The 63,785-nt window shown below is 49.4% G+C and overlaps 4 protein-coding genes across 10 annotated transcripts in view; all 4 read right to left on the reverse strand.

Annotated features, from left to right (window-relative positions):
* Positions 1–4,566, reverse strand: part of LOC144170690 (uncharacterized) — a 10,886-nt gene extending 6,320 nt beyond the window's left edge. The window contains exons 1-2 of the mRNA XM_077700635.1: positions 4,308–4,566; positions 599–830 (exon numbers count right to left, since the gene is read on the reverse strand). Coding sequence (XP_077556761.1) covers positions 632–830; positions 4,308–4,450 — 342 coding nt within the window. The 5' untranslated portion in view covers positions 4,451–4,566 and the 3' untranslated portion in view covers positions 599–631. The remainder of the gene's footprint in view (positions 1–598; positions 831–4,307) is intronic.
* Positions 4,567–17,956: 13,390 nt separating this feature from the next.
* Positions 17,957–24,639, reverse strand: LOC144170687 (dual specificity protein phosphatase 19-like). Its single transcript, XM_077700631.1, has 3 exons — positions 24,171–24,639; positions 19,312–19,561; positions 17,957–18,836 (listed from the first exon to the last, which is right to left on the reverse strand). Exons 1-3 carry the CDS (start codon positions 24,379–24,381, stop codon positions 18,701–18,703), a joined length of 597 nt encoding a protein of 198 aa, XP_077556757.1. The 5' UTR covers positions 24,382–24,639; the 3' UTR covers positions 17,957–18,700.
* A 12,615-nt stretch (positions 24,640–37,254) lies between these two features.
* LOC144170685 (uncharacterized) lies at positions 37,255–58,135 on the reverse strand. 7 transcript variants are annotated; one of them, XM_077700625.1, is made up of 5 exons: positions 57,996–58,135; positions 49,429–49,580; positions 40,292–40,459; positions 38,782–38,869; positions 37,255–38,330 (listed from the first exon to the last, which is right to left on the reverse strand). In XM_077700625.1, exons 2-5 carry the CDS (start codon positions 49,501–49,503, stop codon positions 37,918–37,920), a joined length of 744 nt encoding a protein of 247 aa, XP_077556751.1. In that variant the 5' UTR covers positions 49,504–49,580; positions 57,996–58,135; the 3' UTR covers positions 37,255–37,917. The 7 variants fall into 7 exon arrangements, with proteins under 7 accessions (XP_077556751.1, XP_077556750.1, XP_077556754.1 ...); XM_077700624.1 differs by lacking the exon at positions 57,996–58,135 and adding an exon at positions 51,932–52,755; XM_077700628.1 differs by lacking the exon at positions 57,996–58,135 and adding an exon at positions 51,932–52,736 and having other exon boundaries at positions 40,292–40,423.
* Positions 58,012–59,492, reverse strand: LOC144170689 (uncharacterized). Its single transcript, XM_077700634.1, has 2 exons — positions 58,430–59,492; positions 58,012–58,306 (listed from the first exon to the last, which is right to left on the reverse strand). The coding sequence occupies exons 1-2, from the start codon at positions 58,489–58,491 to the stop codon at positions 58,012–58,014; spliced, it is 357 nt and encodes a 118-aa protein (XP_077556760.1). The 5' UTR covers positions 58,492–59,492.
* Between the last annotated feature and the right edge of the window lie 4,293 nt (positions 59,493–63,785).

The raw sequence follows: 63,785 nt of genomic DNA on the forward strand, positions 1-63,785 counted from the left end.
GTTAGGCTTCTTTTAAAGGACACCAAGGAGTAAAACTTGTTATGTAGCAACCAGTCACTACAGCGCGCCTCATTACCCCAACGTATCGATCGGTGTGTGAAACTCCGATTTTAATTTTCGTGTGTTCCTTATAGGTAGTTTCGTTGCCAGCTTATACAACACCTGGTGTGAGAAATCTCTGAAAACTTCGGCAGGTAACTGAAACAGTTTAAAAAGACTCGGCGCGGTCTGTATAACACATTTAATGTTTGGTGCACCAGTGACATCCGGGTGGGTATTACGTTATGTGTTGGTACTAATAATTAATATCTGGATTAATCTACCAGGTGTATTATAACGTCGACCTGACTAACTAACGCTACAATAATAATAAGTTTGCGCATTTTCATCCCTTTGTCTGCCTCGTGCGTAATGCTGTTTGCATGAATAGAAAGTGATTCGTATTTTGCTTAGGTCTGCAGATCAACATTACTTATGTTGTTCGGATACTTTCAATGTCTCAATCTTGGAGCTTTGGCACATTTCACGGCTACAGCCGCTTCATAAAGTGTTATATTCCCACTCCTCCGATAACTGACTCCGGCAGCTGCGTCCTTACTTTCGATGCCCGCCAGCTGAGGTGAAGGCACCATCAGTCTGAATCCGAGTCGTCGTCATTGTGTTGTTGGTTTTGTTGTTGATGTCGCAAGCTTCTCTCGAGCTCGGCGAGCTGCTGCATGAAGCCGTCGTTGGGGTTTACCACGGGTCGAGCGGCGCGCGCCGTGTTTAGGGCGTCTTGCAAGCTCATCCCACGCTTCACCATCAAGAAGGCCACCACCAGAGCACCGGATCTGCACGAGCAGCGCGCACCACGAAGGAGGAGGGCGGGATTCCATACACCGTACGAAGTTCTTCTTTTAAGTGCGGAGTACCTTAGGACCGCACAATGTCCGTCCGCGTCCATGCGCATAGCATTTACAATCGCAAAAAAATTACACAGGCACCGGTAGGATTCGATCCTGCGTCTGGTAGACCAGACAGAGTTAGTGTCAGTCGTCTCACCCAATGAGCTACGACCGTGAGTTAGTACCCGAGAGTCGAACGGCTTACTCCCTCGCCTGTAGCGGTACGGAGTACCTTAGGTCCTCCCAGTGTCCGTCCGCGTCCATCCGTGCGCACACCACCATCAAGTGAAAATCAAGCGAAATTTGATTTGAGCCGCGAGTTGCAGTTTCATTTAGTGAATAATTAAGGTGAAACTCACGGCTCAAATCGAATGACGGTCGGGGCGCAACTTGGATGTCATTTCGAGTCCCCTTACTCTTCACCCTGGCCATCATCCACGGAGTGGAGATGCGGCCAATTTTTCATTGCTGAATAAATTAATTGCGCTAAAAATGGGACACGGACGAAATTAGGACAGGCACACACGGCATCCGTGTCCCCCTTTTTAGCGCCATTAATTTATTTAGCAATGGAGTACCAACGTGCCCAGGACGTTAGCCTTATTAAGTTCAATTTTTCATGCAGTTCTTAGCGACCTTGAAGCATTTTGTTTTAACTTTTCGAAATCTTAAATGCTCGCAGAGCGTAATCAAGCAACACATCCAGTGCCTAGACTACGGGGTCGCAAAGTACATTAGCCAAAAATTACTGCTCTATGCCCATCAGATAACTTAGAAACTCACTTAGAAAAATTTTCTGTCTTTTCTGGTCTTTGCGTTCTCCGAACGCTGGAATTGCGTCATTACCGCGGTGTAGCGGCTATTAGTCCGCTTTTTTTAGTTGCAGCAAAAAAAGTACTCTACAACCACTATAAAAAGAAAGTCACAAAAGCAAAGCGGAAATGGAAGGCGTAACTGCTGCGACTAGCAAATCATGCACTTTCGCTCTGTACAGGCGATAACTATAGCTTTTGCAGTGCTTCCAGACGTACAGGAAAGAGTAAGCGCGCTTATCGGGAGTGTTGCAGAGTCCCTTTAAAAAGTAATGGTGACCTTGGAAGAATATCTCGGGGTCCAGCTTCACTACGATGCACTCTATTGACCAAGTCATTCAATCAACAAAACAAATTAGGTAAATGACGGGGAAGATTATACTATTTGGCTAAAAAAACTGCGTTTGATTCCTCTGTAATAGGAATCGGGCAAAATACGAAAGCGAAATGTGCAGCGAAATCTGCAGCTGAGCATGATTTGCGGGTCGGCGGCAATCGTGTGGGTGTGCTTGGTGAGCGACGTCTTGCTGGCGGGTTGCTTCGGCAAAGGCGTACTGGCGTCATTTCCGTGACGGATAGACGGATATGACGTCAGTGAAACCTTGGTGTATCCGGCATAATACACTGTCGTGGTAAAATATAAAACCCGAAAACGAGCAACCCTAAGTATAACGTACTGTTAGTACTAAGGGCTGCTTTCCCGCAAGAAGACCCTGTGTGCAGGGGTGCACCCTTTACAGGCCGTTTGCTTCGTTGTACTGGCGTCATTTCCGTGACGGATATGACGTCAGTGAAATCTTGGCGCATCCCGGCATAAAACACTTTCGTGTTAAAATATAAAGCCCGAAAACGAACAACCCTGAGTACAACGAACTCTTTAGTACTAAAGGTTGGACGGATGCGAAAAGCGAGACCTTCCGTGTGTACGAAATTTTGGCGCACGTTAAAGATCCCCAGGTGGTCAAAATTATTCCGGAGCCCTCCACTACAGCGCGGCTCATCGCCTGCGTTGCGTTGGCACGTTAAACCCTACAATCAATCAAATCAAGTACTAAAGGTTGCTTCCCCGCAAGAAGACCCTGTGTGCAGGGGTGCACCCTATACAGGCCGCTTGCTTCGTGGTACTGGCATCATTTCCGCGACGGATATGACGTCAGAGAAACTTTGGTGTATCCCGGCAAAAAAAACTGTCGTGTTGAAATATAAATCCCGAAAACGAACACCCCTAAGTATAACGTACTCTTTAGTAATAAAGGTTGCCTCCCCGCAAGAAGACCCTGCGTGAAGGGGTGCCCCCTTTACAAGCCGCTTGCTTCGTTGTACTGGCGTCATTTCCGCGACGGATATAACGTCAGTGAAATCTTGATGTATCCGGGAATAAAACACCGTCGTGTTAAAATGCGATCTGCGGCTGTAGCACTGCGCAACTCGGAACGCGTCATGCATGCATTGCGTGGTGCCACGGCGCCGACCACACTTTTCAGTCCAATCGTGAGCTCGGCATCGATGATTCGCCAAAACTTCATAGTCGGTAGCATAGATTGGTCTGTGAGGTGCATTGTGGTAAAGCTGAGCCCTAGGGAATTCTCTTGAAGTGTGGTGGTTCTCCTTAACTAGTCCAGCTCTATGCCTGCTAGCATGTATAAATACACTGATACGAAGGGCTCAGTGGCTCAAAAGGACTGCCACAATCGTTGGTACATATAGTTCGCCCTTGTAACAATAGATTCGTGGTAAGAAACACCCAAACTCTCTTACACCGAAAAGTCAGAATACCAAAATGCCCGTGTACCGAAATGTCGATATTCCTAAATGTTGACACAGTCGAACCTAGTTATATCGAAGTAGTGTTGGGGCAGCAAGTTAGTTCGTTATTTCCGATATTCGCTATAACCATAGAGATAAAAAGGGGCTCTAATAAATCGGCAATCTGGTTTGCGCAACAATCCTAGATAAAAACCCATAGTTCTAGGCTTCGAACCCACTATAAATGAGGCAGTCCTTATCTGTCTGCTTGTGGCATTTCAAACTAAACTGACCGGAACGTGAAAACGTGAAAATACAACAGAACAAAGTTCGCTCGGCAAAACAGGCCGGCCTTCTTATTTACTTGAAGTAGGATGTGGCCTTCACCTGGTGGCTTTTCACGGTCTGAGGGGAATTAAGTTTTTCAGTGCCCACGCAATAAAGGGCCTTAAAATACTTCTTTTAAATCTTGCTTTTATTATGCTAGCTGTCGAGTTTTGAGCCTCGCGGTAACCAAATATTTCTTTGTTATAGCTGATATCGAGTGACTCTCGAGGTTTCGGTTTCGTTATGAAAAGAATGGGTGTCATTGAAATGAAGCGTGACCAAATAAACTGCCTACTTATAGGTCGCTATATCCGATAATTCGCTATATCAGTATTCGCTATAACGAGGTTCGACCGTATACCGAAACGTCCCTACGGTCCGTGGAGCGAAGCATTCCTAAAGAAATGCCCAGCACTGAATTTCCTTGCACCGAAAAGGTTAAACCCGATTTCACAGGTGACCGCCGACCTCCAATAGTCTGTTGCGCGCCGTAGCCGAATTAAAGCAAAGGGTAACAGCAGCGGAATGCCGACTGTACCTCGATATGCCCGCTACGCAGTGGACGAACACAGCCCCGCCAGTGGACAGCGCATGTTCGATAAAGTCGCACACGACGTCGATGGTGTCGCGGGTTATGACGTAGCTCGGCAGGTCGTGCATCAGCAGCGGCAAGTACGTCATGCCGCTGCCTTCGTGGTAGTCGGGTACCGACGACGCGGCCGCGTTTACCACGTGCGTCACGTGTCGAGCCTGGAGCAAGGGCAGGTTGGCGGCTGCGTCCTGCGAGCCTGGACAAGGACATCGGCAATTATTGGACTGTGCACAAATGTTTCCCTGGCGGAAGTGAGAGTTCGGACAGAAAAAAAAAGAACTAAAGCCGCTCCACTCAATGTGAAGGCTGCCGGAAGTAGAGAGCAGTGATTCGCCATATTGGGCTGCAGCGCCGTTATCCGCTCTCTGCTGCCACCCAATGCATTTCAAATTTCTCGCCTTCGCAGTGCTCGCGCGCCCCCTGAATGAAACTGCGCCAGCGGGAGTTCTGTTCTTTTTGTGCGTGCTTTAATTTCGTATGCTGGAGCTGTTTTGCGTCATTTCGAACACTTAATTTTTTTTCTTGCGCGGCTGGAGCCTTTCTGCGTTATTTCGAACGCGCCATTTTTTTTCTTGCGCAGCTGGAGCCTTTCTGCGTCATTTCGAACGCGCCTTTTTTTTTTTTTTCGCGGCCTATTTTTTTGTTTGTTATCGTAAAAACCAACCCAACGAGCGTTCCTAACTAAATGAACGCGGGGGCTGCCGGTTATATACACAGATTATATACACAGGGGGCTGCTGGTTATATACACGGGGGCGCGGCTTTCCTCCCGAAATTTTCGGCAAGGGGGTGATCTTTGAGGCTAGGCAACCGTTATGTAAACGTTCATTATATAAACTTGCTGCTCTCCATTTTGAATTTGGATTCTGTTCTCTCGTCGTTGCTCATGCCTTTTATATTTACTCTGTGACATACAATTTGTGAACTTTGTGTGCCGTGTGCTAAAAAGCTTCGCTGGTCAAACACCTTCAAAGAGTCGTATAGCTCATGATTATTATGCACTCGCTCGTCCCCTTCATTCTTCTCTTTTGTTTCGGGTTCGGCTCTTCCGGTGCAGAAACAGCCTCGCATCATGCGGCGCCTACGGAACCATTACAAACTAAATTTTGCTCATTTGGCTCACCGGCGGCGCCTGATGTCATTGCTGTTCCCATCGACGGAAATCAGTTATCCGCACGTGTTGAGAAGGATTTCGCTGGCTGATATCTGTTGTTACTTTAGCAACATGGAAAGATACGGGCATCATTGTTCCTACTTTCGGCGAAAGGAATGGAGCTGAGTGTGCATGAATGCAGCAGCCGAAGGGCAACAAATCTTGCCTCGCTTACTTCGGTTCTCATGGCTGACAGCTCGCTTTACTGAGTGGAGAGTCCCGTGCTTCAGTGGGGTTCGGTTCGGTGCAGGGGCATCCTGACGAGTGCCCAGCCCACGCCTGTGCGCTGTAGCTGAGCCATTTATTTTGTCTGACGGCGACTCCAAGCCAGCGCGCCGACACCGCGGTGGGGCCGGCAGCCGTTCCAGACAAAGTGACGCCGCGGAGCTGCGGGCCGCGCGTCTCCTCATGAAGCATCTGTGGGACCGTCCCCAGCGACTGATTCTGGTAACAGTCTCCGGCCTCCAAGCTGTGTTTGTGTCGTTTTGTGAATGACTGTTTCTCCCCGCGTCTTTCTTCTCGCTCGTGCCTACTCCAAGCAGCCCTCATACTGCCCATGAGAGTGTATTGCTTGTGGGGAGGTCGACTTTCGACCTCTCCACTCGCAACAGGCGGCTGTACTTTGTTTTTCTGAGTCTCCACATTCTTCTGGCGGCCGCAACGCTTGGACAGCCCAGTATTACGATCGGCGTGCGGTGCTGCGAAATCCCTCATCTATATTCTCGGGTTCGACCACCCAAGCCTTCCGTCGTTCGGGTGCCCACCCTCATCGACGGGATACGACCCGGCTTTTTACACAATGACACGTCGGCAACCCATGCTGCTGTGGACATAACCCGCTTTCGGCAGCTTTGTGGGCACCCAAGCGCCCGCCAAAGAAGGCTGCCCCAATGACCAAAAGCAAGGTCTCTTTTTTGCCTGCTCGGAGAAGCTCTGAGCAGCTCCAAGCAGCCCAAAACTGCTTTAGCCATACACTTTCTATGGGCAAATAAAATACGGAGCTGCTTGGTGCTGCTCAGAGCTTCTTTGAGCAGGCAAAAAAAAGAGACCATCATTTAGCGGAAGGGGTGACAAAGAGTTGCGCGGTGCGCCCCTATCAGTGGCAGGCTATGTGTTCCTGTCTTCTTGTCGGTGTGTCGCTCATCGTGGGAACCTTTGTGGCGTGTTCGAAACGCCGCTCTTCAACGAGCCGCCCAACGCCGGATTACCAGAGGAGGCCCAGGCGTCCTCCTGACGCTTCAACCTCGGTGGTTCGAGGGGCTTCGACCTTAGGCAGATTTCCTGTCTGTAGCCAACATGACGTCCACGTGTGTAAGAGGGAAAGCTGCCCTCTCTGTGGGAGTGTGTGGGCGCCAATTTCCGCGCCATGGGGTTTTCTGATTGGTGTGTTTCTGAACACAGCGAAGAAAAAGGATGGAAGGGTACGGATCCAATTCGCTGATTTAATAAATCGGGCGCAGGCGCGCACTACTCTGTTTATTCAGTCTCAAACTATGTAAAATCCTGTACATAATGTCTCTTTCTTCGATTTAGTCGGCCTCAGTGTTTGCCCCAACTCAGGACCAACGGACGCACACGCTAGCAGATCCGCAACAAAAGCCACACGACCTGACCGAGGAGCCACTACCAGGGAGATCGTAACAGAGCCAGCGTTAGCAGTGGTAACATGGCTAACGGCGCAGGCAAAAGAAAATTACCCCATGTGTGGTTTCAGCGGGACCCGGACAAAGAAATCGGTTCCTGAAGCGGAAAAGGCCGCTGCTGACAAGGAAAAACTACCAAAAGTGTTGAAAAGCAGCGGTAAAGCATCAGAGCATCACCCCGAACTGGTGGGTGCAGAAAAACCACATGGATTCGATAGGCATTTTTGTCTTTATTTCTTATATTGTCTTGGCGAAGGGAGGACAATTTCTTTATAATCTTCTGCCACGTGCATTGTAAACTGTCAATCAGAACTATAATTTATTGCGTTCGCCGGTGAAAGCTGTGAATCCTTTGGTTAGTTTTCGTTTAACAAATGCTGTGTTGAATGCTGGCTTGGTTTCGTGACCAAGCACGTGAGAACTTTACAAAGACAGCGTATTACGCAAAGTCGATTTGCTTCTTGAAGAGCGTTTTCATCTCGTTCGACCAGTATACCTCTGGCTGGTAGTATTTCACTGTGAAATACTTGTCTTTTAATAACCGAAGTTTCAACTTCGTAGGGTTTTGAACTTCGTCTAGAATGCCCCGGCGCATAGCTATCCAACACTTGATTTTGTAGCACTTCGTCCATATCGATCGATACAGCACGTTCGTCTTTTCGAAATGAAATTGTTGTTAGGGAAAACAAATTATATGAGCTTTATGTACCCGCATGGTGCAGCCCCTTTCCTGCATACTGACGCTCCGCTCGCGTTAGTTCTACGGTCGCACCAAAGCAGCGACGCCATGTCTCGTGTTAGAGTCATCTACGCCGCTGGCATGTTTCGGTTTTTGCCGGCTTTATGTTCCTCCTTCACTCTCGCCTCTCAAGACCCACTCGCTTACAAGCTATTTTGTATGCTTTGCTCCAACAAAGTTTTGCCTTGTACTCCGACTCGCAAACACCTAAATGAGCTGGGAATATTTCTGAGCATTTTTCAGTAGAGCAACTTTACTCAACTTCTGATGAAATTGCTTGCAGTGAATGCTTTATTTTATAACGAGTACGTCGGTTCATGGCAAAAAAAAGGTGCCGTAATAAAAAATTAGCCGCGTATCTGCTCCTTTCGTTGCAAATGTTGACGAAATGTAGACGATAGTCTTTCATCAACATTTACCAAGTAAATGTGTCCCTTCGCTTTCCCGCTCACTTCTCATACTGTTCCTCTCCCGTCGCGCTTCTCCCTAAGTAAACACTCTAGAGGTTTGCTCAAATAAGCTTAAATTTACCGCGTTCCATTGCTCCAGGCCGGGTGCCTCTATGCCAGCGCTGCCGTACTTCGGAGACGCGCGTGAATCGCGGCGCCTTGAACGTTTATAGAACCACGTTGCTCTACTCCAGGTGTGTTCCAAGCGGAACGTGGAACCAATCTACTAAAGCCTTTCGTGACTGTTTCCGTTTGATTTCTTAGGATGCCGCTAGAAGCTATTTTGGTGCGGGCGAAAGCAGGCGACGGAGTGAATTTTTTTATGCAGTAGATGCAGTATTTTATTTAAATCAAGCATCCATAAATTTGTTATAAAGGAACACTGCAAATATCACTTATGTATCGATTTTCTGCCTCCTGCTTGCGTAATGTTTTGTTCTTGTTCAACAAAGTTGACAAGTATGAACGTTGCCACCGGACTTAGACGTTTAGATTTGGCTGTGGGTATGTAAAACCATCGTGCAGCTTATGTTTCAGTTTGGCCGGGTGGCTGAATCGCTTTACAGACTATACAGGCAGACCAAAATTTGCTCGATTAAGTATCCCAAAAAAGAGTATCGTCTTTAAAAAAAGAATCATGTAGATATTGCGCCGTGGGTGAACTTGTGTTTCAGCGAAGCTGTTATCTGTGTTTGCGCTCATTCATGCTGCGTTTGACTCCGTTTATTGACGTCGTTCATGTGCAATCCAACACTAGTGATATTTCGGCGCAGTCCAGTATCGCGATTGTTAAATACCGCATTGTTGAGACATTTTTCCACTTCGGTATTACGGCCTAGTACTGACTCGCATTCAACGCTATCCTTTGCGACGTACCGAATCTGTTCTGCTTTGTGTTAACGAGTGGAATTGATGATATTGAATCTGTGTCATCAACTAAAGATTGCCTGTCATTCGTCTTGCGTCCCAAGCAATGCGTTGAGGCTACTCGACTTCGACGTCTGCTTCCATCATGAAGAGCCACCGCCTAAACACCAAGAGAACAACCGGAGGGTTATGTAGATGGCGGCTACTATGTCCTGAGAAATGTGTCTGAATCACGATATACTTTTTAAATTTCACGTTTCGAATTTTTGTTTATTATTTTTTATTTTTTATTTTGTGGGTCCGCCCCCACTCCTGAATCGAAATCCTGCGTACTCCACTGTCTTACGCCACCTCTCTCCTCACGTGCCCTGCCGTTTTCCATTCTCTCGCTCTCTGTCCACGGATCGACGGCACACATTTTTGCCGACGTGGGTCACGCAATGATCTCCCCGCTACTGTTCAACCTCGTGATGATCGGCGTGGCCAACCGACTTGCGAGAGTAGCGGACGCCTGACACACCATCTACGCCGACGACGTCACGTTATGGGTCACAGGAGGAAGCGACGGTCTCATAGAAACAACGCAGCAGAAAGCAGTCAACGCCATCGAGGAGCAACTGCGCGGCTCCGGACTCGTCTGCTCCTCGTCCAAGTCAGAACTGCTCATGCTCCCGCCGAAGGGAGCGGGCAGGAAAAGGAGGCATATGGAAGCCACATACGAACGCCCCCGGATAACGATCCGTACGGACGGAGGACAAGTCATACCGGAGGTCGACAAGATATGAGTACTCGGACTGCTTATTGAGCGAAATTGCGTCAACGGCGCGACGGTCACCAAGCTTGCAACGAAGGCGGCCGCAGCAATGCGCCTCATCAGGAGGGTATCTAACAGACGAGCGGGAATGAAAGAGGAAAGCCTCATTTGCCTCGTCCAATCCTTCGCAGTCAGCCACATAGCGTCTGTGCCCGCCTTCCACAACTGGCGGCCGTGCGAGCGCACCAAAATTGACGCCACCATACGTAAGGCATACAAGACAGTGCTTGGGCTCCTATGGAGCACGAATACCGAAAAGTTCATGCCCCCAAGCGTCCACAACACCCTGCATGAAATAGCCGAAGCGCAGCGAACGGCACTTAACTCGAGCGCCTCTCCGAGACGAGGACTGGCCGGCACATATTGCGACACCTGGGCCTTACGCCCACGGCGTACAGGACACAGAGCGAAGTCCCGCTACCGGACAATATCAGCCGACAGCTCAGTGTCTCCCCGATACCGCGCGATATGAACTCAGAGCACAACAAGGAGCGACGACTAGCAAGAGTCAAAGCCCTCATAGACCTTCATGCTAGAGACAACGGCGCCGTCTACGTGGACGCGGCGGTATAAAGACCGTAACGGCGCTTACGCGGCGGCGGTAGTAGAAGCATCAACGGGAGTTACAAGGACTGCGGCGAGCATCCATGCCAGGAAAGCGCACCACGCCGAAGAGGTGGCCATCGCCCTGGCCGTCGCCGACCCCAGCTGCACGACGGTGTTGTGCGACTCACAGAATTACGCCAAGAGCACAGTGTGCAGTGAGGCCGCGCGCGTCTTACGCAAGGCTGAAGACAACGGGCGCACCATCGCTGTGGTGATCAAATGGTTCCCCGCCCACATGAGCAACACCATATCGGGACGGGGGAACGCGAACCACAACGAGACGGCCAACGCAGTCGCGTGAGGACTCACCAACCGCGCGACAGCACGCCAGGCCGACCCGGGGTACGGGACCCTCGACATCACCAAAGACACGATGACCAGCTTCAACCACATAGTGAAGTGGTACATACTGAACAGACGAACTATGTCGCCCCCTCACCCGGGACTCACCCGAGCTGAGGCAGTGTTATATAGACAATTGCAGACGGGATCCGTGCTTACCCCGGTGCTTGCAAAACACATTTGCCCCAGTGTGTACGACAACATTTAGAAGTGAAAGTTCAGATATGGTAGCCAAAACAACACTAAAACTACAATAAAATGACGCAGTCTATACCTTGCATAGCCCAGCCATGGCTCCGAAGGTTCCCATAATTCGTTGGACCTTCTCACGTGGTTTCCGAATTATTGGACCTTTTGACCCTTTTGATCTCCTGACTCGTTGGATCTTTTGACTCGCTTTGGACCTTTGGACTCGTTGGATCTTCTGACTCTTTGGACCTTTTGACCCACATTGGACCTTTTGACCCGTTGGATCTTTTGACTCGGCTGTCACGTGATTATTGGATCTTTTGACTCTTTGGACCTTTTGACTCTTTGGACCTTTTGACCATAGGCGACGGAGCTCGTGCGCAGACCTCAAGGGATGCACGCGACGGCGCCCATAGGCCCCGTCACGGTGACAGCACCCCTCCCCCATGTGGATGGAGCCTAACCGAACTGCAGTTGTTCTCTCTCTCTCTCTCTCTCTCTCTCTCTCTCTCTCTCTCTCTCTCTCTCTCTCTCTCTCTCTCTCTCTCTCTCTCTCTCTCTCTCTCTCTCTCTCTCTCTCTCTCTCTCTAATAACTAGAACTCTTGTGCGGCCTTCCCTGCAGCAGCCGGGAGTTTACAATGGAAATGGCTGAGACAAGCAACCAAAGTCGTTATGCAGTCCATGATAGCTGCGAGCACGTCGGCGTGCTGCAAGCTGACTTTGTTCTCTCTTGCCCTAATAACGTCCATCACCCTTGTATGAATCGTCGACGGACGTTCAGCCCGTCGGGGCGCCATCACCCCGTGGGTCCACAGTCTGTACTCTCAGTTAACGTCATGACTCTAGCCCTCGAATAAGCCCAGGCAGTTTGGCGGTTCTCAAAGCGTACAGCTTCCTAACTTCGTGAATTAAGCAAAAAGCCCACCTATGAAAAGGCCGGGAATCACTTCGCCTATATGGAGATCGGGATGTAGGTACATCACGTATACCAGGGAGCCGTAGAACGTAGGCGATAACGTTACTTGCAGCTCCAGTTCGGTGCCACGGGTTCCGATGATGTAGCGGCAGCCTAGCGTCCTCACGCTCGATTGCGGTGATGATGGTGATGATGAACCTCGGCGAATGGCACATACCCTATCAGAAGTCCGACCAATCATCAGAGTAATGGAATAGTGGAGACCAGCGAGGTTAACCGAGCCGTCGCGGCGCTGACTTGCTACGCTTAGAAGATCCGTGAAGCGAACATTTTCATGTTCATCTAATCAACTTTCCTCATCATCACCTCATACTCTATGCCCTGTGAAAAAATAAACGCTATAAAAAACGAAAAACAGAAAAAACCTGTAAAAATGAAAAGAAAAATGTCATTTTGATGCACCCAAAATATTCAATCACAAAACTCTGTCAAGTTCTGTGCTCCGAAGAAACTCCAAGACAGCTTTGATTTCACCTGTAGCAAGGGTCCAAAATAGCCGACCAAGGGCACAAAATAACCATCAGCTCAAGTCCCGCACCAAGCTGCCTGCACAAAGACAATATGAGTTTCTAACCTACACGGTGTACTTTGGACACACGCATAACATGATGCATGTCTTCTCGTGAGTCACATGTGAAACAAAAAGGTGAAGATGGCTGCTGGGTTTTGCACAGGTAATGTCCTGTGTAATGTCCTGTGTAGGTCAGATCACAGTCTAAATGAAGCAGTACCATCTTCTCCATGAGCTTACCGATGCAGCTTAGAAGCGCAATAGGCCGATACGAATCAATATTCGTGGGGTCTTTGGCAAGTTTTAGAACTGGCACGATGCGAGCGCGCTTCCACCCAGGCTCAAGACGGCCGTTCTGCCAGGAGCGGTTGAATATTGACAAGGCCCACCACTTCGCTTTAGACATTTAGACATCCTGCTTTAGACATCCTGCGACATAAAACCGTATAAATATTTAAGGATACAACTGAGCTCGCGGTGCACAAATTCTTAGCTGGCTACGACTATCGAGAGATGAAGCAACCAGCCTCCGACCACTGAAAACAAATATATCTCGCAACGAGACGGCGGACGCCGCCGCGCGAGTACTTACCAACCGCGCGGCCGCCCCCACCGCCCTCGCCTCGGCGGAAGGAGCGGACTGTGAAGACTGTTATATGTGCAGTGATGACGACGATGAAACGGACCCACTACTCGGGTATGCGGAGGTGCTGGGCTGGTACCGGTACGGTCGCCGAACCATGCCCCCGCCCCACCCGGGACTGACACGCGAACAGGCGGTGTTATACAGACAACTTCAAACTAGATCCGTGCTCACGCCGGCGCTTGCGCGTTACGTGTGCCCGGAGGTGTTCGAAAGTGAAGTGTGCAGTGTGTGCAAAAGGGCTAAAGCAACTTTGACCCACATCCTCTGGGACTGTGACCTACATTCGGAAGAAGCGGTTGCCTCTCCCGGGCGACTGCCGGAAGACATAGCTCGTGCAGTGTTATCGCAGGACTTGACAGAACAATTGCAGGCCATCCAGCGGCTCGAGGTGGCTCTTGCCAGACAAACGCGTGGGGCTGAGCCGGCTGGAGACCGGGGGTATAAACCCCACAGGTCGACAGCGGGCCGGCCTAGCGGGTGTCTGGGAGGCAACACCCCGAAGACGCCTTAACTACGTCGGGTGGCGGGCGACCCTGCGTGGTCCTCCCCGCTACCTCCGCCGGACATTATAATAAAGTTTACTTCTCTCTCTCTCTCTCTCCCCACAGCGCGCTTCTTAACGCCATTTAGCTCACCAAACGTCCCGCCACCTGTACTCTTGATCCTTTTTTCAGCACCCAGTAGCATCATGGGCAGAGTAACGTCCTACACCCGAGGCTGACGACACACTGGCTAGCTCGCTCAAAGACGGCGGTTTCTTATAATCACAACACCAGCGGTCAAACATGCCCGAAGTTTCCAAAGCAGAGTCAAGTACACACAAGCAAAGGCCCTCCCTTGAGTCGGTCGCAGTCGTGACTCTTACGCCGCGAGCAACGGTGGTGGCCGCGCGCATGCGCAGAGTGTCCCTCGGCCGCACCACAACCCGGGGCAGCCTGCGCAGCCGAACATGCTGCGTTTTTAACCGCGAAGCTGTTGAGCAAATCGTTTGTGTATGGTGTCCGCGGTTAAAAATACCAAGAAAATGCCGAGCGCTCGTGCACGCGTGCCTCGAGTGCACGTTCGTCAAGCTAACCATACCCACTTAGGGATATTGGCCATTATAGGCAAGAAAAGAAAAAGAAACTCCAGCGTTTATCACGTGCCTCGAGCGTATACGTTCGCCAAGTCAAGCATACCCCGCTTAGGGATATCTACAAACATTGGCCACAAAAAAACTCCAGCGTTCGCCGTATCGTGGCAATTGTTAACACTTGCTCGGAACGAGAAAGACACGTCATAGCGTACGCCCCTCGTTCGTTCGTCTTCGTGTCGTCGTGCGCATACGCTCTGTAGCGTAGAAGAGCTGCGACTTGAATGTCGAAGCTCCAGTAGGTGATTATTGAGTGCGCGAGGCCCGGCCGCGGATAGTTCGCACGGCCGGCGAAGAGGCCGCGCTTCGAGAGGCTCGGCGTACAAAGCATCCGCTAGAGACGATAAGTCGCGCTTGCAGAGTGACGTACGAAAACGTCGACCAAAACGACGAGCTCACTCTGCCCTTGCTCAACGGAATTTCATTGAAGTGTCATGTCGCCGACGTAAACCACAACCCCCCAACGATACTAAGGGCCGTATTATGAGTCCGTCCTCCACTCTATTTGCTCCCTCCACTCGGCTGAGGAGTGGATTTCGGCAATGCTTATGCTGGGGGAAATCGATTTCAAGGCTCCCCTCCACTGGAGGCTCGAGTGGAGGAAGAACTCAGAATACCAGGGTAAAACTCAACTTTGTGTCCGTCAATGATCACCTCCAATAGCGTCGCTATTCAAGCCTTGCGCGTCAGTGCAAGCTTGCCTTTTTTTTTTTTTTCCCGGTATGCGCGCTTCCCCGCACAGCACTGAGCCTCGGCGGGAAAGTTCGTTGGCGAGTCGTGTTGCGCGCTGAAGCATAGGCGTCGTGTCAACACATACACATCCCAGTCGATCCTTAACAAAGCGATTAGGTGTCCTCGGACATGTTTATTCGTTTTCAAGAAGGCAGATGCTATCGCCGTTTTTGATGCAAAGCAGAATAGACTACAGAATGCGGCATTCATGAAAAATTTTAGCGGGAACAGAGAAACAGTTTGCTCAAACAAAGTTTTTAAGACGCACATTTATTGTAGTAACACCCAGTATCAGCACATCTGGTGTGTAGTGCAAACAAAAAAACGCATAGCACCGCGCCCTCCTGACCCCTACAGACCAGACTCCTGGACCAAGGAGCCCTTCCACGGCCTGAGCCCTCCTCTATTATCAGTCCCGGACTGTTCCGGGACTGCCGCAACCCGGCGATCGGCTTTCCCGTGTATTCCTATGTGACCGCCGGTCCGAAGGCAGTCCACGGACTGCCCGCGGACTGTCCAGGACAGGTAAATCGAGGATGCCTAAAGTTTACTCCTCCTCAGCTCCTTTTCTATTGTAGGCGGCTATTTAAAACAGAAATTCTGCCCGCGTGGGTGCCCTAGTTATTTTGCGGCACGTTTCACTGTCGGAGCACCTCATCACCATACCAGGCGCGCTTTTTTTCTAGCATCAATGAAAATAAGGGCAGAAGATATCACAAGAAAGGTCGTCTGTTGTGGCAATAACCACGCTTTCGATAGAAGTCCCTCGCAGATGTCCAGACATAAGCAAATATTTCGTCAAATCGTAAATTACGCAATATCTGCGTCGATAGCAGTCAAAACCCGATTTAACAAAACCCGATGTAACGATTGTCCCGATTTAATGAAGATATCTCCCCCCCCCCCCCCCCCCCCCCCCCCCCCCCGAGATGTCCGTAGAGCACAACGCTTAACTCGAAATAACGGAACCAATATCATGATCAGTCCCAGTTTAACGAACCTATTCTCGAAATATGCAGCTCGAAAAGTGTTAACTGTTTGTCTATTTTGTAGAGGACGCCTCAAAATTTATTCATGGCGCGCCAGAGATAACATCGCGGAACACCTTTGTTCCGCTTTTACTAAACTGCCCGGCGCAAAACGGGGGTTGTAATATTGAGTTAAAGTAACCAGATGGCGCCAACGAAAAGTTTTGTTCGCACGATGATAGGCGCTGTTCCAGTTCGGCCTTCGGCGGTCGGATTTTTCATCGTGTGTTTTGTGTTGTTTGTTCACCATCGTCCTGCGAGTAGTTCCCGTGCGTTAGCCCTTCTTTTACATTGTTCTCAGTTAGAACACATGTAGTTTTTGTGAAGTTCAAGTTGTTGAGCCTACAGTCCGTCTATCATTCCTACTAGTGTGGGTAGAAGTGGTGTGTGCAAGCAAGCGCACCGCTAAACCTTGTGACGAGCCTGCCGGACATGGAGTCCGCCAAGAAAAGAAAAAAGGATGGGGCGGCTGAAGACGCTGACGAAGACGTTGAACATATCGAAGTTCCCGTGCGGTCACCGGGTCAAGTGACCGGGCCAAGCCCTTGATCTGCTGCGGATGTTTTCCATAAGGCACCAAGGACACGGAAGACGCACTGGCCGCACTACAAACTTGCGAGAAAATAGTGCTGCCGTTGCTTACAAAGCGCTGCCGTTGCTGCCGTTGCTTACAAAGTCCCCCGGGAACCGTTCTTGTTCAGGTAACAATTTTCGCATATACGCGCGCGCCGCAATTTAGCATTTATGCTTCGCAGATACGACGCCGCATAAGCTTCCTGGATGCCTCTACTCTCTACAGTATAAATCGAATGTACCGAAGAGACCAAGAAATGCCGAACTCAATATACCGAATTTCTCGTTTTAACGAAATCATTCGCGACTTTCCTGAACTATGTTCATTCGAGTTTTGATGTATCAGCATCCTGAACATTCAAAAAACTTATGACTCAGCGCATAGACATCGATGGCAATTTATTCCGGTGATTTCCATGCAGTGTTAACAAAACACAAGAACATTGCATGCACCAGATTTCAACACATATACTTACTCCGCCCTGAGTTTTGCGACTGCCCCGCATCCTTGACCGACCTCGCGTGACTATAATCTTTTGGTTTCCAACAAAACGAACCAAACAAAAAAGGCGTTCTAAACTCCTGAATTGCTAGGAGGCCCCAAACCTCGAACCGATCTTCCTGCGTGATAAATTGATGATTTTCAGCTTTTAATAACCGCGCGTTCGCAAACTCCTTCGTAACATGTGCTAGAGGCCCACTTTGGGGACTACGCACCTCTAAAATACACAAAACAAAGTGATTTATTTGCTTAAAATTCAGTTTAAACGGAAAAAAGAATCACTCTTCGCAAATGCCTCCAAGTATCGCTGTCTGTGCACTGTGGCCGCCTGTACGGGCTGAATTATGCAACACAACTCTGACCCACGTCAAGATTTAGAGCGCACATTCTTTGACAGAAACCTTGAGTGTCAACTCTTTGGGATGGATTCGAAATGTCAGCTCTTTCCTATTGCTTGGTGACCTCAAGGCTTCAAGCGCGTTCTCTGTGAACACTGAGCGTTGCACAGCCATTGGGCTCTCTACAACCAGCAGACTATGAATCTTTGGCCCATTCATTCGTAGCTCCACCTCATACCTCATAGAAAGCGCGTGCTTGATGTTTCGCCGGTCTTCATCAGAGAAGCAGTCATTGAGGGTTTCTTTCAGTTAGCCTTATGCCGCTGTCTACTCCCCCCCCCCCTTGCTGCCCGTACCGCTGCAAAACTATTGACCGAGGCCTCAAGCCATGGCAAGAAAGGCTTTGTTTTCTTTTTAACTGGAAAGTGTGTTATTCCGGGATTCACGAAGATTTCACTTACGTGATATGTCACGGAAATGACGCCAGTACAACGAAGCAAGCGGCCTGTAAAGGGTGCACCCCTGCACACGCGGTCTTCTTGCGGGGAAGCAACCTTTAGTCCTAAAGAGTAAAAGTAGAGAGGGGAATATTGCCTAGGACAGTTACCACCTGTAACAGGGAAAAGAAAGTATTTCGGGCCTAATAAGCTTTAGTGCCTGCCGTAAGCAGCGCTAGTATTAAACCAAGGGTGTAAAACATGGTTATATTAGCCCTTTTTGGTCGGATGACATGTCATCACCCCGCTTCAAAGGGGAAACCAATAGCAGTCATCATCATCTTCGTCATCAGTACGATATACTTGGGGTTGTTCGTTTTCGGGTTTTAGGTTTCAGCACCAAAGCGTTTTATGCCGGGATACACCAACATTTCACTGATGTCATATCCGTCACGGAAATGACACCAGTAAACTTTTGCCGAAGCGCCCCGTTAGCAGAACATCGCTCACCAAGCACACCCACAAGAAAGCCGCAGACCCGCAAATCATGCTTTGCTGCAGATTTCGCTGCACATTTCCCTTTCGTGTTTTACTGATTCCTATGACAAAGAAATCAACCACAGCTTTTTTTTTTTTTTCAGTAAAGTAAGTGCATTCCCTTCTATAGCTCGGCGAGCTGCCTCATGAAGCCGTCGTTGGGGCGCACCAGCGGTCGAGCGGCCCGAGCCTTCTCCAGAGCGCCTACCAGGTTCATCCCACGACGCAAGATCAGGTATGCCACCACGAGAGCACCGGATCTGCGAAGAGCAAGCGGCAAGCATTCACGCGAAAAATAAGAAAACGCATTCTTGCATGCTTGAATCGTTGCACAAGCAACGCGCGTGAAGGCGTCCCGAGCAATATATCAGCACAAACAATTGCGATGCAATTTTCGTTCACGCCAGAGGTGGTTTCCTATTGTAAGGCTGATGACTATGCTACGATTGTGACACTGTAAAGAATTGAGTGGTAATTTGAAATAGGCCGCTGGCTTCAAACGCGACCACGCCACAAGACTATGTGTACAGGTCGCGAATGCGGCGACGCCACATACGGACTGCTACGTCAAATCTCTATGGTCGCGAAGAGGATACTGCGCACGCCCTCCCGTGTTTCATTAAATAGGAGCTTATTTGCGGCTGTTCCTGACCAAACCTAATCTCGTTTGTGGTATAATCCGCACAGTGCCATCGGGCTATTCCCAAAGAAACAGCTGAATATTACACAAGGTACCTTGAAATCCCCGCATTGCAATGGACGAACACAGCTCCGCCGGAAGACAGCGCCGTGTCGATAAAGTCGCACACGTGGTTGACGGTGTCGCGGGTCAGCGTGAACTCTGGCAGGTCGAGGAGCTGCAGCGGCAAGTAAGTCACTCCATTGCCTTCTTGAAAGTTGGGCACCGTTGCCGCGGCCGCGTTTACAACATGCGTCACGCCTCGAGCCTGCAGCAGCCGTAAGTCGGCGGCCGCGTCCTGGGAGCCTGGAAAGGAACGTTGGCAACTTTGACTCTGCTCTTCATTCCGAAGCGCGCGAGCGAGCCGGAAGGAAAGCATAAAGTTCATCTTAAGCGCACAAAAAAACACACGGACACAGGAGACAAGGACAAGCGCTTGTCCGTGTATTCTTCTTCTGTGTGCATGCCTTCTGTGTCCGCGTGTTTTTTGTGCGCTTAAGATGAACGTTATGGAATACCAACTAGCCCGAACGCAAGCCCTTCTTCAGGAAGGAAAGCAGTTGTGTACGCGCGTACAGGTGTACTGCAGTCGCCCTCAGTATGACCTGCAGCACTCATTAGTAGCAGTCACACCTTGCTTTATACAACCTACGTTTGTGCCCGCTACTCCAAACCAAGTACACATTGGATGTACAACGTCCAATGCACCAGATTTTATAGTAACTTTTATGGCGAAGGTCATCATTTCAAGAATACTATCTCCTTAATACCAATGGGCGTTGCATGTCGTACTGAGCGCCACGTATCTATTTACGACGGAACAAAAAAAAACGCATCCTCACAAGCGCAGCTGCCATAAATCCGTAAAGTGAAGCTATACGGCCTCTTGAAAGAACAGACCTCCAGACCGCTGGCCGAAGTCCCGATTCCCGAACGACCACCGCAGTGGGCAGTTACTCAAGGCAAGAATCATCAAAGATTGTCGAGGATTTTAATTTGTATGTATTCCAGGGTGTCGCACCGGAACCGAACCGGTATCTTTGCCGAAACTTAACCCAAACCCAAAAAGTGTTTTTTTGAGCCAGCTGAACCGGAACCGGAACTGAATAAAAAAAAATAACCGTTACCGGTTCGCGACGAAACGATTCAACTATCCATTGTTGATGATGGGTGGCCAGTGTCATTTGGGGCTTTTTTTTTTTTTTTTTTTCGCGCACCATCGCTTACAATCTCTGGCGCGTTTTTTATGTATATAGTCACGAACGCTCTCTTCGTAACTATAACATACTGAAAGGGCTGCCCATTAATGTCGAAACGGTATGTTGCTGCTAGTCGAGGAAGCAGGATGCAAGGCTTGGCAAAATAAATGTCATTCTTCGCAGGCTAGCTAGAGGAGAAATCAACCGCTGACACTGCCCTTCCCTTGCTGAGACGGTGCAGGGGGCCAGGGGCAACCAGGACGCGAGATTGCTGCACTGCGCACCGGCCACGGTTCAAACCGTAAATGCGCCTAATTGTAGCCCCTCCAATGCTTTGAAGTTTAGGATTGTTGGTACATAACCGTAAGACTGAAAACATCTCGACGAGCGGGACGCAAGAAGAGAAACGCATACCTGAGCTGACTATAGAAACCACATGGTTTTATTGGTGATGGTCATCCGCTTTATGGAAATGAGGCGAACCCCATGAAACAAGAAAGAGCGCAAAAGAAGGCGAAGTGGTGCCGCAAAAACAAGTTTCTAAAACAATCAACAGGGGGTTAACAAAAGACATGTGCCAATGCAAAATTTCGCGTGTCAATTCGCAATTGGAGAAGAGTGTCCTCTTTCGACTTCAAAGGTGTGCCCAGCGTTGGTCACCAGACGCTCGAGTTCACTGAATGCCACTGGAGCCTTTTGTGCTGTTGCCTCTGATACAGGAAAAGCTAGACCTCCACCGGGGTATGGAACGCCCTGTTGTGCTCGCGGGCGGGCGGACGCGCGCTTTAGGTGGAAGCTTTTTGTACACTGTTTTGATAAAAGAATGCAGGCAGCATTATTCCCGTTTTGTTGACGTGGTAACGAGCCCAATACCAAAGGTGCCACGGCCCCTTGCCGGCGTTGCTTCTCTGCTGCGCCTCTTTACACGCTTGTCTGTGGACGCTAAATTACTCATTATAAAAGCAAAGCCCAACCGTGCCTAATTTGAAGGAAGTAACCTTTGGTAACTTTCTCAACTTCGTTATGGCCTCAAGGACGTTGTTTTCACCAAAAAAGATAAGAAACATCGAAAAATGTTCCTATTTCCCGCTACAAAACGTCGGCAGTTGTCTAAAATTAAAAGAGAGTTAACAGTGCGTTAACTCTTTGTCAGCATTCAGGTGGTACCATAAAATGAAACAAGAGGCACAAATAAACGTCACAGTCATGTCTCTTAGCGGTGGCTTTATGTAGTACCTAAGGCGACTAGGGACTGGGTGAAGAAGTGAATGGCACGTTTTTTTATTAATACCTGGCCTATTTGTTGAAAGTTGGCTTACTGCACCACGTTTACTAGCAAAGAAAATCAGCATTATGAATATAAAAAATTTGTACATAAGGTTTATGGTGAGTTTGAACTACAAAACTTTTTTTCACACTTCATTATTAATTCAAATCTAAACCAGTTCGCGAACCGGTTTGGTGTATTATTTAGTCGAACCGGAACTTAACCGGCACGAAATGAATTTATCCGAACACGAACAGTAACCAAACCAGTATTTTTTTACGGTTCGACACACTGCTGTTTTTTCCATACACAGCAAAGGCCGACAAAATTGCACACAAGCCGCTTGAGAAGTCCGTCAGCCTGCTTTGAGGTTGTGGGGGCTTCGAGGTTGGGGGGGGGGGGGGGGGAGGAGGAGGAGGAGGAGGAGGGGGGCTATGCAGCAGACGGCAGTATTCATGCTGCGGAGTTACTGCAGAAATCAGCATAGTAATTGACATGGGCGTCCGGAAGGGGGGGCAAGGGGGGGCAACTGCCCCCCCTTGGAGATTCGGATATTTTTATGCACTACAAAAAAGCTGCACAGCTTGGTTGGCCCATAATTAACATAACTTTGCCCTGAAGGGCGGAAGAGAAGAGAGAATGACGCCGACGTTCTCTCCTTTGTCCCGCCCTTTAGCGCAAGGTTTTTTTTAATTATGCACGTGTACCAACTTGCCCAGCAATCCATGCTACTCAAATGATTAGTACACTCAGGTCCTGCATATCCGCATGGAACGCCCTTCAGGAATGCGGTCAACATTGCACTTTAGACGGTGGGACTCTTCGATTTACAGTCTTGGACTCGCCACCGACTCCCCGAGAAGCAGTCCGGCATTAGATTTTCCCATGCATACCTATGGCTTCGGGGAATCCTCGGACTACCCGCGGACTCTCCACGGTGAGTCCGAGACTGTAAATCTAAGAGCCCCACTGACTGACATTGCCGGTCATGTGACGGCAGTGAAACAGACTGCCTGTGCTGGCTTAAAATTTAAGATAGCGAACAATTCTGAAAGGCTTGACTTTTTTTTTTCTCTTAGCTCTAGATTTATGCAGTCTTACCACAAGAACATCAGTTTTCAGACAAATTTGCAGCTATATCTAGCTTAAAATCTTCACCTCTACAGGGAGAGTGTAACGTCCTCCCGGGCCACGGAGGCGAACCTTTTCTTGCCTCCATGTCCCGTCCCGTCCCATCACCTTGTACACCCTTTTCTTTGAAATTGCGAAATGTCGGCACAAACCAAGCCCCGAAACAAAACCTATAAATCAGCCCCTCAAAACGCTTGTACGCCTTTATGGCATTGAAAGTGAGGGAGGCCAGTAGTATCTTTATTGTGTGAGCCATTTCAACAGACTTCATCACACATGCCATCCCACAATTTGCCCAGAAAAACTCGAGGCGTCTGCAGCTGCTATTCAAGGAACATTGACGGAGTGCAGTTGAATGTATGTGAACGTATTTTGGCGTATCAGTTGGCGTAAGTCAAGAACCCTCACGCAGTGAGGCTGGCCACTCTTCTTTACAAAGTGACAGTAACTTTTCGCATTTTCTTTATTAACTTTATTTCTTTGCTCGGTAATAAATTCCAATGCATATTCTCCAAGTCTGATTCTAATTTGCTGTTTGTAATTTTTGTAACCACAAATAGCGCCTTTTTGGTGCTATCCAACCGTACACCCCCCTCCCCCCCCCCCCTTGCTAATGGATGCCCCCCCTTGCAAAAAGTTCTGCGGACGCCCTTGGTAATTGACCAGGGATTTATACACTCCCCCCCCCCCCCCCTCGAAGGATTTCGACCTTCCAACCACAAGCACCCTGCCCAAGGACTTATACACCCCCCCTTCCCTCCCAACAGCCCCCCAACACACTCCCCGGAGGATTTCCACACCCCTCCACAGCCGAAATTCTGGGTAAACCTGTGTAATTGACATCAGCCAACTGTAGCAGCCCCATTGCACTTTCCCAATAATTTTCCTTGTTTTGCTGGGCTTGATGTGTACGTGTGTGTGGGGGGGGAAGGGGGGGCGGGGGTGAAGGGAGCTTTGGTCAGTGCACCGCTTAGCGATATTTTTGTTTGTGAACTGAACCCAGCACTCCGAAATACTTGCGGATCCGAAAATTCTAAATATCCCCGATACACGAACGCCCGCAAGTCCGCTCAACTCTTCAGACTTCGCGCCCTACTTTCCCGTGTACGGTAGCGCCACAGAGCGCTGAAAGACGCCACAGCAGGATTTTCAGTACGTCGAGCCACCGCTTCATGTCGCCACGGCCGTGCCAGCTAAGGCCAACTTAACAAAATGCCGTGACCCGTGCGCCGAACGACGCTTCCAGATTACCGTTAGCCTGAGGCAGGTTAGTGGCTGCAAAGAGGGCATACTTTAGTTGCGTGATTGAGGGGCCCACCTATGTAAAGGCCAGGAAGCACTTGGCCTATCTGCAGATCTGGCTGGAGGTCCACCACGTATCCGGGCTGGCCGTCGGAGCGAGGCGGCGACGTTGCTCGCGGCTCCCCAGTGTCGTCGCGGGTCTCTGTGTAGCGACGGCCGTCCGTCGTTCTCACGCTCGTCTGGACCTTTCTCAGTGATTTTGCGTCGAAAGATGCTATACTATCCATGCGGCTATCCACCTCCACGATTGGTTCTTGTATTTAACAAAGCGCACTCAGGGCGAGGTTCGTGCCGAAAAGTACGAAGGTCAAACTGCCGAAACTCTGACCGTGTTTGTGCAGCCTCCGCACACTACAAAATTTGCGTCTTGTGTTTCCCTTTCCTACGAAGAACTATTGATCAGAATTACCGAATACCACAAATAATCCACATGTCGTTTGTCGGCAAATGGCCGTTTGGGGGCGGGCGTGGAGCAATGACTGTCGATGTCACGACTCACTAGGCGTTACTCCATTGCGTCAGTGTTTGTTGGTTCAAGATCAAATTGACTCCAGTTTGGGGGGGCTTAAAATCAGTGGTGAAATCAGGCTGAAGAGAAGCAAATCAGATCCTCTCGATCATCATGCGGAAGTGCCGTACAGAAAGCACGCGTCCCATCGCAGTATTTTTATGTATGTGTGTATGTTTATGTATGTCCGTACGTACGTACGTATGCTAAACCTTAATTATTCGACTCAGCCAGAGAATAAAAATGGCAGCATCTCCACTCCGTGGATGATGGCGAGGGTGTGTAGTATGAGGACTCAAAATAACATCCAAGTTGCGCCCCGGGTGACATCTGATTTGTGCACCAACCGTCATTCAATTTTAGCCGTGAGTAGCCCCTTGATTGTTCCCTAAATGAGAGTGCAACTCATGGTTCAAATCGAATTTCGCTTGATTTTCGCTTGATGGTGGCGTGCGCACGGATGGACAATGGGAGGTCCTAAGGTACTCCGCACTGTTACAGGCGAGGGAGTAAGCCGTTTGACTCTCGGGCACTAACTCACGGTCGTAGCCCAATGGGTAAAACGACTTACACTAACTCTGTCTGGTCTACCAGAGACAGGCTCGAATCCTACCGGTGCCTGTGTGATCGTTTGCTATTGTAAATGCTATGCGCACGGACGCGGACGGACATTGTGCGGTCCTAAGCTGCTCCGCACCTAAAAGCTGTTTTGCATCACGATGAATTTAGTGACCACAACCTTCCAAGCACGCGATACGTTCTTCTGAAACAAGTACCTTATTGGGACCGCATTAACTTTGATACAATTAACTCCGGGCTTCAGCATTTCTGCAGTTCTTCCCTCAAAACACTTTGTCAGCGTCCTGTATGTGATAACTAACCGCATTCAAGAATAAGTTGCTTCGCACCAAGCAACCGTGTTTGTACCACATATAACAATTTTAAGATATCAAGTTCACGCGGTTGTGTGGGCGATAGACGGTGTGAAAAGTTCTGAAACGCACTGCCGACACGCCTATAGCATTTCTCTTCAGCATAGCTTTCAGAAATATGTATTAAATGGCGAAATTCTATATGATGGGAAAATGGCCTTTACCTAGCTGTATTTTGAAACCCCCAGAAAAAAAAGCAAAAGCGAGTAACTGCCGCCAATCCTATCTTTGATCTTTAACCTCCATAGCATGCAAACTTCCAGAACACGTATCTAACGTCGCCAAGCAACTGGATATGAATGGCTAGTTTTTCACGAGGCAGCATGGATTCCGTAAACACCTTTCGTGTGAAACCCAAGAAGAACTTACTAACGAGCTGTTTTTAGAGATGGATGACCCACCATATATATAAGCTTATTGCATTTTTCTCAGACTTTCAGGAACCTCTCACGGCGTTTTACCTTTGCTCTTCATACGTTAATCACTAAGGTCGGAAAATTCCTTCCAGAAAATTCCTGATTCAGACATTGCTTGTAATTTTGGAAACAATTCAGTGTTATTAAGAATCATTCATCCGTAACGTAAGATCTGGTGTACTGCAGGAGGGCGTCCTGTGCCCACTGCTGTTCCGTATATGAACAAGCTTCCAGCTAACATTACTTCCTCTATCTGTTCGCCTACAGAGTTGAGGCTAGCAGTATCAATAAATAAATAAGTGTAAGCTCATGACGTCCAGGCAAAATCAATACAAATTTAAAGTTATTATACTCCATAGGCATGGAACTCGCGCTTTCTTATTAGTATCTAGACCTTGTATTTTATTTTAAGGCTAGTATCTAACCTTTTACCAAACATATCTTGGGATCTGCACATAGGTAGGCATACTCACTCGTGAGTGCACTCATTTGTGGTCATTTGTACTCAAGCTCACGAATGAGTACGATGACGAGTGAGTACAGGCCCAGACTAAAAAAGTGAGTGCGATGACAAGTTAGTACAGACGCTGTACTCATGAGTACGTGCACTCGCAAATAGTACTCACGAGTACGGTACTCGCGAGTGGGTGTTGACGCCCGCAACTCCACGATGGCGTGTGATTTATTCGCGGTTGTAGCGTACGCTGCTAGTATGTGTGTGTGTATTGTTGGTCTCCCATCAATGCACTCATAAAATTTTGTATGTGGAGGATGTGGGGAGATAGATTTTACTATTGTTCAACTCATGACGTCTAAAGCAATTAATGCTTGATGTGCATTTTAGTCTGATAATGCACTCTTATAAATACATTTAAAATCATTGCAATCGTCCCCACCTTTCTTATCATCCCACAAATAGTGTAGTAAGTGCACAAGCTGTAGTGGGGACTCTTGTGTTATACAGTTGAGTCCATCATTGCGTGAATGCGAGCCGTTGATTCCGATTACAAATTAGTAGAGACACTTGAATACGGGTAAAAGAGAGTACAGATTGAGTACCAGTAAAAGTGAGTACAGATTGAGTACGAGTACAACTTAGCGCAGGTGAGTTGAGCACGAATAAGTACAGATTTAGTACGAGTACTCGTTAGGACATACGAGTTTCAGTACAGGTCAGTACGAATACAAGTGAGTATGCGATGAGGAGATTTTTGAGTCTGAGTTTGAATGAGTACAGCCTGAAGTAAAAAAAATGTGATTGAGTTTGAGTGAAGTATCTCTCTGTGGCCGACCTATGGGTCTGCACATAGAAAAAATGACCAACAACGCGTACTTAATTGCGCTTCTAAGTTCGCTAAAACGATTGTGGATATCGAGGTTGAACCACCATATGCGCGACGGTCTCAAACTTTCACATGTTCTTGCTCAAAGCAGAATTTTTTGTATTATGGGAATAGATCGGCATTGGATCACGAAATAAATGAATTGTATTGCTCTGTAAAAACTGGTGCGCAAAAATTTTAGCGATTCTTTAAAATTTGTGTAAATATTTTTATTCGTTGGTTGTCATTAAGACACGCACAACATACAAAGTCACGGGATGCCCCAAGTAGAAAAATTTCGAAAAAAATATTTGTGAATCTAAAATTTAACATCGTGTGCGCTTATATGGACATATCGGAGTAAGCCTATGTTTCAGTTTCTGCATTCTATTAGAAAGCGCGATCATATTAGACTAAATCAGGACTTTCTAAAAGTAATTTCTTGGTGTGAGAACTGGCAGATACCCGTTAATTTTGCTAAAACAGACTTTATGAGTATTAGGCTTAAAAAAGGCCCCCTTTTGTTCCAGTACTCTACCAACAATACAATGCTATCAGAAGTAACGCAATACAAGTACCTCGGTCTCTGGATTACAAAAAAAATTGGGCCCATCTCCCCGCGAGGGGGACTCGAGTTATTGCGTCGCATAGGGGGTGGGTGTATTGCGTTAACGTTTAGTGTTTGGGGAGTTGGTGGTAGTGAATGCGTTGTATCAGCAGCTTCTTGACGTAGTTTGAATGAGTCAAGGATATAAGGCGCGTTCGTAGCCTTTGATTCTGTGTCGGTTTTGTGGCGCAGTGGGAAGATCACCATGTACCTCGCGTTCCGCCCACAGGTAGTGAATGCGTTGTATCAGCAGCTTCTTGACGTAGTTTGAATGAGTCAAGGATATAAGGCGCGTTCGTAGCCTTTAATTCAGTGTCGGCTTTGTGGCGCAGTGGGAAGAGCACCATGTACTTTGCGTTCCGCCCGCAGGGTCGTGGGATCGAAACCAGGCGCCGATAAGTATTATTTTTTATATAGTGTAGGGGGAGGGGTGTGGACCTGTTGTTGAGAGCGAGGAGGGTAGCGTGATGCGGGAGAGGAGGAGTGGGGGAGAGGGCGCACCTGCGCGCTGAGCTGTTGCGGACGGACGGCGGACGTTACATGTGAGTTAAAGAAATGCTCTGCATTTAAAATCTATCCTGGTCAAAACACATTGATTTCGTAGTAGCTAAATCCCTCCGCAAACTTGTCTTCCTAAAGCAGTAACCACATGGCGCTATTAAAGACGATAGTCTTTCTTGGGCAACTTAAACCCAGAAATTTTGGCCTGTCTGTCTGTCTGTCTATCTGTGACTCGATTCAGCCACCCGGCCAAAGCAATACAAGCCCTGCGCAATAGTCTTATATAGTCACAGCTAAATCTACCCGTCTAAGTCCGGTGTAATGTCCATACTTGTCAACATTGTTGAAGAAGAACAAGACATTACGCAAATATAAGACAACCAATTAATACAGAAGTGCTATTTGCAGTGTTTCTTTATAAAAAATCACACATGCTTGATTTTTGCGAAATAAATACGTCATCAACTGCAGAAAAAAAATTCAATCCGCCGTCGCCTGCTGTCGCCCGCGCCACTATAGCTTCTGGCGCCATTTTAAAAAATCAACCGGCAACAGTTACGAAAGGTTGCACTAGATAGGTTCCACGTTCTGCTTGCAACGCACGTGGAGTAGGGAAACGCGGTTCTATAAACGTTGAAGTAGGGCGTCTCGATTAACGCGCGTCTTTGCCGTACGGCAGCGTTCGGATCAAGACACCCGGTTTAGAGCAGTGGAACGCGGGAAATTTAAAATGATTTAAGCAAACCTTTGGCGTCTTTACCTTGGGAGGAGCGCGACGCAAGAGGAAAAACATGAGAGGTGAGCGGGAAAGCGAAGGGAGGCATTTACTTGGCAAAAGTCGATAAAGACTATCAGATACGCGGCTTTTTTTTTTTTTTTTTTGCGAGCGACGCGACGAGCGATTCGACAGGGATCCGCAATCGCTCGTCCCAATCGCTAGCTGGGGCAGCCACCACATGAAATCGATCGCGCGAACGACGCGACGAGCGATCCTAATATTGCCGCACAGTGTCCAATACGATTATTGAAGAACACACGGCAGCAAAGTTTTTTTATGTGTGCATTTGTCACAAAAACTGGAAATAAACGTGTTTCAGTGAGCAGAGGGTCGTAGATGCACTGTGCCACTGTGCCGCCGCTCGCCCCTTCCTCTCGTTCTATCCCTGAGCCGGAAGTTGCGCCCCTTAAGGCTCTCCTATTGGCTGGTCGCTCAGGCCACTTCCGGGAGGTAAGCGACTTTTTCTGGCGACCCAGAACCGAGCGATTCGATGAGCGATTTGGTCCGCGGCAAAAAAATAGTCGGTCGCTGGTCGCGTCGCTCCGCAAATCACTCCATGTGGTTAGCGCTATAGACGTTCTTTAAGATCGACTACACTAACTGTTCGTCTCCTCGCTTACAATGCCATTATCCGTCCTACGCTGGAGTATGCTGTGGTCATATGGGACCTGATATCCAAAAACTTGAAAGGGTGCAAAAAAAGGTTGTTAGGTTCATTTATAACTCGTACAGTCCGACTTCTATTACAAACCTTGTTTTGAAAGGCAAGTTGCCGATAATTCCGGACCGAAATCGAATATTGCGCTTAAAATTTCTCTTCCAGTTGATAAAAGGTCACTATGTGGTTGACACATCACATATCGTTAACTTTTCATCTGGTTACGCGACAAGACAGAGACACAATCTGACTATAGCACCACTAATGCAACGAACCAATTGTTTCAAATATTCATTTTTTCCTAGGACAATCCTGGATTGGAATAACCTACATAACGATGTTGTTCCGCTAAGTACGTTGCCTGCTTTTGAAGATTCACTGCAGTAATGATTGTTATCTATGTTTGCACTTTTTTTTTGTTGATTCTCTGCTTTTGAAGAATCACTGCAGCTATCACTGTAAAATACGCTTGTACTTCGTTTGCTTTTGATTGTTGTTTGCCACTTATGTTCATGTTTTGTACCACCCCTGCTATAATCGTATTGTAAAAGATCGCAGTATCAATAAATAAGTAAATAAATAAATTGGCCGCGTATCTGCTCCTTTCGTTGCAAATGACGTCAAAAGACGATAGTCTTTATCGGCTTTTGCGAAGTAAATGCCTCCCTTCGCTTTCCCGCTCACCTCTCATGTTGTTCCTCTTGCGTCGCGCTCCTCCCAAGGTAAAGACGCCAAATGTTTGCTTAAATCATTTTAAATTTCCCGCGTTCCACTGCTCCAAACCGGGTGTCTCGATGCGAACGCTGCCGTACGGCGAAGACGCGCGTTAATCGAGGCACCATACTTCAACGTTTATAGAACCGCGTTTCCCTACTCCACGTGCGTTGCAAGCAGAACGTGGAAACTATCTAGTGGAACCTTGCGTAACTGTTGCCGGTTGGTTTCTTAAAATGGCGCCAGAAGCTTAGTGGCGCGGGCGACAGCAGGCGACGGCGGAGTGAATTCTTTTTCTGCAGTTGATGAAGTATTTAATTTCGCAAAAGTGAAGCATGTTTGAATTTTTATAAAGGAACACTGCAAATATCACTTTTGTATTGATTTGTTGTCTCATATTTGCGTAATGTCTTGTTCTTTTTCAACAATGTTGACAAGTATGAACATTACACCGGACCAAGACGGGAAGATTTAGCTGTGACTATAAGACTATTGCGCAGGCATTTTTTGCTTTGGCCGGGTGGCTGAATCGAGTCACAGACAGACGGACGGACGGACGGACAGACAGACAGACATACAGACAGACCAAAATTTCTGGGTTTAAGTAGCCCAAGAAAGACTGTCGTCCTTAATAAATGTTACCAATACAGTCTTTGTCGTCGGATGCATCAATTTGCTGGTAATGTGTTCCTATATGCGTTGCCATCGACAACAATATATATAATAGTTGTAATGACCACGATGTGTATGCGCGCGCCCGAGGGTTGAAGACGAATATTTGCCTGGAATTACCGTGGCTTTTCATACGCCTGACATGCTTCTCAGGCCAGCGAAATGAAGTACTGCACGTTTCCATTCGTTATGTGTTTACATATTTAATACACTAATGTAATGCCCATTTGAAAAATCCTCCCGAGATCTTCCTTGCCACGCACAATTCGCGAGGTTGCCAAAAGTGGCATACTATCTCGGTGCAATATTTTACATGATTTGCCATACAACGCAGGAGGGCCCCTTCGATAAGGTACGTGTATTATAGTCGCGTAAACCTATCGTTTTTCCAGTCCATGGCGCTCGCTTACTATCTTTGAGATAGACCCGCCGTGGTGGCTCAGCGGCCAAGGCGTTGTGCTGCTGAGCCCAAGGTCGTGGGTTCGATCCCGGCCGCGGTTGCTGCTTTTCAGATGGAGGCGAAAAGCGAAGACGCCTGCGTGCTGAGATTTCGGCGCCGGTTAAAGACCCCCAGGTGGTCCAAATTAATTCGGAGCCCTCCACTACGGCGCACCACACATCCCGGGTGTAGCTTCGGCGCGTTAAACTATACACAGGGTGTTGGTTAAACACCATAACCTGAAAATGAATCTTTGAGTTTGCCACCAGTCATCTTTTTTCGCGTATTATTTTGTGCTGACGGAAGCTTCCGTCCGTTGTTTCACGTAGAAATAAGTATACAGTCGAACCTCGTTTTCACGAATACTGATATAGCGAATTATCGTTTATACCGAACTAAATAAAGCCTTTAGTTCGTCACGCTTTATTTCAATGACACTTATTCTCTTATAACAAAAGTGAAACCGTGAGAGCCGCGTCGGATATAACGAAGAAATATCTGTCCAGGAGGCTGAGAAGCAAATTGGAAAAACCCCCGTAGTACTAACTACAGAAGCATAACATCCTTCATCAAATAACCAAGAACGCAGGCCTGTTTTGTCAAGTGAATTCTGTTCTGTAGTAATTTCACGTACTCCTGTTCCGGTTCATTGAGCTCGAACTGTAGCAAGGAGAAAGATAAGGGTTACCTTGTGTATAGCGGGTTCAAAGCCTCAAAAATTGCGTTTTTTATCGAGTATTTTGGCGCGAGCCAGGTTGTCGATTCGTTATAGCCGATTTTTACCTCTACTGTTATAACTACATATAACGAACTAATTTGCTGTCCCGATACTACTTCGTTATAACGAGGTTCGACTGTACATCAAATTTATAATTTTCTTTTCGGCGCTACAAAGACACGTCTGCGTACACCCGATACTGGACGATGCGATGCACTCGCAGCGACTAACACATTGGCGAATGTAGTTTCATTCTCACCTATGGGACAGTAGACAACGCGAGTGTACTGTACCTAATGCAATGTATCCCAGCGTCGCAACCACCTCGCTTCCAGTAGTTTCATTATCACCTAGGGGACAGTAGACAACGCGCGCGTGTACTGTGCCTAATGCAATGTATCCCAGCGTCGCAACCACCTTGCTTCCAGTGCTGTCCTCGAGCAAAAACGCCCGGCTATTTCAACGCTTACGAAACGAGCGTTCCCTTATACCCAGATTGCGAAACTTTGTTGGCCACTCGGATAAGCAACAATTCTGCGTGGGCTTGCTTGCCCGCGCATCTCGCTCAAGCTCTCGTCGTGAGCGGAACGGCCTTGCGTGCCGAGCAAAGCGCGGACTGCGTGCGCACGGCCACGGTAGCGGGGCGGTACGTTTGCTTTGTCCGCCTCATCCGGGTAATAGGGTTGCTTTGGTGCCAGGGCGTTTCGGGCTACGCTCCGCCGACCTTCACCAGCGCGTGCTTGCGATAGAAGCTTGCGCCCCACTGCCAGGAAAAGGGCAATTTCACGTTCGCTAGCAAGTCGTTCGCTTTCAGCGGCCGCGCTGTGTCTGCCAGAACGGAAGCGGCGTTCTCGGCCCTCAAAGAATTGAGCGAATAGGGTGCTCATGAACGGATGTATATTTCTGTGTGTCTTGCTTGCACTCTTATTGCGTGATGCGAAATAAAAAATACTTACATGGATTTGCTGCCCGTAATCACTACCGAATGCATTGCATTCGTTTACCTCAGGTATGACCGCTAAGTGGCCTAGATACGTTACACCTTGAACTTTTAGTGTTGTACAATGCGCGGCAAATGAAGCGCGAACACGAAAATATGAATCAGAACACGCAAAATTGAAAAATACTGTTCGTTGAGGTTTAATAGTGGCGCGCTATTGGTATATTCGGAAAGCCACATTTCCGGACTTTGTTTTCGTAACCAAGCCACGCGTCGCTTTGACTTGTATGGAAAGAAATCGCGCTATTTGCGTGTTTTTGTTCATATTTTCGTGTTCGCGCTTCATTTGCCGCGTATTGTACGTAGTCATAACTATATTATTACCGTGATTTGCCTGGTTCAGGTTCCTCTCTCGGGAACACTGAATTTGGTACTTTATGACTTACTAATATTTTATTTATGCTGACTAGTGGACTGTTATTAGAAATTCCTTCGTATCGGGCTGGGGCATGTGCCGTCTGGTCACATGCACTTGCTTATATACATTAAAGGCTACGGTTCTAGATTTAGGAGTGCAGTTAGCGACAGGCCTAAGCAAATTAAGTTGGTAGTGTCTATTATCCCGGCAACCATGAGAATTACCGTCAGACATTTTTCACGGCAGTCGCCTCTCATTGGCTAAGCACGTGCGCTACGCGGAAATTCAATGGGATAAATATTCTCTACAAAGCCGTGCCTGTAGCTGCCCCTGTAGAGCTTTGGAGTAGTACTTGGTTTTAAACGAGAAGGTGCAGGTTCGAATCCGACATTGCGATGTTTGTTTTTTAAGTGCAATGCACTTAAGCGACCCTGAACCTGCGTTCACCGGCGATGTCCGCGCACGTGGAGATGGGCGCGCGCAGCCTGGCCGCTGACATGGCACATACCCACGTGGGGGATTGGCCAGGAATCTCCTCGTCTTCCTTGGCAACGGGGGGAGATGGGCGCGCGCTGCCTGGCCGCTGACATGGCACATACCCACGTGGGGGATTGGCCAAGAATCGGGCGTGAGAAGGGCTAATGCACCTGCTTAAAGGAGTACTGACACGAAATTTCAAAGCTGAGATCCGCTCTAGCAATCAAGTACGACAACACAAATAGGTGTCTGTGAATAAATGCATCTTTCTTTCTTTATAGTTGTGTGTGTGTGTGTGATCTCTCTTTCGCGAACATTACCGAACCGCGCAAATTCAACTCGTGCATTCGCACTTTCACATTCTTCCCCTCGGGGAAATGCGGGGAATTTTTTTAGCTTCCAGAATTTTTCGGACATCGTGATTTTGTTAATACTTTTCTTTACTCTGGTTTTTACTATATCATGAGATCGACGCGCAGGACTTCTAGGATGGGTTGAATTACGTTTAATATAGGTTGCGTTTGTCGTTGGGCTGGGTTATAGATTAGGTTTGTTGCAGTTGGGCTGGATTTGGGTAGGTTATAACGCGTTCGGTTAGGTTACGCTAGGCTCGGTGAGGTTATGTTAGGTTACGTTGGGACGTAATATTATTCAGCAAATTTTAGGCCATCCAGCTTTTACGGAAACTGCCGTGAGAATTTCCCAGAGGTAATTCTCACGGCTGCCGTGAGATTAGACGCAGCCAATTAGGTTTTGTTTGGTATGTTTTCTGCGTAAATGTATTGTTACTCCTATTCCAGCGGTATTGTGATCCTTCTTGGTCAACTGCGTTGCTCTGCAGTTTTCTTTAAACTCGCCGCTGTGACTGATTGATCAATAAGAATCCCTGTATACCGGTTAAGCTTCTCTCTCTCTCTCTCTCTCTCTCTCTCTCTCTCTCTCTCTCTCTCTCTCTCTCTCTCTCTCTCTCTCTGTCATTTCCTCTCCCTCACTAGGCGATCGCGCTGCCGGGCCCGACGTCGCGGGTCGATGTTTTTCCAAATCAGGAGGAAAAAAAAAAAAAAACACCTGTTTGTCGAAATCTCGTTGCAGGTCAAGGATCCCTAGGGAGTCTAAATTTACCCCTACCACTGCAGCACGGGCGCACCGCATAGCCCAAGAGTAGCTTCGGCACGTTATACCCCTTTCTTTTTACTGAGTGGCATTTCATTTTCAATCACAGAGCTTTCGGAAGGCGTACATTTCTTTCACGTGAATTTGTTGGAGTCACGGTGACGAAATATGTCAAGCCGTTCGCGTTTTTTTTTTTTTTTTCTACAACTCACACGTCATTTTTAATATCACTCGTTACAAAGCTCCACTTTCATGAATAACCTGATGACCTACCTTGAAACAAATCTACCCCAAAAGAAGTGCTGAGGTTCTCCAAGATATGCATGGTGCTACTTCTAGAGTTGGCGTATACAGCTTTTGCTTTACGATTTCACATTTTTCGGCCCAGTGCCTCCCTTACTGTGTTTTCGAGCGCACTTTTTGTGATCCATGCCGGGGATTGGACGCAAATAATAGGGCAAACCTGTTGCTAGGTGGACACAGAGGTCCAGCCACTTATGCACACATAGCACGTGCCCACGCAGAGGATTTATCTACGTTGCATCGAATATCAGTGTTACGTGCTATGAATGATGCCAAAGTGTTCTGCTCGATTTTAAAGACGATAGTCTTTCTTGGGCTACTTAAACCCAGAAATTTTGGTCTGTGTATGTCTGTATGTCTGTCTGTCTGTCTGTGACTCGATTCAGCCACCCGGCCAAAGCAAAATAATGCCTGCGCAATAGTCTTATATAGTCACAGCTAAATCTACCCGTGTATGTCCGGTGTAGTGTTCATACTTGTCAACATTGTTGAATAAGAACAATACATTACGCAAATATGAGACAACAAATCAATACAGAAGTGATATTTGCAGTGTTCCTTTATAAAAAAATCAAACATGCTTGAATTTGCGAAATTAAATATTTCATCAACTGCAGAAAAAGAATTCACTCCGCCGTCGCCTGCTGTCGCCCGCGCCACTATAGCTTCTGGCGCCATTTTAAGAAATCAACCGGCAACAGTTACTCAAGGTTCCACTAGATAGGTTCCACGTTCTGCTTGCAACGCACGTGGAGTAGGGAAACGCGGTTCTATAAACGTTGAAGTAGGGCGTCTCGATTAACGCGCGTCTTCGCCGTACGGCAGCGTTCGGATCGAGACACCCGGTTTAGAGCAGTGGAACGCGGGAAATTTAAAATGATTTAAGCAAACCTTTGGCGTCTTTACCTTGGGAGGAGCGCGACGCAAGAGGAACAACATGAGAGGTGAGCGGGAAAGCGAAGGGAGGCATTTACTTCGCAAAAGCCGATAAAGACTATCGTCTTTTGACGGCATTTGCAACGAAAGGAGCAGATACGCGGCCAATTTTTTTCTTTTAGGGTGTGGTACAGGCTACCTATCGTCAAGTGTCCTAAAAATTCAGTTGTTTCGCAAAGAAATAAGTTTGCATCGGCTGCAATAAAATTCTGCCGGCTTCGGTTTGAATCCCGAAGACTGCTTTGAAACGGAGCTTAGATATGTCTTCTGAAACACGCATTCACTCTTCGCGAATGTTCAAGAGAAACAGTTGCCTACAGCCCTTGCAAGCGGAAATAGACCTCACTATCACTCCCATTGCACAAGAACTTACCTCTTTGTGGCAAGTTGCGAAAATGCAGACGTGCCAAGCACTTTGTGCCACTTCAGCAGTTGTGGGGGAAGAGGGAAGACAAGACAGTCTCTCCGGAACAGTCTCTGCAAACGCGTTGTCACCCGCCGCGTCGTTACCTCGCCAGCTGATAAGGACGCACGATTACAGCACACTTAGCGATGGCCGCACGCCTCGGCACGTCGGGGTATATCGCAAGCATCCGCAATAAATGTCACGCCGGCAAGTATGTTTGAAAAGAAGGAAAAAAGCACGACTCAACGTTCCGCAGGTCTACTAAGGCGCATTTATTGATGTAAATTTGTACTGCGATGAACGAGATGGCGAAGTTATAAAGGTGAAAAGCGCTCATTGAAATTACAACACGCCGCGACTAAAGAGTACAAAATAAAGAGCCTATATGCTGTTCTTGACTAGCATGGGGATGCTCGGCCCGCAGTTATTGTCAGTCCAGGCAGGGCGCCGTTCCTGTAACAGCTGCCTTCGCACGGCGCATTGTTCAGGCAACCGCAGCGATATTCACACGGGGCTCACATTCAGAGTCACCAGTTCAGGATCACGAGTTCACGTGAGGTCACGGCGTAATCCGTGGTAAGGCACTTCTCACACAGCTCTAACTGCACACTATTCGCACTGGCACGCTCGCACGCACTCTTTTTTACACAACGTCACCGTGTAGTCACATCTCGGTTTCAAACCGAGAGAGTCAGACGGCAGCTGGGGTGGGGAGAGGTTGGAACACTGATGTCGGTCCGAAATGCTGAGAGACGTGGGCTGCGGATGATGAAAGTGGAAGCTGCGAAGCCCCGGGCTATCGGCTCCTTCCACACAGACATCAGCTGACACGACGTGCACCTCTCCGGCCCCGCTCTCAACAGTCCTCGGACCCTGTTCAGGGTCCTTCCCATCCCGTGCCCAGTTCACATAAGGATGCAGGCCTTGTGGCGCGACGGCGACGCGTCCCGGTTCTTGGCCTCCGGATCGGGGCCCAGGGCGGCCTGTGCGGCGGCCTTCCAGGCGTCCTGGACGCTCCTGGGCGCCGCTCGGGCGCTCGTCTCGACGTAGGCCACCGCGCCCAGCCGTGAGGCCCAGGTGAGGGCCTCGTCGGCGCTGACGCAGCCGACGCCGCCGATGCGGCCTCGCTGGGCCATCCGGGCGTCGCTCTGGCAGCCGATCAGCAGCAGGGCAGCCCCCGGACAGTGCTGCCGGACTTCGGGTTGCCACTTGTGAATGACGTTGTGCAGAGACTCCGGCACTCCGACGTTGAAGCAGAGTAACACGACGCTGGCGTCCTGGTACGACAGCGGGCGGACGGTGTCGTACGCGGTCGATCCTGTAAGAGAGCGGTAGGCGACGTTGTTATTGTCATCACTATTACAATCGAGACAAGTTCCAATCCGAAAGAAGGCCTCAAAATCGCCTTCTACCAGCACGCGAACATTCAGCCGCAGTAACCGTAGAGCGTAAGCTTGTTAACACTCGCACAATCTTACACACTCTTCACCCCCTCCAAGAAAGAAATATCTGTAAGTCTGTGTCTGTAACGCATGACGTACGCGCTTCGTAAGTATGCACGGGTCACATCAAGCTGTGTATGACATTGATGTTATCCATACTCGGTTATGGTATTTGCGTCTGAATTGCATGCTTTCTCATGGGTTCCATGCTGTTCCGTCCTTGGCGCACCCCTCCGCTTCTATTTCTCTGTTGCCCGTCATTTCGCCTAGCAACACTCGTTTTCTTTCTATGGTGAATTCAAGTTACGAAAGACAGCTGTTACTCACCGGACGTGTCCCAGACGGAGAAGTAGAATTTCTGGCCGGCGACCTCGTGATGCGTCGTGTAGCGGTCGAAACCAGTTGGCGTGTAATCCTGCGCACATTTCGCAAACCGTGTGAGTCGGGTCCGCTGGCTTTTCTCATCGCCAGCGCGCTTCTGTCAGGCACGTTCCGAGGTATCAATAAACATAGCTCGCAGAAACGCTTTCGGCATCACGGTCCGCTGTTTTCTTTACTTAACCTTAACTATTCTCCGCAAGAGTCAGGAGCAATATTATACGTACGCCCCATGCAACTCCGTACACAGTAGCTGGAAGTGCGCCAAACGCTATATTTTCATCACATCACTAAGACAGCACGGCCGTCAAAGGGCGCTTCAACAAGGTCTGCCCTGTCCTGAAGAACTCTGCCCCATACATATGAAGTGCTGGGGAATGTCTCCACCTTGCCACTAAAACTCAAATATATATGACGTTTTCGCGCCACACAGCGTAAGCTTTACTTACACGCCTAACCACGCGCACATGAACCACAAGTTGCGCATTATTAAATTCTGTTGAGCGCTATTAGTACAGCATGTGCTACGCTAAAAGCCAAACCCTGGTTGTATACGGGCTTCGCAGCATCGCCCACGTGTATATAGCATCATCCTATCTACGCCCACTGCAGAGCAAAGGCCTCTCCCATAGATCTCCAATTATCCAGGTCCTGTTCTAACTGCGACCAATTTATTCCCGCAAACTTCTTGATCTCATCTGCCCATCTAACTTTCTGCCACCCCCTTCAACGCTTACCTTCTCTAGGGATCCACTATGTTATCCTTAATGAGAACGGTTATCCTGCCTTCGCATTCGCATTACATGCCCTGCCCACGTCAATTTCTTCTTCTTAATTTCTACTATGTCCTTAACACGCGTTTGTCCCCTGACCCACTCCGCTCTCTTCGTGTCCCTTAATGTTACAGCTATCATCTTGCGTTCCATTGCTCGCTGAGTTGCCCTCAATTTAAGTTGAACCCTCTTAGTGAGCCTCCAAGTGCCTGCCCCGTAAGTGAGCACCGGTAATAAGCAGCTACCATACACTTTCTTCTTCAGGGACAATGGTAGGCTGCCATTCATTATCTGAGAATGCCTGGCGAATGCCCTCCACCGCATTCTTAAGCTTCTAATTATTTCTGCTTCATGGTAGGGATCCGGGGTTATAACTTGGCCTAAGTAGGTATATTCGCTTACCACTTCCACTGCCTCGCCACCTATCTCAAGCCTCTGTGCTCTCCCGAGGTTATTGAGCATTACTTTAGTTTTCTGCATATTAATTTTCAGGCCCATGGTTCTACTCTGCTTGTCCAGTGCAATAAGCATGTACTACATCGTAAAACGTTGCGAGAAAATATACGCACGATTCAATAAGGGTAAGGAAACACTGAGTAAAACCCTGGTATTCGGATTATTTGGCGATCAATACATGCAGTGCCAAAGGCCGGGCCGCGTCATGGCGCGAAACGCAAGACACGTACCGTGGTGAAGGCATCGCTGACGAAGCGGTTGGCCAGAGCCGTCTTTCCGCACCGGGTGTCTCCCACCAGAACCACTTTGAGGGGCTGCTCGGGGCAGAGGCCTGGAGCACGGGGCTCGGGTGGAGGTTCAGCCTGCATGATAAGAGCGCGTGCGCACGGGTCAGGAAACTAGAGGTGGAAATGCGACAGTAGCGACCTGTCATTGCTAAATTAAAACACCGCGCTATGAGCCCCACAAGGCGAGAAATACTTTCAATTGGAAGCATCCGTGTTCCTGCAGCCTCCCCAGCTGTATTCTTCCCACAATCCCATCGACCTGTCGTCGCTCTTTTGGTCTATACACGGACCTAGCCAATGCCTAATATGGGGGGAAGTTCGCCATGAATGATCAAAGGCATGGAGGAGATCTAACATAGTAGCAGCCTTGCTCTAAAACGACACAAATATCTATATAGCTGCAGATATGTGCGGACATATTTACCATAGGGCTTCATACTGACAGACGCGAGGCCATAAAAAAGTCACTCTTAATCACTTTCATGGCATGCGCCACTGATTCAGAAGGTCAGAGCAGTGTCAAACTGGAACATGTTCTCATTTCCATTCCAAGGCCGAAACGATTCGGCGCATACAATGGCAGTCAAACAGTCCTCATAAAACACTTGCCGCCCAATGCACTTCATTTATACACAACATGACGTCAACGCGTTCTGTGATTTTGCCTCTCGGCGCGGTTCATTGTGTCATCAATATCTAAAAATATAATACAAATAATAGTAAGAATAATATTAATAAAGCAGACGCCGCTCACTTCACGCTTGGACTCCCTCTATGAAATGCCACATCGTGTCACTGTACTGACAATGTCGTATAGTCTGGATGCGAAAAAGAAAGTGCGCCCTAGTAAACCCTCCTCCCATTGTATTTGGTGCCTGTAAAGCCCCCGCGTGGAATATGATTGATCGCCCAAGGAGAAAGCGATCTATTCAAAACATTGAAAACAGCGTCGCCAATGCGCAGACCCTCTAACGAGGGCAAGCCTTGTGTCACTTCCGCGCAGTGACGGAAAACCACCGCTCATTCACTGACGGTGCTCATACATCTCTATGTGGTGATGCTGTTCGAATCCGCAAGCCAGCACGCAAACGTAAAAGGCGCCGCGCGGCGTCCCTTATCTCAGGGAGCAGTCCAGCGACGCGCAGGCGTTGCCCTTCTCGCGGTCTCTGTTTTGAATTTGTAAACATCCGCCATCGGCACGCGGACCGGACACAGATAAGCTTTCGCTTCCCATCAGGACGCAAAACCGCGTAGAACAACCCTTCCGGTATGGGGAGGGCGGGCGCTGTTTGAAGTTTCTGGCGGCCACATCGAGGCATGACGGACAGCCGCGCGCCCGCACTCTGAAAGCGACTCTGATGTGAGGTTTCGAGCGGGAACATTTAAGAGCGGTTTAAGAGGAAGTGTGGAAAGCTCATTCAGCTCAGTGTGCGCGTTTTAAAAGGCCAACTCCTCGCAGAGATTTCCTCTTCCTCAGTCACGTCACCCTCCCTGTAAAAGCATCGAAATTGCCAAATTACTGGGGCCGGCGCCACGCAAGCATATCAAAATAGCAAATGCACGCATGTAGAGACGCAGAATTCACGTGTCTTGTAAACCAGTAATATTGCGGCGTCAAATCAACGACAACAAAAAGTAGATCACAGGTCACAGTTGACCTACGCGGAAGTGGTAAAACTAAAGATCCAAGAGCACCTACTTCCGCCCTCGTCTGAGATCCTGCGCCACCATATTCCCTGTGTCATATATATAATACTGTAAGTCACTCACGCAGCACGCAACGTCTCGCTCCGCTTCGAGCCTGTCGTACCGTCCACGAATGGTCGAGAAGAGTGCCATCGTGTCCCTCTATCTCGGCGTCGAAAAAGTCCTCCAGTGCGTAGCTACTGATACAGTCGTCGAACGCTGCTGCACGGCGAAGGAGGTTGTCGCCGTCGCAAGCGCCGCGGCAAAGTAGACCAACCCGTCTAGCAGACTCAACAAGATTTACGCACGAGACGTGGACGTCGGCCTTCGGGATCTGTAGATGGCACCGCAGAGAAGCCACCGAGCGCCAGGCGTTGTCAACCGGAGTGAAAAATTACCTTCAGAAGATTTCCACTTAGCCTTTCACAATCCTCCTCAAGGTAGCTATGCCGGTCACTACACATTTCGAAACGAACGCTCCGGTCTCAAATACGACGGCGACATTACGACGAACACCAGCTCACGTGTGGTCTGAGGGAGCCGCTACAACTGCACGGGAGCAGTGAATGGTAGGCGCAGTTTTGTCTCAACAGACCGCGGCCAATTCTTGCGAGGAGCTATAGTTCTCGCTGTTATAGATCGCCAAGGCGCGGCGCACACGGCAACGACGCAGGGTCCCGGACTCGAGCGTCAGCTCCACGTGCGCGAGACAGCAGCAGCAGGGGTACTTCCCACCAGTAGCATTGTGTGGCGCAAGACAAACACCGCCGTTGTGCAATGCGCGCAGACAGGCGTCAAGCGGCGCTGCCTTTCTCTATGGGCGCGCGCGCTGCCAAAACAGCCGGGCAGCAGCAGCAACGCACGTCACACGGCGGGAGCTCGCTGACGTGCGGCCCTGAACGCAGGGTATCCCCGCTCCCGCGGTGCAACGGCAACGCGTGCTGCGGAAAAGCAACGCTGACTCAGTGGCTCCCGAAAGGTCACGACGCCCGTCTCTATCCCTCCAAATAAACCCGCCTTTAGTTAAAGTCCCCTGCATCCTTCGTGTACGGGTATTTTCTTCTCTTCTGTTTTCTCCCCGAATCTGCGCTATATTTACACGCGCCAAGATCCGCATTTGTTTTTAAACAATCGCGAAGGTCGATGGTCTCCGCTTCGACGCTATTGCTGAAGCATCATTTCAACAGGAGCAGTGACGGTAAATATACGAAGGGAAACGATAGGGGCACGAAGAAGCGCCGGCTTAAACCGGTTACGATCGACCAGCTCAAGCGAAATCCTCAGGGTGGAGTAAGTTTCTACCAAGGATAAATTTGACATCCACCTGAGTTTAACATTCCTGGTTAGTGGAATTCCTGGTCGTAGAACCACTGCCTCAGATAGGCGGTGCTCCGGGGTTCGAATCCTGGCCCAGGGCGATTTTTTCTTCAACCGCGAAGTTTCTGAGAAAGCTGTACAGCTTTCCTTTGTAGCCGTACATTTCAGGCGGACGTCAAATTGTTATTCGCTTAGACCGGTTTCGCACGCTCAATTGACAGCACTGGACTGATTATTCATTCAAATGTACGAAACCGTACGCCGCAGCTAAGCAAGAAGCTCAATCAAGTTTCAGCAAGGTCCAAAAGTCCAACAAAGTCGTAGACAAGCTCAGTACAAGCCTAAAGTCAGACCTGCTTCAACGAAGTGAATTCCCAGAGATTCCATACACCATGACAGTGTCCAAAACAGCCCGGGTAATCGTAAGGATAGTTTCCAAGATGCATTTTTGAACAGACCGCGAGAACATTGTGTAGTAGAAGCGGACAGCGAAGCGAGCGCGTGCTTCGATTGTCGCAATAAGCAGCGCATACCGGCCGCACATACCTTGCTTTAAACGCAACCCGAGGCTCACTTGAGCTACAGTACAAAACGAGCGCGCGCTTAGGCGGTCGTAATAGGCGCAATGCATGGGTGAGTTGCAGTGTACGAAGTGAGTGCGCGCTTTGATAGTCATTATAACAGGCAATGTATACCGGCCGCAAGGAGAACGTCATAAAACGCAACCCGAGGCTCACCTTGTGGCGGCCCTGGCGACGCGTGCTGCCCCAGCGCGCGAGCGCGTCCATGGACCGTGGCTACCGAGGCTATGCTGCCGCGGCTGCATTCCTCAGCCATGCAGGCGCGACCAGATAAGGACGCCGTTGGACATCGCGGCTCCTCGCATCCCGACTGGCGATAGCGCGCGACGACGACATGCCCGCGCCCTGGATGTGTGTATCTCTTTCAATACTCGCAAGAAAGAGTCGCGCATACCGCAGGTGGACGGACGACAGCGCGCGGCGACGTCAAGGTGTCTTCAAGGGCAACCGCTGCTGCCGTCGACGCCCCGCCGCCGTCGTAAACCGAACTCACTGAACGCGCTTGTGAATGACGTTGTAGATAAAGGGGGTCAAGTATGGCAGGGAACTTCAGGAATTCGGAGCAGTGTTGAGAGCAGTGTGGAATCTAGGAGACGTACTTCAGCGAAGGCAACGACTATGGCGCGAAGGAAGTCGAAAGTAGACGTTAGTACATTAATACATGTGCTACGCGAGCGTTTGAAAGGACATTTGAGTCGGATGGCCTTCGAAATTTGAAATGCCATTCGAACTGGAAGGATCTACAGGACAATTCTCACAGGCAGTTAAAAGTTTCCGCATTCACCCGCCATGTTTTCTGGTCGCCGCTGCTGCCCAGTTTCGTTCTCATAATTTGGCAAAAATATTCTAATGTCAGGCCAAAAAACACCTTTGTGAGCGATAATTAGAACCTATATACACGAGCACAACATGCACAAAATAGGCAATTTCTTTCTTACGTTTTCTTGCACCGCTGACGTTGAGAGTACCAAGTTGCTTTGTAATCGTAGACCGAGTTATAGCAAACAAAAACAAAAGGAATGATCAAGAACGTGCTCTTTAAAAACCGTGTTTTACTCATAAGTAATTAGTTTTGTAAATACCGCATGCCGAAACTGCGTGGGAGAGTACAAACGTTCGCGTTTCAAAGGCCTTTTCGATTCTCAAAGGTCATTTGTGCTCCTTTGACTCAAATGCCATTTCAACCAAGTGCCTTTGAAAAACGTTATGTAGCAGCTCAAAGGTGTCATTTAAGTCAAATGACATTCGATTCAAAGACCTTCGAAGCGCTCGTGTAGCACGGGTATAAAATCGATAAACGCGCTCGTGTTTGGAGACAGAAAAGTGGCTTCGTTATAAGCGATACATCGTTAAAAGTGGTTACAATTTCTTTTGTCTACTTCACCAATTTTCTTCCTCTTTTCTTTGCGATATGGAGAGAAAACAATGCATTCATGTTCATGCTAGTAAATGTCCGCTTCCACGGTGGTGCCTAACGATGATTGTGAAATCTGCTGAAACCAAATTGTTAAAAGTCAGTTTAAATTATACCGAAATCCCCAATGAGCCATAGCAGCCATACCTGGTTCTTTCGAACATGCGGAATAAAATGCACCTGTACACGCTATACTGATCACACCAACCAAGCGCTGAAGCTAAACCGAAATCAAACTCGACGTGGCTGCCTCAAATTCCGGGGCTATCCCTCCTTTCCCGAATTGTTTCCTCGTTTTTGTTTTGTTTCACCTATACGTTGTATATATGTTATTTGTTAATCTTGCCTATGTTTTATATATTATTCATGTAAACCCTTTACCCTATCCCCCTATTCCTATGTACTATTTCCTCCATATTCCGTCTCCCCTACACCAGCAAGCGTTCCGGTGTCCGCCCCGAGGCCAGACAATTTACGCCTGCTGGTGGACCTTCCTATCTTTCTAAAGAACAATAAATACATACATACACACACCGAACTCGCATACCGAGACAAAGGAAGTTGACTGTGCTTCTATTACACGAGTATGTAATAGGCGTTTATATAGCAATTTTGTGCGCATACGACAAGGCGTTGAACACGAAAACTGTAGCACGGCCGTAACTGTACGAACGTCGCCTACTAACCTTCAACGGTCACTCTCCGAAGCCGCGCTCTTTTAAGAGGTGTGACTCATTCTCCAGCAGCGGCAACAGAGTGCAGTTTCTGGCGGTCACCACTGACCATTGTCCGTGGTGCCCTCCAGGCGTCTTTTTTCACGGCCGTTGGGCGACCACAAAGGGAGCGCCGCCAGGAATGCGGGACAGACCGTTTTCCGCCTTTACGACTGCTAGGGCACGCCGCCGTAGAGTGCCCCCGCGGCTTTCAGCGGTGGACCATTCGCTTATCTCACCACGCCGTCGGTTCCCGGAGGAGAAGGGAAAGAGGAGGGGATGGAGAGCGGGGCGTCGATTGTCCGAAAATGCTCCTTCTTCTTGGGGCTACGCTCGTATGCGGAATGGGGGTCGCGCAAGCAACGATGCCACAGCCATGTTGAAAACGTTCCCCCCCTGCCCGCTCCAATAAAACGCAACAAGAGCCGTGGAAAGAGGGTTGAAATGACGACGAGCACGCGGGGGAGTTCGGGCTATGTAAAACAGACCTCAACGCGGGCGGCACCCTCTTCCTCCAACGCAGGCAGTTTAGATTACCCCGCCGCATCCAATTGTGCGCGACGCTCCCCGAACACCCCCTCATCATTGGGCGGCGCCGCCAGCCCCACAGCAAAGAGATGCCGCCAGTCCACCCCCGCCCTGGGGTCGAAGCCGGTACGCGGAAGATGAGCGACGATAAAAAAAAAAAATGAGCCCGAAAGAAGGCGAAACTGGTCCGTAGTTTTTGGCCAAGGAATGCCACCGTCGTACGAGAGAAAAATGAACAACATCAAAAAAAACAGCGGAATAGTGAAACGGAACTCCCGCGGAGCCAGAGTTAACGCTTCTGCGTGTGTGAAAAGAGACTTAAAAACAGGGCGAAGGCACACAAAGGGAAACCGCTCCAGCGCAAACAACCCTCCACCCTCTCGAAGACCCTCCCGCCCAGCCGTCAAGCTCAGTGCGACACTCCCCTGGTCAGCAGCGGCGGCAAACAACAAAATCCTCGCTCCCTTCCAGGAATGCTGCGTAGCGACTTCCGTCCGTTCGGGGGGAACTCGGAGCGTTCCCACGGTGCCTGCCTTCTCCAACCGCCGCCGACCGGCTAGACTGCTCCAACCCCCCTTCCGTCGCTACTTAATCCTCCTCCTCCTCCTCTCCACGCTAGTACGGCCACGTTCATTCATCCGCAGGGTCTTGTTTCTTGACCCGCGTCTTGCGCGAGTTTTTAAAGCTGACGATAACGAGCGCCCCCGCCTCCGCCTTGGTTTGGACAGAGAAAACCACTCCGTCGTCCTCCCCCGCTCCCCGCCGCCCGTGGAGGAGGCGAAGTTGTCGTCGAGCGGGGCGGGCCATGTGCGTGTCTTCACCTCGAGCCGGGTGACAGGTGCGACCCTGCGCGCGAGGCCGAGTTTAAAAGCTGCCTATGCTGACATCCCCGTCGTGCGTCTCCAAGAACTGACATCGTGCGCTGCGTGGGTAGCGAGCGGACGTATACGGTGCATCTGCGCAGCCCCGTTAGAACAACGCCGGTCCCCCTCCCACCGTTCGGCTGTCTGTCGACGTGCTTCTTCGTCTGATGACAGTACGCCTGGCTCCGCAGGAAAATTTACACGAACGTGCATCACGAATTCTTTCCTTGCGTCGACCTTCGTTTACTCGACATACCTCTAGCTCCGTGGCGGCGTATTGGCCGAGTCAACAACAGAAAAAACGGTTGAGTTATGGTGCCACGCAAGTTTGTCATGAAACCCGCTTCTGCTCGTTCTTGAGGATGCAGATTTCAAAACAGCCCTCGCATTCCGTGTTCTCGGCCGTTTTGGAGTAACCACATTTACGTAACGTTTTAGACGTGGGGCAATATGGTCGGGGACTCGAAGCGAAGCACCGATAGCGCTGTCACCACCGTCACCGTCCCAAAAGATGAGCTCTGCACGACACGGTCACTATAGAGCAATTAACTATAGCTACCACTCGCATTCACCCGGGTAAAATGACTTTCATTGTCTCTCCATCTATTTCAATGAGGACGCTTGATAGCAAGTGCTACAACCCAAAGCCTAGCTTACCCCCAACGTGGATTGTTGTCGTCGCCGCATACTATCCCAACGATTGAAACCTAGGCGGGGTCGCATCAAGTATGACCTCGGCAAACTAAATAATAATCCAGCGCCCTACACATGTACTTCGCACGCACACTTTCGCTGTCAACTTGTCCCAACTGACCCTCGGTGTCAAGCTCGCGGCGTAGTTCTGCGGTGTCCTTCGACTGCTGGCTTGTACTACATACTTTTTACTTGCGGTCGATCGTCCACAGGCGAGACATCCAGCGGCCGCTCTTGGTCCGACATCGACAGCGCGTTCCTTAACTCGTTCGCGGCCTTGGCGGGGGTAACGCTGCCGAACCGGCAAGATATCAGCGGTCCCATTTTGTTTTCGCCCCTGGCCGACGTCTTTCCAGAAAAAACGACGGTCCCGAACCCGTTTCTCACGATGTTTATCAGACGCGGTCGCGGCGAAGCCGCAGGCAGTTCAGGTGCATGCCACCACCAACGCACGAGTCGTCTGTGCTCGCAGAGCAGCGCCGGGCAATTTTCCCAGGCCCCAGTTTTGTTTCCATTCGCTTTTCATGAACTTGCCTTGCCCAGAGGTTTTAGCAGTCTCGCAATTCCAGGACTCGCGCCTGTGAATGCCGTCGTCTTGTTCGCCCCACCTATTCCTTATCGTGGGAAACCGAATCGTCCGTTGCCATGGGCCACTGTCTGTCGCCGCTGGCGCTTCGCTCGAAGGCACACACAAGACCACTGGCTTTTCTTTCCCTACTTCTTTCTTTCTTCCTTCCTTTATTTACTTCTTTCAGCGAGTTGCTACTCCGGTCGGTGCATCGCTGAATTGATCGGTGATGTTACGCCAAATGAGCGCCAAGTCGATAAAACTAACTGCAATTTACCTCTGCGGTTACACTCTTGTTTATTATGTGTTCAAAGAGGTACAACATACCACCTTCGTGTTAATAATTTGAATTTAATGAATTATCGACGGCAACAAGCGTACGATAAGCGAGCTAAAAGTTATAACTGCGCGCAAGACGCATGGCAGTGTCATCTTCGTACCGTTACATTCGCAAAAAGTACCGGAAAGCGGGGTTGCAAGACGTGTCGACGCGGGTATGCCATCAATAACGATTTTGTCAAAAAACGCTCAAATTAAAATTCCACGCGAGCGGCCAACAACCTGCTTTTGGGTTCGAAATTTCAAAGTTATCCAGATATGGAGCCACCGCAGAATAGACGAAAGTTCGGGTGACAAAAAAAAAAAAAAAAAAAAAAGGCGCAAAGCGGTAGGGGCGGACGCACAATGACCCATTGTCAACGGACCCCGAGCACTCACAATGTAGCCGTAGATTCCGTGTTTGGACAGCGTGTTGCCCCCAACCAGGCATCGGGTGGCGGTCGTGGTGGCCATAGCTGGCACGGCCGCGTTGCTTTGTGGAAACGAGTAGAGTAGAAAACGGCGCCCTTTCCTGACGGGGTCGGATCAGCCTGAAAGAGAACAAAATACAAAAAGTTGGTACCTGTAGTGAGTCACGGCAGGAGTTTTGTTGCCATGCGGTGGGGAAACGAAGTACGTTCACATAAAAAAAAACGTACCCTAATATGTATTTATTTTACTCTATATATAAACGTGTATGTGCTTGCGTGAGAGAGAGAGAGAGCAAGACACGTTTTTAACTTTCTTCGTGGTAAGAATTAATTCTAATGTCCACGTGTTTGGTGTTAGCTGAGGACAATCGAAACGTTCGGTGACACCTTGTTTATATAGCGTGTGACTGTTCAGCGCGGTGTTTGCTTTACTGCTGAAGCGTATTAACCGCCAGTGGTAAACCCGCTCACACTTGCGACGCGATTTCTGTCGCTTTGGTCGCCCGGCCATCGCTTTTGTCGTTTAGTCTTGACCGATTTCTGTCTCTCGACAGAAATTGCGTCGCTTTTTTTGCAAGTACTAGAAACTGAGTCGCTACGAGCACCTAAACGCACACGCTTGCTTCAGTTCTACTGGACAGCAGGAATGCCACGAATCGCTACGAGTATCTAAACGAACATGCTCGGTTCTATTCTACTGGACGTGCCATGAATCGGACGAGAGGGTAACACGTTGCCTTCGCGTACTACTGTCGCTGGCGATGCGCAATAGAAGCTCCGTGTAAACACTACAGTCTGAGGGAAGTATTTTGAAAGAAATTGTCGGCTGCATGTCACTTGTGCGACCAGAAATTCCGCTACCGGTAGCCCGTAGGTCGGAATGCACAAGTCGCCGTCAAACCAAAATGACACGTTGTTTTCACAGGGATTTTTTTGGATCCATGTACGCAGCCGCGCAAGCGTCGCTGAAAGTGCAAAAAGGGAATTGGCTAAAAGTATAAGCAATGTTTGACTACAAAGGCACATTCCTGCTATGACAGCAGTGGTGACGATCTTGAACAATATAAGTGTACGAACGGAGTTGGCCATTCTTTTTAAAAAGAGAATCCTCCGCTCCCGTGAACCACCACCGTAATGCTCAGACAGTCAAATGCCACTTCAAGCAAATAAAATCGCAGGTGTTACGAGTTGAGCAGAAAGTCAAGCATCATACCAGGCAAGCCCGTAACATCAAGCTCGTACCGTAATAGAGTGGGCACCACCAAAGTTTTGCGGTGATTTTCGCGATGCACAGTCAGACGAAATGAGAACACGAAAATAAAAACACGCAAAATCCGATAATATGGATAGTGGAGATGAGATAATGGCTCGCTAGTGGTATATTTGAAAAGACACATTTTTTAATCATTGTCACTAAAACCAGGCTACAATATCACTTGCAAATTTCGATCGCGCAATTTGTGTGTTCTGGTTCATACTTTCGTGTTCGCGTTCCATTTTTCTACGACTGCACCTCGTGAGTAACGATGCAGCCAACCCTAGTATCAGCCTCTCGTTGTTTTACCTGCACCCATCCTAAGATTCACCAGTTATCTCCGGCCTCATTTCACCCGAGCATACCGCAGCGACCACGGAATACTACAGACGAAGTCGTGCGACAAACCTTCCACAACGGCGTCCGAAGAAGGAAAAGTTCGCGACCAAAACATTACTTTTATAAAGCCTCGAAATCGGCGGTCTTTCTTATCTCGGTGAGAAACGTAGTTTTAGAGAGCAGTACGCTAAGAAAAAAAGAGAACGTTTCGCCGCATTTGGCGAACCTTCCCATCTACAAGGAAGCGCGCTCTAAACAAGCTCATCTTAAAGAGTTGACCTAAATCGAATCCCTTAATCAGGCAGGAGCACGAACAAGAAAACGCCGTAAATAGCGGCCATTGCCAAGAAGGAAGGAAGCCGAGTGGTGAGGATATCGAAACGAAAGCAAGAATTTGCCCCGCGGGCGCCCCTGCCTTTCGTAGGCGCTTTGTTCTTACGGCTCCGTTATTTTGGACTTAACTGAACGCACGAAACCTGATCTCGTTATATATATATATATTAAAAGAGGCATCAATGTTCCAGCGCCTTCAATGGCAAGGCATGTCACATAGAGTTGCTAAGCAACTGATCAGAAAACCTTGGCGTATTTACGTCGTCTGCCATTGACAATCACTGAACTGCGGGCAAAACAAAAATATGATGCGAGCGATGTAGGAAGATGCGATGTTGTGGCAACAAACTGCAAATGAGAGGGCGATCATCACAATGAGTACACAAATTAGTCATACTTCAGTTGTTCTGACGAGGAGATCTCACGATAGCTGCGTCGCCACTTCCACGCTCTTGACATTCAAAGATGCTCATAAGCACTTGATAAAACACAGAACACCCATGGTGAAGGCAAATATCGTTTGCGTAAGGTAAAACGCACTTACCAACTAGACAACGCCTTCGCCGAAGTCGCTCCTTCAAACCGTCGGCTCGCTGATCCGCACACTTTGCTGTTGGTCGGTCGAATGCGGGTCGGACGGCAAACGCAAGACCACGCGGCGGCCGGAGACGACAGAGCGGCCCTCTCTCAAACCTGTCCGTTCATGCCGGAGTAGTTGCCCAGAGAGCGACCGACAACGGCGAAGCTGGCGAAGCTCAGCACGAGACGCCGCCGCCGTAGGAAAGGAGCACGCGGAACACGTCTGCGCACGTTTTCCCGCCAAACACTCCCCGGAGCAGACGACGACCAAACCGTGACCTGCTCTGCACTGCGGCCTTCGCTCGAATGCGGAACGGCAACCGGATAGGAAGGAGGAACCTGCGCGGCTTCGGAAACTGTTCGAACATGAACGCTTTGCCCTCTTTTCGGCCTCGGCTTGTTCGAGCGTGTTCCAGCAGCCGTCCTTCTCTCCCTCAGAGGACCTGTTCGTGCATGCCACCAGAAAAAGTGGAGGACGAGGGACGCTGTTCTGCCCGTTGGTTCTGCCGCCGAATCACGCGGATGCCTTCCTTTTCGCGCGCCGCTCTCTTTTTCCCAGAGGGGGTCTTCCAGCGTGATCCGCTTTGTATTCCGTCTTTTTCACGAGTCCTTCCCCCAACGAGCTTCACGTGCGGGGGGTCGGTCGTTCCTTCCTCCGGCAGCGGAATGCGTTGCTGCCCGTCGCGGGAGCCCGAGCGAATGAAGCAACATGATACAAGCGCGTCGCGGAGCCCCGGCACCACCGCGGGTGAGGGCGAAAGTCCGGAGCAAATAATAAACTTGTGCCAGCCGACGGGTCTGCCGCCCTGCTAAGAGACAGCCAGCCCGCCGCGGAAAGAGCGTGGCTGATCCTTCCGCCCGAGCCGCCTCCGAGAGCAGAGTCGGCTGTTCTCAAGGAGGGGGCTGGTCTGGTGCCCATTGACGGCGTGGCTGGAATGTCCGGAATCCGCGGCTGCCCTTTGCTGAAGGCGTGGGCGTGTCTCCCAGTTCCAACGCTGCCGGCCTTGCCGTCGGCAGCTCCGCTCCGGATGTCTTTGTCTATCCGAAACGGACCCTACCCATGCGGCTATCCGCCACCGGACACGGCAGTCCCAATCGCTTTCTCGAAGAGGAGAAGAATTCTGGCTTTTGTTGCCAAGGGAAATGCGAGTGCCCGCTGATCGCGGCCCGTTCTTCCGGGAGCTCGGATGCTTATTTTTCTAACCGATCCCCTTTCCCTCGCCGAGAGGAAAGAGGAGCGAGAATTGTGAACCATACAAGATGTGCGGCAGCCCTCGACAAGGCGTTGCCTTCCTTTCTCGAGCGGCAACCGGAATGTGGAGGAGGACGGCGGACCGCTTGCAAATAACCATAAGCCGAAGCGCCGCCACGGCCTGTCTATCCTTCTGCGCATTCCTGAGGCTGTAAAGGCTGATGGAAGGGCTTCCATTCCGAATAGGCGGCGTATTTTCGGTAGGACAGATTCTCGCCGCTACCTTCTGCTTCTCAAGGTTAGCTGCCAGAACTCCCATGAGGCAAACTACTGCTGCGATCAATAATTTGCTACCGGTGAACGAACATTTGGTTACAGCTAACCAGACATTTTCTATTAGTTTGCACCATAGCCGGGAGTTAAAAAAAAAAGGATGTCGTAACATTTCGTTTCCTTTCGTAAGCCTACTGATCGTTAGTAGTGCAAGGGCTAGAATCGTCTGCCCCAATTCACCACGTCGAAATTACGCCTTCAGGTACGTTTCCGGTGGTGCATGACTTATTTGTGCAAGCTGCTCGTACCGGCCAGTATAGAACTCATTCGACGATTGTGAAGAGAAACAACTCAAGAGAGTAGCAACTCAAGGGGTATCTACTATCTACTCTAGTATCGCTAACTAAAGTTGGCGCCCGCGAAAGCGCAAGATCGCATTGCATAGGATCTGCTGCTTACGCCATAGCGTAGCAGGAAATATGAAACTTACCATCCTTAGATGCCAAAACTGTAAATATAACGCGACGCGTAGTAAACGTCTGCATTAAAACCAGAAGTACTACAACTGTCGATGAAAGTACAATCAATTCGTGGTTTACAAATACGACTTTCCCACACACCGTAACGCGGTTAGTAGCGTATATACGACTATACCCTTCATCTGCGAGAGTCGAGATGTTACGTCTCGAATTGTATTAATCGTCTTGGACATAATCACAGATTAGTGCGAACTGTTTCAGTCTTGGCGGCCTTCCCTTACTTTGCAAAGGTCAGCCAGTCTTACTGAGAACCGTCATCGAAGGCATGTTTGCAATTGCAACTGATTACGATTCAATGATGGATCTACTGATTGAAATTGCTGAGCGAAAACGCCCGCGTGCCGAGATTTTGGCGCACGTTAAAGGAAGTCCTACACTATACCTGTGTATGTATGTATGCATTTTTTTATTGCGCGAGAAGTTCTTAAGGGCATGCGGGGAAATTTACGTAATATACTCTAAATCTAGCATTTCTTGCCTGTAAAATTTATTTTGAAGTCGCAAAATAGAACGTTTTAGGTTCTCGCGAAACCTGGAAAATTCTATTACGCTTAATGACAGGAGTGTGAAGAAATCCTGCAAGATCCCATTCTGCACACCGAAGTGACAGCACGCACATCGGTGCGTCAGCCTCGCGGTGACGTCACCTATAGCTGGCGCCGGCCGCACCGCAAGTGACGCACTGCCCGCACCTACGGCATAATGACCCAGAGCCCGTTTAATGAGCACGACGTAGATGGATATTGCCGCATTTTCACGAATACAACACGACACGGCGTCAGTCGGTACTGTGTACCGTAATTTCATAAATGTGAGGCAAAACTTTCTTCCTATTGTATGGGAGCATTTATTTATTTATTTATTTATTTATAATTTTCTAGCTCAATGTCCTGTGCAGGAAATTGCGTAAGAAGGTACACCCAAAAGAAGTGCCGTAATAGAGTTTGAACAAAGGGATCAAATTTGCACTAAATAAAATAAGGCAGCAAATGCTGGGGACGTGTAATGTGGCAGCAATATATCTTTCTAAGCGGTGCAAAAGAAGACACTAAAAAAGCGCCACATTATGATGTATACGTGAAGTGGGCAGAGAAGAAGTAAGCCAAAGCGCAGGTATATATGTATATATATATACTGAATACAACATGGTTAATGTAGAAAATGAACACCAAGTATAAACAGCCAAAATATGCGGATCCTACCCACGCCAAGTAGTTCATATAATTTAAAAGGTGCGCAACTGTAGAACACGGTACGGGTAGAGAAGCTAATTTAAATACATTATGACAGTGACGTTGACTCGCCGACCAACCGATCCAACACCGGAAGGGGTTCGAGACAATTATCTGGCAGAATTACCTGGTCAACTGGCAGAACCCCCGTGGTTGCCTGGCCGACAGATTTGATGCCCTTGAGCACCCACACGCAGAACGTCGCTATACGACGCTACATGGGGACTGACAGGTATATGTACAGTTTTTAGGGCGCATACGTATGCAGCCAGGACCGATCGTGTTACGAGCTTGATGAGGTATGCCTGCCGGTTGTTCTCTCTTTGCCTATACATACAGACATCCATCCTTCGCCGACTCGGTTCTTCGCTTGCTTTGTCCCCTGCAACGAAACTACTGCATCTGATTTTTTTTGGCTTAAATCGTCTCGCTGTTCAGTGGAATGCTTCGGGTTTGATTGAGGCTGTCAGCGCCTTTTAAAGAAGGCAAAACTCGAATACGTTTATATTTCTACGCGAGATTTACGAGCATGTTAGGGAATTGTAGGAGGTCGATATATTCAGGAATTTCCACGACGCGCGCCGTATGACCGCATGGCGTTCCTTGTTGCATCAGTGCACGAGAACTCAAAAAAATTCTGCTTATGCTGCTTGCTCACGATACTGTATAAAAGATAAATCAGTTCCAGAAACTCCGGTATCACTGTAGAGTTGAACGCATGCTGCAGTAACGCCTCACGATATTACGTCATTGTGCCTCCTGCCTAACGTAACCGTATGTGCAGTTACATCATCGCAGTATTAAACACGGCACAGCTAAAACCGCATGCTGCATTCTTCATTTAGGGCGTTCTCATGCAATCAATTTCTTTTCTTCTGAGGTGCGTTTGAAAATAGACATTTTCGGCGCCTCAAAGATCATATCGTGGTAAGAATTTCCACGTCATCATCGAAGCACCCCCCAAAAGGCATTGACGCACCTATAGCCTGCGAAACTGAACCGCTGAGCAAGTCCAGACACGAACAGCCAGAGAGCACCTGGGCTTTTGTATGCACAAGCGAAATCACCCTCGCGATCTATATTCGAGTACAAAGCGAAGCCAGCGCGAAACGCCGTTCCTCCCGGGCGACCCATCCGAACGCCGCGGGAAAACCCGCGGAGACGAGCCGCGGTACCGGCGCTAATCCCTTCGATTGCTCCAAAAGAACCCCGCTGCTATTCTGCCCGTCAGCTGACCCACGTAGTTTGGCGAGCGCGCACAATAGTTTCGCCTCTCGCCCGTAACTGCGGCGCTCGGGCACAAAGAAGCGGCACAAAAGGGCGCCAACAATCAGCTGTGAACTCACCGGGCGTGCTTGAAAGGTCGCGCTATTATAACCTACAGCCCGCCTTTGTGTGGTGGCAGAGGAGAACCACGGTAGAGCGGAGAGAAATATGGGGCCCTTCTTGGCCGCCTCCCCCACATTCCCTAGTTGTTGCCATGGCCGTAAAAAGATCCTGGGGAGGCTTGGGATATGTCATCGCTGACGCGTCATTGGCTGTGACTGAGATCCATGTGCTCGAAATTCCCCCCCATAAGCGTTGGCGAAACCTGTCTACACGGGGTTTTCAAGGCGAACTCTGTGTACAATAAATACGACGCTTGGGGCCCTTGACCTTTTTGTTGTCCTGCTCTCAAATATAATGGACTGGGATTTGAGGCGCTATCGGGCCTTAGTAACCAAGATGTAGTTCATACTGGGAGCAAGAGCAGCATAGACCTGTCATCCATCAATAAGCCATCTCTGTTTGTCACGTATAGATGGAACACTCGTGAGAAAAGAAAGCACACTTCCCATGATGCATTCTTTTGTTTTTGTTTTCTTGAACGGTTGTCAAGATCCAACTGTCTTCAAGCAATATTTTGAACTGCGTCTTGCCTCAGTGTGGGCATCACGTGTCAGTATCTTTCTTCTTTATTTTATAATGAACGCCCAAAAAGTTCGTGAAACGTGCTCATGCCATTTTTTCTTAATAAAAGACTGCCAAATGCGTTGTGCAATCATAAGATACACGATCACCGGATCACAATCCGGGAGTAAATAGTATGGTATTTGCATTACTTTTTCACTTGGAAGCAAATTGTATGCTGAGGGTTAATTATTTTGTTGCACTTGTGATGTAGAACAAAAACGTCAGTACATGAGAAAGGAACGTGTGCAGCGAGAAACTAAACGCCATTTGCGCATAAAGTTCTGGGGAATATTTCTCGTGTGGCCACTTCGCTCCCCAAGCTTATAGACTGAGTATGCCCACAGCAAATCTGGGCACTCCGCAACATACGTGAAAGTAGCTTGAAGCAAGTGAAGTTTTTTTTTTTTTTTCGCCTTTATTTAAAACAGTGTACTGACTTATTGGTCAAAGTGAGTTTCACGAATTATGCTGGCCGAACCCGGGATTTGCTGCCCTGACGTGAATAAGCTCGTGTGCGTGGCGACGTTGGGGAAGTAAGGGCTGGGCTCGAGTTCTTGCACATAGCATTAGCGGTTCGTTAGAACGGCTCTTTTTCTAGCTTGTTTCGTTTACCCCGCGTCATTCAGAACCACGCAGAGTCAAGAAGATAGTGTATCTGACTCCTTTCTAATGAATTGACGCTCAGCGAGCGAACACAGGAAGTTTCCGTTGCACAAACTGGCAATGTCCCGAATGAGCACATAGGAAGGGGAACAGGCCTCCCAAGCTAGATCTGCTTGATTTCGAAGACGTGTGCTGTTCTGCGCGTGGACAGTGCAAACAAAGGCTGCCGGTGCTCACCGTGGATGGACAGCGCTCACGTGCTCCGGCGGAAAAGGTAGACGCCGAGCAGTCCGGCGGGCACGACGAGGATGACCAGCGTGGTGGACAGCAGTACCCAGACGAAGAAGACCAGGCTGAAGGACTTCGTGGCGCGCCGAAGCCGCTGCTCGCCGTCGCCCTGCTCTGCTGCAGCCAGCGTCGGCAGCATGGCAGCAGTAGCGCCGGAAGACGGGAAAACTGACGCCGCGCTACACGGAGCTTCTATTGTGCACCGTATACCCGCGCAGCGCAGCAGGCTCAGGTTGCCGCTAGGCCTCGATAGACAGCGGCTGCATTCACCACGAGTGGGGATTTGCCACAAGACGGGAGAGAGATCAACGAAGGGTGAATTTGTGTGACAATAAATAAATAAATTAGCCTTGCCCAATAAAGATTTATGCGTACGTACAAACCTTTTATACGTATGATTCAAGTTCACGCCCGACCATTGCGGTCTCGTTCCCTCGCTCTTCATCTATTCATACCTTTAACTAAGTAATTAAAGCGGGTGGTGTTCCGTCAACGATCAGGCCTGCGCCTGCGCGCGCGGGCACGGCGAGGAGGGCACACCCCTTAATTAAGGAATGCGCGGGCATGGCGAGGGCCAGCCCGCGGAACTAATCCACCCTCTGGAACGAATGCGACACTGCCCAGTCTGGTCCCGGTGAACATGGAACGCACTGAACACACGGAATACTAAAACTATTCAATATGAGCTTTAGTATTCCGTGTGTTCCGTACGTTTCGTGCGTACCGTATGTACCAGGGCCCGGCTCCAGGTACTTACGCATTCGTTCCAGAAATGAGCCACCCCGCCCCGCCATGCGCGCGCATTCGTTCCGATTGGGGGCGGCCCTCCTTGCTGTGCCAGCGTACAGGTGCAGTCGGGTCCTGGTACGCACAGTACATACGGAACGTAGGGAACACACGGAATGCTAAAAATAGAGTTTTAGCGCCCGTATGATCCGTATGTTCCGTGGTTAACGCGTGTTGACCGGGCCCCGACTGCGCCTGCCACGCGTGACAGGCGAGCAGGACACCCCCCACCGTAAAGAATGCGCGGGCATGGCGAGGGCCGGCCCGCGGATCCACCCTACCGCGACGAATGCACAAGTGCCCAGACGGGTCCCGGTCAACATGGTACGCACGTACAACACAGAGCATACAGAGTGCTAAAACTCTCTATACTCGGTTACAACTCAAGAACGGCACCACCTCATGTAGTGTATCACTCCGCCAGAGCGCCGGACCCGTGACGTCAGTGCGCGCGCGTTTTGAAAGGGGTTTGCTATGAATGCGTGATATCGTCTGCCTTGTCTTACGCAGTTTGTTTGTCGTCACTGGAGTCGTTTATACGCATATTAAGTCCAAAAAATAACGGGAACGGCTCACGCCATGTTCAAAATATTCCCAGTAACGCCCTACTTGCGCCGCGCGGAGAAACATCCGGCTACGGTGATAAGGCACAGCGGCAACTTCCGGTGCCGTTCTTAAGTTGTCACCGAGTACAATCTCCAACGTCGCGCGCCGTCTCGGCATACCACCCTCCCCTTCACACTTTCGCCATTCGTTTTCCCGGTTTTTTGCTCGTTCTATCTCGTTTGTCGCCGGTGTCCCCTTCGTTCGCTCGGTTACAGCGAGAGACAACGCTCCGTGAAACCTCAGGAGCGGGCGCTTAAGTGCTGCGGACTAAAAATGCGGATGACGCAACCACCGCTAGTGCTTCTAGTGCGCTTGTCCTCCTACGGCCAGGATTTGAAGAAATAAATAAAATGTACGAATGAAGAGACGTGCATGTCTGTGCCAACAATGATGTAAGCTTTTAGCCACAATAAAATTTTAAGTGAAGAGGTAGAAGCAACTTAAACGAAACCTCTAATGATATACAGGAAGGCCCTCACTTCCGCTTCAAAGCCCTCTGCCCGTATGGCGCTAAATCCACAGTTCAACCCCACATGTGGGCCTGCATGCACCTTTGACCACCACCTCACCATAGCCTCTTATGAATACTGGACGGAGGCCCTGGGCCGCTCGTGTACTATACGTTGACGCACATCCTGGGGAAGATGAGGGAGGCATCACGGCTGTCGTCGGACCCTTAAACTACGAACTTGTCACGATCGAACCAGACGTACATGCTATCGACGACCTAGAAACTCGATCAATTGCACGAGCCATATACGCCGCTACCACCCATATAGTCCGTCCGCAAACACCCATCATCATCGTCACCGATTCGCAAGCTGCCTGCAGACAATTGATCAGAAATGACCTGCACCACCGCACAGCCCGCCTCATCAAAGATGCGCTCGACTACAAACCGCACCCGTTCCACATTATTTGGACTCCTGGGCACGAGGGTTTGGCAGGAAATAAGCGGGCACATACGCTTGCCCGAGCAACTATTTACCGGGCACCTGACCAGCTCTCGTCAACCTCAGCACAGCCGTCTTTGAGCCCGTGCGAATACCTCGAGTCTTTTCGCGCACAGCGCAAGGTACATCCCTCCCCACATCGTACACTCACAAGGCGGCAGTCCGTCCTCCTCCGACAAATACAGACTAACACATTACCCACTGAACATCTCATCGCTTTCGAAATTTACCCGGCACCCCTACTTGCTCGTTCTGTGGAGGTTACCCAAACATATTCCACACAATATGGGCCTGTGATCGACATCCAAAGTTGACCCGCATTCCGAATCCAACTCTGGCATCCTGGGAGGCAAGTCTGGCTGACCCCAGCGCTGCGACACAGCTCCTGCTGACGTCCAGAGCGGAGCCTCAGCTTCCCAAGACGGCGCCCTGGACTAAGGGTGCTTAGGAAAATAAAGTTTACTTCCTTCCTTCGGACGAAGACTCCCAGCGCACATGGTCGCCCGAGCAAGAGCGGTGGGGGTGGCCCCATAGACCAGTGGTGTCATAAAAGATTTTATATATTTCTCTAATTAGATGTAAGTAACAAAACTCTGGTAATGACACTTGGGGAAGGGGGGAGGGGGGAGGGGCGCAGGTGTCAGCATGCCGGGGGTAGGTGATCTGTCCCACCCCCATCCTGGAAAACACCGAGGGGGTTTTGGGCCCCGGAGACCCCCGTAGTCGGCGCCTATGCTGCTGGTAGCTTTATGTAGCGTCTGTCTATGACAGGGCATCATGCAGAAAGAACGAAATAGAGATAGCACTCGTTTGGCTATAGGCAGCGTAAGCTAGCGGTTTGTTCGCCCACCTCCGCGTTAACACTCATAAGACTGTTTCGCCTGATTGTGTGTAATGTGTTTCTATTTGTGTATTTATTTGTAAGTGATTTGTTCATGTCACTCTCACCCCCATCTGGCGTAGCAAGTCAGGCAGCTAGTCTGACTGACCTTGCCGATTCATCACTTTCCCTCTCCTCTCTTTAGAGGAGAGGAACGGGAAGCACGCAAGCACGCAGACACAAGAACCAGCGCTTCTGAACACGTGGAGCCTCGGGAGTTCTTGCTTACACACGTGAATAATCCATAGAACTCCACCCATACACAGCATCACTTGGTGCAGATTAGCAGCAGGTCCTCCTGGCCGATTCGCGCAGAGAACTTCCGGCATCGCGGCGGATAGCAACGCCGGTTCCCCTAGCAGCGCGGATGACGATCTCCGCCATAGTTTCAAGGCGAAGCTTTAATGTCCTCCCCGATGTCGTTGTACGCCAGTGCGCCCGGCAGGAAAGCTAACTTTCTTTGACGATGATGATGAATGATCGTAGGTGAAGGGAAAGAAAAAAAAGATTTTCGTGGCCGGAATTGAACCTGGGTCCTCCGCGTTAACAAGCCCTTTCCGTTTGCTTGGACATGGGCGAAGCGAATGCCAAGCAGCAAGTACCGATTCGCGCCGTATACCCCAAATCCAAACGTTCGGCCTACGGATTGAGTGCACACCCAAGAGATGCTGTGGCTATTCTAGAAAAGTGGTGCGTACCTCCAGAGGACATACTGGCAGTGTGAGAATGGCCAACCAAAGAATCCATCACGAGAAAGTTTCGTGTTCAACCATTTTTCTTTTGTGTGTTTTACTGCGCTGAAGGTTGAGTCATGTGGAACCAACTAGCCCAGACCTTACCGGGCCTTACAGAGTTTTATTGCGCACCAGTTCGGCGGCCGCTGCTGTGGTTCGACATCAATGTCGTAACCTAGCGAACAAAGGAGAAAGAAAACGGTGGAGGAAAGTGGGGCGAAAGTGCAAGGCGGAGGCAGTGAGACATGCTGGGTGGTCGCGACGCGCTCGCTGTCTGACGCGCTGTGCCAAGAGCTTCCGGGTGCCTGCCGGCAGCACTGTCGGCAGGGGAAACAGCCAGAGCATAGAGTTTGTGTATTCACAGGGCTTTGACTGGCAAGGAGTTCCATAGCTCAGGGGCTTGGATGAAGAGGGAGTAGGAGGCACTAGTGGTGCGTGCGAGGCGCTGCTCGAGCTTCAGTGGGTCCCGTCTTGAACGGCGCAGGTAACCCTCTGGGATGGGACAGTCGCCGTGCAGAAACTTGTACAGGAGAACCCGCCTGGAGAATAGTCTGCGTCCATCAAGTCGAGGGCCGCGCGGCGGCGCTACCTGCGCGGCGGCGACGACGCCATATTTGAGGTTGCACTCCGCCGCGCGGGCAGCGCGTTTCCCGAAGCAAAGAGTGGTTTGCGGTGTGGTGCAGGCAAGAACGTTCGTGTGGACGGTGTTTTTCTCTGCGTGATTCGCGGGCTCGAGAATGCCTGGTCGTAACGAGTAGCCAGCATTGTTTTCGCTGCGAAATTCCGGATGCACTCTTCACGTCTCCTACAACCGCAGACCCGAAGCAGGCCGCACGACAAAATCAAGCGCGCCGTATATATATTTTTTTCTTTTCGCTGTTTCGAACCGACGGCTAGGGCAGTGCTTGAAGGTTGTCTGTTTTCATTCGATGAATTCCGAAAGAGTTATCGATAATATGGCTAATCTGTACCGAATCTGTTGGAGCCCGCTTCATTCAGGTGGGTCCCGGGACGATGAGCGTCGGAGCTTTCACCTCGCACCTCGTCACATATGTTTGAAACATTCGCAGGCGTACTTTATGGATGAGACGAACCATACGCTCCCAGCCTCAACATGGGCTACTTCGAGTGTTGAGGTGAACGCACGCGTACATGCAATATCGCTTCCCAGGTAAATGCGGGCATCCAAATTGATCCAATTCTTCGTCGCCTTCGACTGTTCTCTAATGACCAAGCGTGTTACGTGATCAGACACTAAAGCTTGACGCTGAGAACACAGTTTGACTACTTCAAAAACAGCGCAGACTAAAACGTTAACGTATGCAGGAACAAACTAGAGCAGCCTTTTTTGTCACTTGTCTCTGCGCTACTTTCGAAGTATCCAAAGCGTGTTCCATAATCTTGTTCTGCTTATAATTTCCGCTTCGTCTTTACCGAAAGGAAAAGACTTGAAAATCATCGGTGGGGTCTTTGTCGTCGCCACCATACCTAATTTTATCACGTACTTACCTCGCGATGGTTTCCACCCAGAGCCTGTGCGTAATTGTTCCGCTTTATTAGGAGCTGAAATGGACGACCTTCGTGCGTTCAACGTACAGAACACTGTCGCCAGAGCAACTCACCGTCTCTCATACTCCTCAAGAAGCGCGCAACATGCCTGGGTGGCACGATAAAACCAGCTCCTCATCTCACACGCCACCACCACATCAAATATCCTCGCAGCCTTGGGTGAAGAAATTTTCTCAATTCGCGCCACGGTCGCTTCAAGCAACGGAGGAAA

Source organism: Haemaphysalis longicornis, unplaced genomic scaffold (assembly GCF_048455015.1).
Source record: "Haemaphysalis longicornis isolate Haplotype H1 unplaced genomic scaffold, Haemaphysalis longicornis Haplotype H1 scaffold_2, whole genome shotgun sequence".
NCBI classification, from domain to species: domain Eukaryota; kingdom Metazoa; phylum Arthropoda; class Arachnida; order Ixodida; family Ixodidae; genus Haemaphysalis; species Haemaphysalis longicornis.

What these genes read in the sequence shown, in the direction of transcription:
- LOC144170685 (XM_077700625.1), bottom strand. Translation starts at nt 49,503, where the DNA reads ATGGCCACCACGACCGCCACCCGATGCCTGGTTGGGGGCAACACGCTG. An exon ending in ACGGAATCTACGGCTACATT is followed by an intron (nt 40,460 to 49,428) that starts GTGAGTGCTCGG and finishes TTCCACCTCTAG; the next exon opens with TTTCCTGACCCGTGCGCACG. An exon ending in CTCCGTCTGGGACACGTCCG is followed by an intron (nt 38,331 to 38,781) that starts GTGAGTAACAGC and finishes GCTCTCTTACAG; the next exon opens with GATCGACCGCGTACGACACC.
- LOC144170687 (XM_077700631.1), bottom strand. Translation starts at nt 24,381, where the DNA reads ATGGATAGTATAGCATCTTTCGACGCAAAATCACTGAGAAAGGTCCAG. An exon ending in GCTTCCTGGCCTTTACATAG is followed by an intron (nt 19,562 to 24,170) that starts GTGGGCCCCTCA and finishes GTTCCTTTCCAG; the next exon opens with GCTCCCAGGACGCGGCCGCC. An exon ending in TGCAATGCGGGGATTTCAAG is followed by an intron (nt 18,837 to 19,311) that starts GTACCTTGTGTA and finishes TGCTCTTCGCAG; the next exon opens with ATCCGGTGCTCTCGTGGTGG.
- LOC144170689 (XM_077700634.1), bottom strand. Translation starts at nt 58,491, where the DNA reads ATGAAGAGCGAGGGAACGAGACCGCAATGGTCGGGCGTGAACTTGAAT. An exon ending in TTGAATCATACGTATAAAAG is followed by an intron (nt 58,307 to 58,429) that starts GTTTGTACGTAC and finishes TGGTGAATGCAG; the next exon opens with CCGCTGTCTATCGAGGCCTA.